Source organism: Mesoplodon mirus, assembly GCF_964341445.2.
Source record: "Mesoplodon mirus genome assembly, chromosome: 9".
Lineage (NCBI taxonomy): Eukaryota > Metazoa > Chordata > Mammalia > Artiodactyla > Ziphiidae > Mesoplodon > Mesoplodon mirus.
In genome coordinates, this window is record NC_138985.1 from 97224384 (window position 1) to 97296472 (window position 72089).

Here is a 72089-nt window from a genome sequence, read left to right on the forward strand (position 1 = left end):
TACAAAGACCAGGAAGGAAAGAAGAGACTGGAATGGTCATGGGCTTGGTGTTGGAGGAGAAAACTATGTGGGAGGTTGCCAGGATGTGTATGAATGGAGTAAGAAGGCACATGGGTCTGTGGCTTGTCTGTGTTGACCGAATATGGGAGAGTTGAGCCCATCCAGGATATAGCCTGCTGGGAACGTGAATTTGCAGAGTGGTTCAGTTTGTGGACTTTGAAGTCCGACACAACTGGATTTGGATCCAAGCCCTGCCATTTACCAGCATGGATTTTGCACAAGCCATTTAATTGTTCTGCGACTCAGTTTCTCCTCTGTTTAGTGGGAATATTAATACCTACCTCACAAAATCACTTTGAAGATTAAATCAGACAATGTGTGTAAAAAGCTTTGTACAGTGCCTGATATGTGTTTTTTTTTTTTTCCCGGTACGCGGGGCTCTCACTGTTGTGGCCTCTCCCGTTGCGGAGCACAGGCTCTGGACGCGCAGGCTCAGCGGATATGGCCCACGGGCCCAGCCGCTCTGCAGCACGTGGGATCTTCCCGGACTGGGGCACGAACCCGTGTCCCCTGCATCGGCAGGGGGACTCTTAACCGCTGCGCCACCAGGGAAGCCCCGATATGCTTTTATAAGTTCCCCACTGATAGTTTTGGCCAGAGTACTGTGGTGATGGTTACTATCATGGTCTGCCAATAGTAAACAAGGGCTCCGGCAGTCACTAAAATGTCTTCACTCATGTGTAGCCAGCAGGGGGCAGCAAATATCACACGGCAGTATAAGCTTAGGAGGAAAAGAAAATGCAGGGGTGAGTGTGGATGGAGCACCCCCTCTGCTCACAGACAATGAACCAGATGAACTAGGTTCCTTCTGCCACCCACCCCACCTCCGTTTGACCCACAGTGCCTAGAAGTGTGTCCAGTCTCTGTTCTTGGGTCAAGCCCACCCAAACCAAAGAAGCACTGTCAGGAATGTTCTGGTGCGGCTGCAGGCCAGGGATTGGGCTGAGACCGGCGGTTTATGTGTGCCCCATAATATCCAAGCAGCATTTTAATCATATAATTGGGGGGCGTGGGTACTGGGCCCGGGGAAGAATTCTGGGTACAGTGGGAGCTTGTCAGTTTACTCTCACATACTCCCTCCTTAAACTCTTCTTGTTATCTAAACTTTTACCTGTCCTCCAAGTATTCCCAGGAGCCAACAGGGCTTACACAAGGGGTGCCCAATTTAGGAACATCAACCTTGGACACCCTGTCCTGTCTTTCCTTATCCTACCGCGATGAAGTTATTGCCTTATGTTACCCTGTACAGAAAATCATCTGGAAGCCTTTTGAAATAGAGCTCCTGTGCACATATGGAAAGCAATCATCCCTATTACAGTGACAGAAAGTCAGCAAGTTATAGATGGCACGATCTTATCTCCTTATCCCTTTGTAACCTTTCTCCAGGACATCAAAGAAATGAGATGCAATTAAATAGGATGATGGTAGGAACATGGTGCGTGAAATAGGCAAGCAGAAGTATCATTCGAAAATGCTTCCCCAGACATAGACAACAAACTTATGGTTACCAAAGGGAAAAGGAAGGGGGAATAAATTAGGAATTTGGGGTTAACGGATACACACTACTCTATATAAAATAGACAAACAAAAAGGACCTACCGTATAGTGCAGGGAACTATATTCAATCTCTTGTAATAACCTCTAATGGAAAAGCATCTGAAAAAGAATATATATAACTGAATCACTTTTCTGTACACCTGAAACATTGTAAATCAACTGTAGTTCAATAAAAATAAAAATTTAAAAAAATGCTTCCCTTCTCCAAGTGACTCGCCCAGGAATCATTTGTAGATCTGTGCCTTGAGGATGGCGTGATCTCCCTCTCTGTGCCCCTTAGCACATGCCACAGAGCCGAACATGTGACTAGGTCTCCAAGAATTTTTATTGAAAGGTACTGAAATTTGGGAAATGAGCAGAGAGAGCCCCAATAGATACAATCTGGTTCTCCATGGAATGATTTTAATCTTTCTGATCCTTTTTCCTAAGGATCAGAATACTTTTCTGCAAATGAAATCTTATAATTCCAACAAACAAAGCAGATGAAAAGGAATTTGCTCCAGTTGAGGCGGGAGGGAGAGAGGAGACCTAGGCACCCCTTCCCGACCTCAGCCCTGGTGCACAAATCCAGGCTTCCTTCAAACACAGTTTGAACCCCTTGGCTTCCCACAAGCTGACAAGCCAGTCTGGTCTCCAGTCCAGATTATGCCACCGATTGAGGGTTTGGGGTTTCCAAAATGATGTGTCCAGACTAAGAGGACGGACACCAGTGTAGGTGATCTATAGAAGAAGAACACTGGATAAACAACCAAAGATATAAGTTCTAATCCTGGCTGTCCTACTAATTGGCTGGCTCTTGTTGACTGAGTCACTTGGTCCCTTCTGTACAATGAAGGCTGTGACCACATGACCTCTGAGAGCCCTACCAGAGCCGACATTCTTGTCCAAAACTGCTGACTCATGGTGACTGGGAGGGAAGGCCACATAATTCTCCTTAGCGCCCAGGTCCAGGCCGGGAGCCTCTGCTGCAGACCCACGTGAAACCGTGCAGCAGGAGTGAGTTTATAGCCCCTCTGCTTTTCCTCCCCCTTCTCCCGTGCTGGGCCTCCTTGCCCTCCCAGCCATGCTGAGCCAGGGGGACCTGTCCCCTGTGGTCAATGCCCCCTTCTCTGGTCCCTGGTGACCCTGTGCTCCAGTTCCACAAAAACATGTCTGGCTTCTGTTAGCCTGGGGCCTCAGGCTAACTCTCCCTTCCAGGGTCCCAGCTTTAATACATATACCCCTAGAATTCTCTTCCAAAATCTGCTGTTTCTTGTCTGACCACCTCTCACTTCCTGGCCTGCAACTCTTGCATAGTTTGCTTATCACTAGTGAATGGCTATGTTATCTACCCAGCATAGAAAATTAAAGACGGTAGGAGAGAACATTGATTTTTAAAAGATAATCCTGTTTGAAGAATCTGACTTGTTTTGCTCAATAACTGCAGTTCGGCACGCTAGATTTTCTGTGTGTAGAGTTAAGATAGCAACAGAAATAGTCATAAAAATTAGTTTCAGTGCGATTTAGTGGACAGATCACAGAAAGAGAAGGTGGAACTGAAACGGAGCAGGACGCTATGGTCCTTGGCCCCCATGTCCTCAGCCTGACTTTTGTCTGTGAAAAAACTTTAGCCAAAGAATAAGTTTAATCAGAGAAGTGAGAAAATGCAGAAACAAAGGAAAACAGTCAAAGGAGACCAAATAGTTTAATCATTAAGCATAGTCAAGGACCTTTAGTTCCTCCTTAAGGGCTATAGATAATATTCTGAGCCATCTCCTGTGAGCTGTTTTGCAGATACTGAAGCCCCCGCCAGCTGGAGGAGGAGGACTATATGATGACCAAACTGAAGCCATGACACAAGCTGCCGCAGTTCTGAGAACTGGCCTCAAAGAAATGGGAACAAACCCTGGAACTAAAGATTAACTGTACTTAAAACAACCAAGGTGACGCTGATCAGACCACCACATAACTGCTTTCAAGATGACTGTCAGAACTGACAGTGCTGTTCTGCTCCCTCTCTCTTCCTACAACCCTGAAACTCCCCTTTAAAAGCCCCTGTCCCCTGAGCAACCATCGGGAGTTGGTTCTCGGACAGGAGTCCACCCTCTCCCCCGGTTGCCGGCCTCCGACATAAAGCAAACTCTCCTTTCCTACCAACACTTGTCTCTCGAGAATTGGCTTTCGAGCAGCGAGCAGCCGGACCTCGGTTTGGTAACAGAACCATTGACTAGATATTTGGCACATCAATGAACTTTTCTGGATTAAATTCATCATCTGTAAAATGAGAATCGTGATGCCTGAGTCTCGCAGGATTGTTGTAAGCATCACATGAGATCATCTGTTGATTCAGGAAACATTTATTTTATTTTTATTTGAAATATATCATATACCCAAAAATGTATATAAAATTGATGTATATCATTTAAAGGAGCAAAATAAAATAAACACATATGTCCTAGGACCCAGGTTAAGAAATAAGTGGTACCTTGGAAGCCCTTTGTATGTCCCTCCCTGATAGCAAAATTCACCCCAAATCCCACCTGTTTTTGGGGTTTTTTTGGTCATAATTTTAGTCTGCATTTTTCCCTGAGACTGTCTTTTCCCCCCCAGCTTTATTGAGATATCATCAACGTATATCTTGGGTTTAAGTGTAAGGTGTACAATGTGATGATTTTTTGTTTGTTTCATGTATTTTTTTAACATCTTTATTGGAGTATAACTGCTTTACAATGTTGTGTTAGTTTCTGCTGTATAACACACTGAATCAGCTATATGTATACATGTATCCCCATATCCCCTCCCTCTTGTGTCTCCCTCCCACCCTCCCTATCCCTCCCCCAAGGTGGTCACAAAGCACTGAGCTGATCTCCCCATGCAATGCAGCTGCTTCCCACTAGCTATCTATTTTACATTTGGTAGTGTATATATGTCCATGCCACTCTCTCACTTCATCCCAGCTTACCATTCCCCCTCCCCGTATCCTCAAGTCCATTCTCTACACCTGTGTCTTTATTCCTGTCCTGCCCCTAGGTTCATCAGAACCTTTTTGGGTTTTTTTAGATTCCATATACATGTGTTAGCATACAGTATTTGTTTTTCTCTTTCTGACTTACTTCACTCTGTATGACAGACTCTAGGTCCACCCACCTCACTACAAATAGTTCAATTTCGTTTCTTTTTTATGTCTGAGTAATATTCCATTGTATATATGTGCCACATCTTCTTTATCCATTCATCTGTCATTGGACATTTAGGTTGCTTCCATGTCCTGGTTATTGTAAATAGTGCTGCAATGAACATGGTGGTACATGACGCTTTTGGAATTATGGTTTTCTCAGGGTATATGCCCAGTAGTGGGATTGCTGGGTCATATGGTAGTTCTATTTTTAGCTTTTTAAGGAACCTCCATACTGTTCTCCTTAGTGGCTGTATCAGTTTACATTCCCACCAACAGTACAAGAGGATTCCCTTTTCTCCATCTGTATATCTTCTTTGGAGAAATGTCTATTTAGGTCTTCTGCCCATTTTTTGATTGGGTTGTTTGTTTTTTTGCTATTGAGCTGCATGAGCTACTTGTATAGTTTGGAGATTAATCCTTTGTCTGTTGCTTCGTTTGCAAATATTTTCTCCCATTCTGCGGGTTGTCTTTTCGTCTTGTTTATGGTTTCCTTGGCTGTGCAAAAGCTTTGAAGTTTCATTAGGTCCCATATGTTTATTTTTGTTTTTATTTCCATTTCTCTAGGAGGTGGGTCAAAAAGGATCTTGCTGTGATTTTTGTCATAGAGTGTTCTGCCTATGTTTTCCTCTAAGAGTTTTATATATATATATACATTTTTTTCCTTTATCCATTCATCCACTCAATCATTGATGGATCTCTAGGTTGTTTCCATGTCTTGGCTATTATGAATAATGCTGCAATGGACATGGGAGTGCAGATATCTTTTTGAGATAGTGATTTCATCTCTTTTAGGATGTATAGCTGAAACTAATAAAACATTGTAAATCAACTACATTTCAATAAAATTTTAAAAATTGCTCTGTGAGCTTTGGCTGGTCACTTCACTTCTCTGATCCTCAGTTATTTTTTGTTGTAAAACCAAAGTGTTGCTTGGCTAGGCATGCCAATCTGAACGTATATTCTTTTGAAATACCATTTGCACATTTGTAGTTACTTCTGAAATGCTTTCTAAACAATATGCAGTTCTAGGTTTGCAATTTGTGGTAGCCAGCCTCCATGGTTTCCCAGTGAATGGGGTTGATCTTTGGTGGAAATGACGGTGTCTGACTTCTGAGGTTAGATAATGAAGCCATTGTGGCTTCCACTTTGTGCACTCTTGGATCACTCACTCAGGGAGAGTCACCCACCATGTCATGAACATTCCAGCAGCTTTATGGAAGGCACTCGGGGGGAGGAGTTGAGGCCTCCTGCCAATGCCCAGTACTGACTTGCCAGTGACTGCGTGCGTCATCTTGGAATCAGATCCTCCAGCCTTAGCCGAGCCTTAGCATGATGAGTCCCAATCATCATATTTACTGAGAGACTCCCCCATCCCGAACTACCCATGAAAGCTGCTCTGGAATTCCTGGACTCCAGTAACTGTGTGAAATAAGTGTTATAATTGTTAAAACACACACACACACACAAAAAAAGAAAAACAAAGGGTTGGATCCTAAGGCTTTGAAATTGTGTTCCAGGGCCCTCACGGCTGGGGGCTGTGTATGGGGGTAATAACTGATTTGGTTCCCAGCCTCCTCCTCAACTTAAACCACAGCAGCTCTGTCATCATCTAGTGTATATATGGAGGATACACAGAGGATTTATTTTAAAGAAAGGAGTCCACTGCCAAAAATATGTTTGAAAACACTGGATTAAATGACCTCTAACAGCCTATGATTCCATCTATCAGTATGAAAAAAAAAAAAACTTCTTACAAACACATGGGCAGCATTTTCTTCAGGGCTCACTCGTCTTGCCAGGAAGCACAATCCCTGAGGTTGGAAACAAAAGTTCACACTATGCTGCTCACAGATCAATGAATCAGGAGTTGCCCTTCCTGTGCATGAGGCTGGACAGAGTCCAGGCAGTGGAGAAAGAGCTGGTCCTGCAGAGGAAAGAGCCCCACACTTGACACAGCTCCACCCCCTGGGGCACCATCTACAAACTGGGGGGGACAATGGGTTTGCTTCTGTTGCCCACATTTTTTTTTTTTTTTAACACGGGCCTTTCACTGTTGTGGCCCCTCCCATTGTGGAGCACAGGCTCCGGACGCGCAGGCTCAGTAGTTGTGGCTCACGGGCCTAGTTGCTCCACGGCATGTGGGATCCTCCCGGACCAGGGCACGAACCCGTGTCCCCTGCATCCGGTAGGCAGACTCTCAACCACTGCGCCACCAGGGAAGCCCTTTTGCCCACATTTTGTTATAATAATAATGACGATACTAACCACATCAACAATGACAGCTAGCATGTCTCGAGGGCTGTGTGCAAAGCCTGGGAGGTGGGTTTCACATTCATGACCTCATTTAACCCTTATGACCGCTAGGAGGGAAGCATTTGTAGGTTGGGGAAACAGGTAGGTTAAATGATTCGCCAGAGTCATAGATGGAAGAGCAGAGCTGCAATGAAGATCCAGTCTGTCTATATTTATACAATTTTTTGCTACCATCTCACATATTTTAGGCCACTAGTCAGAACTGAGCAGCCCCTCTTTGGGTCTGAAGTACACTGATTTCACACTAGGAGGTTTTCATAGTTAGTCATTATAAGCTCTTCATTCATCAACTCACTCGTACATGCAACTGCCATTACCAAGCGCCCACTGTGTGCCCAGGCACAGTTCTAGGCCCTGCGGACACAAGGGCGAGGAAAACAGACACTGGTGCTCCCTCAGGCTTAGCTGGGAGTTGGGCTGGAGGAAGACCTGAGAAGCCAAACTCTGGGGAAGGAAGGAACGGAAGCTTCCCTTCAGGCTCCTGAGCCCAAAGTCTTCCTTGCAGCACAGCTAGAACATGACTTCAAGGGTCAGAAAGACTAAGTGTGACCTGGAGCTGGACCCCAAGAGCCTGAGCCTCCAAAGACAGTCCCCCTAGGAAGCCTTCCCGGGCTGAGCCCAACACGGCCGGTGCTCTTCCTGCTGGTGGTCCCCCCAGGGCTCATGCTGGCAGCTCCACCATAAGCGAGGGGGCCCTCCGTTAGCGAGCGCCACAGACACTGCACTGAGACAGCTCATTTGGGAATTGTGTCAACACAAAGGACGCAGTTTCACATTGAGAAACGTGAAATCAGACCTTGTGCGGTCTGCAATCAACCTGTGCCACTATTATTCAGAGCAGATTTTCAAGTGCGGGTCTTAATCGCCCGTGAGAGTCAATCAAATTTTATTCCATCTTTCAGTTGGTCTCATTATCTTAACAATTCTACTCTTTGGCTGGAACTTTGTTTTGGACAAATTCCAACTGTTCCATGAGAGTATTTTGTGGCCCCAGCAGAGCTCCTCAAAGCAGGAACCTACACCCTTGTTCTGTAACTCCCACCAACTTGGCCCCCGGAGGGTCAGTACATTTGTGACCAGTTTACCCGAGTCCTGAGGCTGGGATGCAACCTGCCCAGGATGGTGGAGGGGGGATGGGGGTGGGGTTAGTTCCCCAAAGGGAAGGTGGAAAGGGGCTCTCCGCCGAGAATGCAGCACCTCTACCTATGGAGACCCTCTGGCGTCTATCTGCTCCAGCCTTATGCTGCAAATACTCCTCTATCTTGTCTTCAAAATCCAGCCCCAGTCCTTTGTGACAGCTTTGATCCCCCTCCTCTTCCTTCACCCCAGGCAAGGGACAGTTCTTAGATATAATCGGAGGTCTTCTAGAAAGCAGGGAGGAGGGCTAGCAAAGGGCCCTTTATCTTGTTTGTGCTTCTGGCTGACTTCTCAATGGTCTTGTTTTGAGACAGTTTTAAGCAGGGATCTAGAACGCAGGCATCTGATTTAAAATCTCTTACTAGTGATTACCCCAAAGTTTTTCCAAAGTGCACTTAAGCCAACTCTTGACTACCTGGAGAAATCCTTTGGGAACTAGATCACAGAGGACTTGCCACAGCTGTTAATAAAATGATAGTCTGCTCTTGGTGATTTAGAGGGTCACTGAAGAGGTTTGCAGTTTGACTTGGGATAAAGTGGGACCTGCCTATCCAGCAGTGGGGACTGGACCACAGTGACCAGTAGGTTCCAGGAAGCGAGGGGCCCAGGCAGTGAGCAGCAGTGAGTGCCTAGTGCTCTGGGCCCCCCACCTGGCTCTACCCCAGCTGCTCAGGGGCTGGGCTGCTTTCCTGCATCCCTGGGTGAGACCCAGCAACCAATGTTGCCCAACTAAACGCTATCCATCCGACACATGGATAACCTGCAAAGAGTTGTCACCTAACCATAGGGGCTATAATCATCCAATAAACAAAGCCAGGAGCAAAGCAACTTATCTTTGTAAAACTTGAATTCAACACTTGTCTATCCAACCTCCTTTCCTGGCCTTTGTTAATTTAATTCCGGATAAGGAAACATTATTTTTTAAAAAGCAACAGCATTTGTAAAAGTAATACAAGGCCCTTACTTTTGTAACCCTGCTTATTCATCCATCTCTGTCACTTGAAGATACAGCGAGAAGGTGGCCGTCTACCAGCCAGAAAGAGGGCCCTCAGCAGAACCCGACCATGCTGGCACCCTGATCTTGGACTACAGGCCTCCAGGGCCTTGAGAAATACATTTCTGTTGTTTAAACCACCCAGTCTCTAGTATTGGGTTGGCCAGAAAGTTCATTCCGGTTTTTCTGTAAAATCTTATGTAAAACCCAAAAGTTTGCTATAGTGGCCCAAGCTAATACCAATTATTGATGCTTTTCTTCCCTCTGGTCCAGACAATGAGCTTCATGAAAGCAGTTTCTTGTGAGTGGTGCTGCTTAGTAACCATAGGACTTTGGCCTTCACAGGTAGGAGGAACAACCAAGTAATTTGTGAAATAACAAATGGACGTGTGTTCTGGCTCAGCCGTAGAGCTGAGGCTCTCAGCCTTGGCTACACATTACAGTCACCCAGGGATCCTGCAAACTCTTGATGTCCTGGCTACACCTGGACAAATGAGATCAGTTTCCAGGGATGAGGACCAGACATGCTAGCATTCAAAACCTCCCAGGTGGTCTCTGATGTGCAGCCAGGGTGAGACCCAGACCCCTAAAGCTAAACGGGTGAAGTACCGAGGTGAGGGGTCCCCACCTAAAACTAAAGACACCAAGTCCTCCCTCCTGTTGCAGAGCTGAGTGGCCTGCTGTATGGGTACCAACAGGAGGAAGGTTGAGGAGCAGGGAAGGCGGTACATCGTTTCAACAAACCAAAACAAAATAAACAGCATCAAACTCGTAAGAGCACATTTTATTTGAGGCCAAGAAAAGTCTAGCTGAAAGGATTACAGTTCCAAGCAATCAAAATGTAAGTGTTAGAGGCACTATTTTGATTTTGTAAATTCGATTTAGAAAAGGGTATTTGGGTTGTGCTTTCCCCGGATGGACAAGAAGGGCAAGGAAAACTGAAGAAACTTCTAATCTACTGATTCTGCTCTTCGGACCCAACACCAAGCTGGCTGAGCCCTCGCTGGTTCGTCTGTAAGTCGCTGACCCACCGCTGAGGGACACAGGCCAAACTATACTACACACAATTAAAGTGAGGTGGGGAAAAGCAGGTCACCTGGGGAGGGGCAGGCGCCCACAGCTTCAAAACTCCTCGTGAAAGGGATAATCCTTGTGGGCGGCACAGCTATCAGGAGAAAACAGACACATATTAGCTTTTTGAGGAAGAGATTTTGACCATAACACACTTCAAAAAGTCAGAAATGGTGTCTCATTTAGGTAGAAATAGAGGCCTCAGAGGGCACGAGCCTCTTCTGAGACTGCAGATCCTGGGTCTGCCCTTGGGGTCGTGGCCCACCTTCCAGTCCTCTGCCAGGGGGCTCTCGTCCATCAGCACCTGTGTGATGGACACCACCCTCCCTGTGTGCCCAGCACTGTGCCTAGGGTGTGCAGGGCGGCAAGACACGATTCCTGCCGCCTGGTAACTCAGTCTAGTTGCAGGACCAGAGAGCACCTGTTGCCTTAAACAGGAAGAGGGTGATAATAATAACATAAGAGATGTTAACAGTCTGCACACGTGACACAGCAAGCGCTCCGAACACGTGGAACAAGAAGCCACTGTCATCTCCAAAACCTCCTGGTACCAGTGGGAGCTGAAGTGAAGCCAGGAGAGTAGTTGAGGATTTGCTACAGGAAACACAGGGAGAGGGGACAGGCTGGATGTCGAGCTGGGGGTGGACTGATGCAGGCGTACGTGTTGGCCAAGGTTCACAGTCCCATCTGCAGGGCCAACGGCCTGTGTTGGGAATGGAATGGCAATAGCATTGGGAAGTCTGGCTGGGCAGAGTGTGGAAGGCCCAGGGTGAACCCTGCTTGGGGCATACAACTCCTACTCAAATATTTAGGCCATTCAAAAGTTCCCCATGGCTTTTTTTTTTTTTTTTTGGCATCCTATCAAACCTGAGAAATATAACACTGCCATTAGCCACAGGGGCTCAGTATAGCAATAGATGCCAAACTGTGGCAATGTGTATGTACGTATGTATGTGCACGTATGGTTAGAAAAAGCTTCCTAGGTGACCTGGGGATGTTGCAGCCAGCCGCCCCCTCCCCGCTCCAATCCTAACCCATTAAACATCAGTGGCCACAGGATAATCTGACAGCTGTTTCTAGAACAGCACTGGAGAGTAGAAGGAGTCTATACATAAAGGGACCGAACAGAAAACCCCCGTGGTTTGTCTGCCTTTCAATACGCTGCATCAGCAGCGGGAAGGGAAAAGGAAACTGAATGAACGATCAGCGATTCTCAAAGCAGAACAGATGTAACTTGGCGACCGATTCACTTCTCTCTTCTCTCTCCCTTGTCCACTAGATCAAACCTGATCTTAATGTCTAAAGGGTAAGCACCATTAACGTAAACAGGGACATCAGAAAGGGCCAGTGGTAAACTCTGCTTGTGGCCTACTCCGAATCTCAGGCCACGGCGCGGCAGCAACACGCTCACAGGCATGTGCTTGACCGAAGCTCAGCCGAGTGTTATCGGCCAAGATGCAAACCTGGCGGACACCTGCCAGGGCGGTGGGAAGCCACCAGCGGTGCAAACCCAGAAGTGGAGAGAGAGCAGAGGCTGGAAAGAGAGAGCTAGCACCCGAGCCGGCCTTAGGGAATGCTCAAATTTTGCTTAGAAGAGTAACTACTTGAGAAGAAGAGAAGAAACAGAGAAGTCGGACGATAAAAATCACGGGAGAGGAGGTTCTTAGTCTCCACTGTGAAGTGGGGAGATTCTTCTTGAAAGCAGAAAATGTGTTTTAAACTTTACGGAGTGAATGCAGTGGTGCAAAAACGAAAAGAGAAGAAACAACTTTCCTTGCCATCTCCCTCAGATTCCAAACTACAAGTCAGAGGGAATACAAGGAACCAGCACATATATAGCTGGAGGGGCCGAGTGATTCTCAGTCACATGGTTTAATCGCTGTCAGAGCTGGGATGATCACGAGCCCCAAGCACCATGGTCTTCCGACTAAAACCCTTTCATTTTCATTAGTCATTAGAGGTAAAGAGTCACATGCAAATTTTTCCAAGAAGGCGGGGCACGAGCCACCTGGGATCATCTGGTTTCAGATGTGCCACTAAAATTTGAAAATTAAAAGTCAATATATGTGGTTACTGCAGGTTAGGCCAACAGTGCACGGGAGCGGGAGAAGACATCTAGGGCAGAGCTCCCTGCATTTCCCAGGGGGCTGAGTGTGGCTCAGCTGACACAGCGTAAATGTTTCCTGCTGTACACGGAGGAGAAGGCAAGTTAACAGGCAAGGTAACATGCACAAGTCAGAGCCGCTGCAATAGCAGGACCTGGACAGTAAGGCCTCCAGGAGTTATTCTTTCATCTGCAGCACCTGATACCCTCCTGGGGCCCTCCCAGGACTCACCTCACCAAGGCACAGACCCTCCAGTTCCTGTTGTAGCTGAGTAAGGTGGTCATTTCCGCACTGCTCAGTTCAAAGTCAAAGACCTAAAAAGAAAAAGAAAAAAAAAAAAACCAACCCTCCAATAAGCTCTGTAAACAGCTATCAAACACAGAATAGGAAAGCATACAAGCAGCTCCAGGCAGGATCGCTGATGAGATGCTGCCTGGAGTGCGGAGGGGCAGGAAGGTAGACTAAACTCAGAGAAAGTTTCTTACATGACTATTCAGAGAACGCACATGTTTTGTCTGGGTACTATGTGAACAATGAAAACAGACCTTCCCTTCCAGAACCTCCGAACAAAATGATACTTTTTCTTCCATTTATTTCTTCATTTCAAAACCTCTGCCGAGCACTTCCACTGTGATAAGCACCAGGGGGAATACAGTGATGGGTAAGGAGTGTCTTTGCCTCAGTTTACAATGAAGCAAAGGACGAGGTAATTCAACAGCTATGCTACAGGGAATAATTAGCTGCACACTGCAGGAAAGATGCTCCACAAAGCACGCAGGAAATCCAGAGGAATCAGGAAGGAGTTCCAGCTGGGAAGCTGAAGGATGTGGTCAAAGGAGACGCCATTTGGGATGGGCCTACGAAGCCAGATAAGGTCTTGGCAGACAGAGAAGACGAGAAAGGCGTATCAGGTGGAGAACTTTGCCTACCCCAGGACCAGAGGAGGGCCCTCAGCTTGGATGATCACGGAATGTGCAGAAAGAAAGCCTGCTGCATACTCTGTGATCACAACTGTGCAAAAACGTGCAAAGACTACACAGTAAGATGCAGAATAATTATGTTAGTACTAGAGATTAGTCATTTTATGACGTTTCTTTTCTAACACCTTGAAAAAATAAAATATGAAACCAAAAATCCATCTCTAGCAGGATATGTGTTTCTTGTGGTCACTCTTTTACCACTTATCTCCTCCACCCTCCCCAGGCCCCAGGGACCAGCAGCATGTGTTACACTGGCCAGTGGAACAGGCAAAAATCAGCTGCTTGCTATGGAGACAAGAGCTGCTAGGAACCAGGGTTCAGGGGAAGACAGAGGGGGTCCTGGCAGCGCTGCTCTGCTCAGTGACAGCAGAGGCTCACGGGCACAGGGACCCTCCTGGAGAGCTCTTCTCCCAGCCCAGCCCCCAACACTGGTATGAGAGGCAGGCAGGCAGGAGGTGCCAGGAGGTCTGCTCTGCTCTGGCAGGTGCTCGGAGAGAACACCTCACTGGTGCCCTGCAAGGTGTCTGCAGGCCACGGACTTATTGGCACAGCAGTGTTTGCTGAGTGCTTATGAAGGTACCAAGCTTTGCATGAAGCCCTTCGGTGCATCTTTTTTAATCTTCATGACAACTCTTGAAATAGGTACTATTTTACAGATGGGGAAACTGAGGCACAGTAACGGAGCCCTGATGCAAACCCAGGCAGCATCACTCAAGAGCGACATTTCTCGGCAAATGACGAGTTCCCCGAGGAGCCTCAGCACAGGCATGTGCATGCAGAGCGGGGGCCCGAGGCCCAGGGCCTGCCGGGCGTAGCACCGCCTCCCAGAGGAACCACTGTCCCTAGTCCACGGTGGGCTCCCTGCCACTCCAAGAGGAGACGGGGGGAGGGGGGGGCCCACACACATGACAATCCAGAGGCCCTGTGAAGAGCTGGCCCCTCCTCCACTGAGGAGACCCTGGGCCGACCAGCCAGGATCTTACCTGGAAGTTCTCAGCAATGCGTTCAGGCGTCACAGACTTGGGGATCACGATCAAGTTCCTCTGCATGGGGAACCGGATCAGAACCTGTGAACAGAGGTGCCGAGTGCGTCCGTATACCAGGAGCTCTGCACTTTCATCTCACCTAATCTTACACACCCATCACCTGGAGAAAGAAACCCCAGAACTTCACAGCGAGGAGACCAAGGCTCAGAGGTGATGGGGTCATGCCCAGCAGAGGGGAGGCGCTCAGGATCTGACCCCCGAGCCCCGCTCTCAGCCTCCTCGCCACGTGCTTCCGCATCTCGTGGGTACATTACTCCCCATCTGGGAACTCGCTCTACCATCTGGGAGCGCTCAGCTGATCACGAGTGGCCTTCTGTGAGCACAGAGACAGGTGTTCCCAAACAGTGCTGAGTGCTGACCCTCGGGCCAGCCCTCGGAGGTAGAAGGTCAGGTCCGATGATCCCCAGACCACACGCAGTCTTCTAAGTCCCCTTCCACCACACACTCCAGGACCCCAGCCACACGTCCAGGGAGCGCGTGACAGGGCTCGGTCACTCTCCCCGCTCTGGCTAATGGGAACCACCACCACGAATGCAGGAAGTTCTGGGAACAGTCATGAGCGCCTGGAAATGGCTGTACCTGGGCTGTGGTTTTATTGTGTTTGTCTGCAATCGCTTTGATCCTGGGATCCTCCAGTAGGGAAGGGTCCTCGGGCTTGGCCCTGGAGACAGAAACACGGTCTGCGTGAGCAACCATCATCGCCTCCACTCCAGGCAGCCGGCAACCCTAACCCTAACCCTCATCGACCTTGGAGGGCAGCCCGCCTGTCTTCTGATTCAGAGCTCAGTTACAAACTCCCAACCCGTTGGAAAAAGAGTAGGCATCTTGCTTACTGGAAACACCAACCAGGAAGCCCAACAGGAGGCTCCTGGGGAGGTCTGCCCATCAGCCCCAGAAGCATTTTCCTTGATGCTGGATTTTTCTCTGTAGCCACTGCTAATCGTCACTAGCTGACAAGAGAACACAATCCCATGGAAACTCACCAGGGCCTGTCGGGAGAGCCAAGGGGACTGTAGGCAGTCACTACAATGCCTTTGGACTGGCAGTACTGGATTAACTTCTCCTGAGTGAGGTACGGGTGGCACTCGACCTGCAGATGCAAACAGGAGGGCTGATGGTGCCACTGTGGGCACGGGACACACAGGAAGTCTCCCCATGCTAAGCCCTCCCCTCCCCAGACATAAAGTTATATGTAACCCATGTCCCAACTCCTACATAAGCTGTAACAACTGTCTCTGTTTCCCAGCAACTGTCCTTGACATTAACGATAATAATCTTGTTACTGCCGCCATGGGCCCTGAGGGTTTTTCTGGCTTTGGCCATTGATCAACTGGGACAGGTCTGAGGATCTCAATGTCTGCACACAGCTCATCTCAAGACCCCGCGTCTTCACAAGGCAGGCTCAAACCTTTTCTCTCCTGCAAGTTTCACTCCCAGATGTGTCACTATCTTTCTGAGCCATAAATCAGGACTCTGCCAGCATCCAGAGACCTGCCTCCCGGCTGCTCCCCAGGTGACACGAACAGAAAGTAACTGCCAGGATCACACGGTAACAAACACGCACAGTGGCTTCCCTGCCGGATGTTACCTGGTTAACCGCCGGCTTATATTTTAAGCCAGGTTTGTTTAAGATCTTCTCCACCTGGAGATGGTTGAAGTTGGAGACTCCAATAGCTTTCACCAGCCCTTCGTCCACCAGCTCTTCCATGGCCTAGAGACCAAAGAGGGCATGCTTGCTGCTGACATTTGCCCAAAAGGACAAGGACCAGAAGCACCTCTCTCACCAGTCAACTTAACAGGTCCTGCCCTATTCGGTGACAACAAATTAGATCTTTGGGAAGACACGAGGCACCAAGACAAAAGCCAGGTTGGCTTTAATGAGACAAAAAGCAAAACACAATAAGAGAGTAACAATTACAGTGAAAGAAACGGCAGACCCGAGTATTCACACCTGGCCCCTCGCAAGGAGACTGGGGAGCTGGCAAGGAAGTGGGGGCCAAGCCAGGGGCTGCCTTACCGTCCAGGTGTCCACAAAATCGTTGTCACTGGGAACCACGTTGCCATCCCCATCCAATGGGAAAAAGTCCTTCCCAGGCTGTGGTAACAATCAAAAACAATCAGTAACAGACCTGCATACATCTGCTGGGGGAGCTGCATCTTTGAAAGCAAAGTTCTAGAACAATTATTCTAAGCTACAACAGCTGGCTATGGTTTTAGAGGATAATCAAGAGCGAATCCGTGTCAGTGTGGAAAAGAAATGGCAGACAACTCCTGAAGCCCCCAGACCCTCTTTCTATCAAATGGGTTGGTGCTGACCACCAGGTGGAGATGGACAATTCTTGGTCAGTGAGATGAACCCTGCTGTGGATGGCAGTGTGTGGATGGGCAGGGAGGTCCCAGGATCAGGATTCACAGGGCCCATGTCCTGGCTGGATCCAAACCTACAAAACGACCACCTCACCGAGCCTTGCCAGCTTACTGTGAAAAACAAAGGATGAAAGTAAGGTCCCGATATACCACAGTGCAATCAAGTAGAGTCATAGGGTAAAAACCTGCATGCTTTCAAGCTGGTTGACAAAGCAGAAAACTGAGCCCCGTGGCTAGAAAGGAGGCGAAGGACATAATAACTAGCCCTGTGGCTAGAAAGGAGGCAAAGGACATAATAACTCTAGAGTCTTTTGTGAAGAGGCAGGCTGCCGAGGTTTATCCAGCTTCTGCAGGGTGGGGCGTGTGTGGAATGTAGAAACACACAAACATGTACAGGGTGTGAATGGGTATGTGTGTAGGTGCCTGAGGCAGGGGGGAGGGGCGGTCACTGATGACATCTTATGGCCATGGGCAGGAGTGTCACCTGAGCCACGTTCACTGTCACAAAGTTTCAAGTTATACAATCACCAAAGAACAAAGAGCAGCACTCTTCAAACTCTGAAACGTGCATGTGAGTCACCTGAGGTTCAGATTCAGAGGGCCTGGATGGGGCCTGAGACTGACTTCTAACAAGCTCCCAGATGATGCCATTGCTGCTGGTCCAGGGACCATACCTTGAGCAGAGCAGCAAGGACACACACAGACTGTATACCTGCTCACGACCTGCTAACAGGAGAGGGTGATGCCACAGGCTACACCTGAGCCCCGGGTACCTACCTTGAAGCCAGTGGGCCAGTGAATAAGGTAGAGGTCCAGGTAGTCCAGCTTCAGGTCGCTGAGCGTCTTCTGGCAGGCGCCTTTCACCAGGTCCTTCTCATGGAATGTGCACCACAGCTGAAGCCAGCGAGAGAACATGTCTTACCCTGCATGCCGGGAGCCAGACAGCTCGGGGACAGAGGACTTGCTTTCCTTTCCCCACAACCCACCCACTTCACTGTGACGCTATGAACAGCGGGGAGGGAGATTCCATCTCACACGTCAAAGGAAGGGAGGATGATCAGATCAAGGAAACCTTTCACAAGGACCAAACTGAAGGCACCAAATAGAATGGACAGGTCAGCAAGCCAGCCCCAGGCTCTAAACATGAGCTCTCTGACCCACTCGCCCACAGGCTGGTCTTCGTGGAGCCAGCCTCATCCTCCCACCTGGTGTCCTCTGGGCACCACCAGCCTCTGGGTAAAAGACAGTGGCCAGCGGCGGAGATCAGTCTGCAGATGGGAACCAAGTACCGTCCTCAAAGATAACTCCCTGGAAAGGGGGCGCCAACCCACAGCTTTGGCTGCATCAGCAAGGGGCTCCAACCAATGGGTCCGGGTGGAATGACCATCCAACAGACAGGTGACCACAGACGGGTGAGCCCTAGAGCCCTCATGGCCTTGAGTCAACACACTTCCCCTGGAAGAACTGCCTGCCGGGTGATAACCGTAGCTGCATTAGCAGGCCCCAGAGCGTGGTCGTGGCCCCTAAGCTAATGCTGCCCCTGGATGAATGTGGACAAGAACCCTCCCCAGGCTCCCCTGCAGAGCGGGGTACCTTGCTAACGATGAAGAGGTCCTCACGCTTCACCGCCTGCTCCTGGAGCTTCTCCTGGATGGCCAACCCCACCTCGTTCTCGTTCTGGTACACGTGGGCACAGTCAATGTGACGGTATCCAAGGTCAATCGCTACCTTCACAGCCTCTGTCACTTTGCCTGGAGGGGACTAAAAGAAACAGGAAATGGGGATAAAACCAAAAATGAAACAAAACACACAGTGTGCACACAACCCAGAAGCAAGGGCGGCAGGAACCCACGGCTCCTCAGGGGCTCCTGTTTCTTTTAAGGCTAGCAAAGGCAGGCCACGGTAAGTGTCTGAACATCCTGAGGTGAGATGCAATGTTGCTTCATTTTAGGAAAATCTGACAACCACTTACTAGCAGCACAGATCACCTTAATTAGATGGGCCAAAGCCTCTCGCTTCCTTGTTTCTTCAGAACCCGTTGACAGTATAAAATAATCCCCCAATCTCTGAATTTATTAGGTTCCCAAGACAATAAGGGATACCATTTCCTTCAAACAGCTCAAAATATTTCAAAAGCGCTGTAAATATTCACTCCAATTCCCGTTTGCTTCCCAAGTTCCATGAGTGAATGCCTATGATTTATTTTCTCCTTCCACTCATGGATTCTGGTATTGGCCATCACTTGTTTTTAAGCAGTTTTGAGTGTATCAAAGTCAGGAACATTACTGGTGCAGATTCAAAGGCCTGTGCTCCAATCTCACTGCGTAAGAATCTGCTTTAAGAGGTGGAGGTGGGAGGTGGGCCCTCAGAGGTATTAGCGGACAGAAATGAGTTGACAGGAGGGGGAAATGGGAGCCGTGGAAGACCACCATGTGGTTTGTGGTCAGAGCAGCAGAAAGACTGAACGCCGCGCCAGCCCTGACCATCTGAGCGTCTGAGTGAGCAGGACAGGCGCGGGGAGCGCCCCCAGCACCCAGTCTGAGCGCAGACACTCATCTCCGCGATGCTCCTCTCAGACCAGAAAGGTGGAAAGCAAACGCGTGTGCATCAGACGGTTGCGTGCATACAGCGCATTCCTCTGGAGAGCTGGGGTAGAAAAGAATGACCAGGCAAACTCCCCAGGGCCATGAGCAGCTGCAGACATCTGCTGTTTTGACATCAGCTGTTGTGAACAGGCCAGGGCAGAGGAGCGGGGGACCCTCGCCCAGCTCTCTGGCCACCACGAGGGAGTAGGGGGCGTGGATAGGCGATGCTGACCTCAGGTATGAGATCAGAAAACATCTTCAGACAATCAGGCAACCTCCTAGTTCCCTGGAGGACCCAAGAAGCTACACCTGCAGCCTCCCCCGACCCTGTTAAAGGAACAGAGCAGGGAAACCTTGGCATAACCAGAAGGGAGTAAGTACCACGGCCTCCTTGTGGCGTCCTGGGCACAGCTGCTGAGAGCGGAGCACACCCCTCCCCAGGAAAGAGAACAGGTAAGGAGACCCAGCTGGGGAACTGGCTGCCGGCGCGCATCAGCTCTCTTCAGGCTTGACGGCTCCCGGACTGGATTTCTCTGCGGGCCTGTACTGTGCCAGTCCAGCACCTCACAGCCCCCAACCCTGGGCAGAGGGGCAGGAACCTTTTCCAGGCCCAGCCCAGCCACACACTGCATCTGCCACAGCGACTGGCGCAGGGCCAGAGACATGACCCCAGCCAGGCCCATGAGAATCAATCTTTGGACTTCAGCTGATGCTACCAAGACAAGACTTCCTTCTGCTGGGGTCCCGGTGCTGGAAGCATGTGAGCCAGGAGCTGCTAGAGGAAAGTGGGGTTGAGGGAGAGATGAGGGTTGGTGAGAGACGGCGCCTGGGCACATCTTTTATAGCCTTGAATCTGGTACACCTGACATTATTTTGTAAGTCAATGAATCCCCACCCGGACACATTTTTTTTTCCTGCTTAAGATTAAACTGGTTATTCAGTTCCTTGGAACCAGAAGAGTGCAGAGTAGGATAATCAAGGCTGCTGAACAACTGACAAAAAAACTTAAAAACACGTTCTTGTGATGTTTTTATAGAGAAGCCAAGGACAGAAATGACCTTCAAGGTCACGAACAAGCTACAGCTCCCTGACCCTTCCCTGGACAGAGGGCTGATTAGCGAGAGAAGCACGTGCTGAGAAGCGAAGCCCAAACTGCTTTCAAAGGGGAAAGCAAAGCAGAAGCGAGGACTGTCATGCATTTTACAAATTGAATTTGTACAAGCTGTGGCAATTCATAAAAAGACTCTTGCAAACGGGTGCTACATGCCGGCCTCCCCTTTTCAGAGACGCCTTTGCAGCAGTGGGGACTAAGGCTGCCTGCGGCCACCGGCTGTGTGCAGCCGGGAACCAATGGCTCTCACCTGGGCTGGGCGGGCCAGGCCCGCCTCTGCGACAGGGATGCCGGTTGCTAGAAGGCTTGTGCCAGGGCAGATATGTCACAAAATGGAACCTGCCCCGTGCGGTGTTTAGCCCACAATAGCTCAAACTGAAAATAACCACAGCTGCCATTTGTTATGGGTCAATTTTCACTAGTTTGAAACGTACTATTGAATTGAATCTTCACCACGACCCTGGTAGATACTGTTATCTCTGTGGATGAGGGAACTAAGGTGCAGAGAGGTTACGAAACTGGCCATGATGGTGCAGTAAGATGTCAGGATTCAAGCCCTGGCACGAGGACCTGAGAGCCAGCCTCTGCTGAGAGGTCTGTGTACTCTGGGGTGGACCCCAAGGGGCTGTGAGACACTGGTCAGGGAGAGGACAAGTCTCCTGGGCTTGGAAAATCATCCTCTGAGATGAAAATATACCAGAATCCACAAACTATGTTCAATGCTATCTCAATCAAGAGCCCTTCCCACAGAGACTAAACTAACTTCCCTCATCACTTTAAGATACGGTAAAAAATGACTCAATAAACTTGGGAATGCTAACATACAATTACACCATCTCCCCGTCCCATGTCCACATTGAAAACTGCCCATGGAAGGCAGGGGTCCAGACTGAGACTTTGAAAAGAAAATAAATCGTAAAGATCTGTTTCCATACATCTAATAAGAAATCTGCAGAAAACCAGCAGAGGAAACACCCAAGTTATAAATAACCAAATTATACAAATCCTTTAAATTTATTAAAAAAAAAAAATAATACAAACACAATAATACAAATCCTACAGACAAAATCATGTTTGAAATTCATTTCTGCCACTAATCTGCCCTGTGACTTGGCCACATGCACCTATTCCCATCCCCCTCAGACCTTACAGCTCCAAAGCTCTAGCTTGGGCAGCAACCTGATGATGTTCTGGGCTGATGGCACCAAGTGACAGTGGTGACAAGTCTCTGCCCCTGAGGCCCCCTTCAGCTTCACAAACTGGGCCTATTTTTTTTTTTTCATATAGCACTCCCAGGAAAACTATCACTCTCTCTCTCTCTCACCCTTTAAAAACCTAATCATCTTCCACTTTGCTTGTAGCCCATGCACGTTACTTTAAGATAACATCCCTCCCTCTATTCCCTCTGCAAGTCAAAAACAAAAACCAACAAAAACACCACAGATCCAAAGGAGAAAGGTTATAAAACAATGTCACTGGTAAAAACAAAGTAGCTCAGAGACTGAATCCTCTGCAGTTTTAACATGGAGATTTCTGGGAGGAGAGAACTGTGTCCTTTCTGACGTTTTTTTTTTTTGAAATTTTCTCTAGTTAGCAGGTATCATTTTTGTAATAAAGGAGGTGGGTAGGGAACAAAGGAAACTTCACTTTGGGGAAGAAAAACCATCCTGGGTAAGAAGTATGAGAACGGTGTGCCAATGGTAACCCTGGAGCAAGAAAACAGGTAACCATAACTTTTTAATTTATTTATTTGTTTTTTTATTTTTGGTTGCGTTGGGTCTTTGTTGCGGTGCATGGGCTTCTCACTGCAGTGGCTTCTCTTGTTGCAGAGCACAGGCTCTAGGCACGTGGGCTCAGTAGTTGTGGCTCACGGGCTCTAGAGCGCAGGCTCAGTAGTTGTGGCACACGGACTTAGTTGCTCCACGGCATGTGGGATCTTCCCGGACCAGGGCTCGAACCTGTGTCCCCTGCATTGGCAGGAGGATTCTTAACCACTGAGCCACCAGGGAAGTCCCCAACCATAACTTCTGATGTGAACTTAGATTAATAAAGAAATAGTGCATCAACCTCTAAGGCCTTGAAAACTAACATATTCCGGAAAAGCTGTCACTGAAAAACACTGTTTAACCTCTTCTGATTAAACCAGCTTTTCTTCAGAGAAACTCAACCTGCATTTAAGAGAAACTAAGCTTATTTCTTATTATTGGTTTTGTTTAAATACTAGTGATGTCACAATATAATTTCCTGTTTTTCACTGTAAATATAAAGCATTTTAACTAGATGCATGTTAAACAGACATCTGTGACCTAATTTCTCAAAATGTATTCCAGGTTCCAACTAATTTACTTAGAATCTTCTGGAAGAGGAGTTGGCAAACTTTTTCTGAAAGTGGCCAGACAGAAAAGATTTTAGGCCTTGTGGGCCAAATGGTCTGTCATAACCGCTCAACTCTGCTGCTGGAGCAGCACAAAAGCAGTCATAAACAATATGTAAAGGAATGAGATGTGTTCTAATAAAACTTTATTTACAGAAACAGGCTGTGGCCTGCAGTCTACCAGCCCCTGAGCTGCTGGAAGAGCATACAAAGAAATGCGGATTAGGCAACAGTCCCAGCCTTGATGTGTCCTAACTCCTATTCACAAATAACATTCTGGCTTCCAATTCAGCCCCTCAATAATAAAAAGGTGTTCTGATATTGAACACAGATATTCTGGGGACTAAAACGGTTTTAGCCCCTGCTCTAATTTAATCAGTTGACAATACAGTCCCGATCAACTCGGGGTAAACCTGAGTGAGCTGGGCCTGCTCGCCTGCCCTGTGCTTACACACAACGTTCCCACTCCACACAGCTGGGAGACCTGGATCTGGCAGTTTTGTATCAACAAGGCTTAAAATCTGCCACACTCATAAGACTCCAACAACATAAGCATCTGGCAGAACCCTGAGAATGGCAACAATGTGCAATTTTTCACGTCAACAGAGACGCTTTTCATTGTTTGGTGCAGAGAAGCCAACCTCACTTGGCTTATCGTGTTCAACTATGTCCAAATTTATTTTAGAGTTTAATAATGTAAACCACAATTTCCAATGATAAAGAGCATTCTGCTGAAGAATCTTTTTCATTGCCTTATCACAGGAGAACAGTCAATTCTGGCTATGGTTTTTACACCAAAGCTCATAACTCGGTTTGGCAACAAACACAGACCAACTTATGAAACCAAGATTAACTTCCTCCCACCCACTCAATGTGAATCAATCTGTCCTGAATTCCAAGACACCACTGTCTCCACTTGCTTGAGATGGGGATGGACCAGGAATGGCCCTGGGCAGGCAGGTCTTATTTAAGTCTCTTTGACCTTGAAGAGCTCCAGGTGTAGGCCTGCAGGGACATGAGGCTGGTGAACAGAAAAACAAGCTACTGTTGTAGCTCCAGTGCCGGCACCTCTGCCCTCTCCCCTCTCCCCCAGGCTGGGATCTCAGCCCATCATGAGCTTGCCTTGAGTTCTTTCTCAGCATTTTCTCCTATTTTTTTTTTTGCGGTACGCGGGCCTCTCACTGTTGTGGCCTCTCCCGTTGCGGAGCACAGGCTCCGGACGCGCAGGCTCAGCAGCCATGGCTCACGGGCCTAGTTGCTGCGCGGCATGTGGGATCTTCCCGGACCGGGGCACAAACCTGTGTCCCCTGCATCGGCAGGCGGACTCTCAACCACTGCGCCACCAGGGAAGCCCTCTCCTATTCTTAAAGGAAGTGATATCACCCTCAAAGAGGCAAAAACTGGTTTATCGGCTGCAAAAAAAAAAAAAATCTTAGCTTATAAAATGGTTTGTGGCCCGCCAAAGAGCCACTGGACAGACATATGTACAGTCTATCTGTGATGTTGAACTTTACTGGGGGGCGGGTGGCTAGAAATTAGGGAAAAATGTCTCAAAGGCTCCTGGGTGCGGGCAGATACAGAGAAAATGGAAAAAAGATGGAGAAACTCTACCTCCGTTCCTAGGTTTCGAGTATGTGGGTGAGTTACAACGGCCATTTACCATCAACTTTTCAGCTAGGGCCAAACATTTATTAGCAACGGGACACTGGTCAGCATCAGAAGTAATCTGTTTTAGTCGCTTCCTGGCAATACAACGCCCATGGCTTATATACCGTCCATTGGGGAAGTCAAGCTTGCCAAGGGAAACTGCCTCTAAGCCACATGGGCTCTGAGGCAGAGATGCTCTCCCATCGGCCTGAAACCTTCACCTCCAAACAGGGAACGGAGAGTGTGAGGACCTTCAAAGGAACAGTGATTGGAGACTCCCAGAGCCCCGCCAGGAGTCTGAAGGATACAACACAGCCACCGTCACATGGAAGATCCACAGGAACGAGGTGCTGCACCCACTCCCAGAGCCTCCCCCAGTTCTCACAAAGATAAGCAAACGGTATTTAGGTAACCCCATTTTTGTCCAGCATCTGTGAAGGAACATATACACACACACAGGGGAAAGGTATTAAAACACTATTCATATACCTTTTTTACTTGAAAAAAAAAGGAAATCTACTCCAAGCCCATATTTATACCATTTCATTGTCACCTCCCCTACCACGCCTCTACACAATTCCGTACATCTCCTTGCCGCCCCCAAAATCTAGTTATCTTACTTCTTCGTATTAATTCAACACATATCTTTAGGGTACCTACAATTTACCAGGCACCTGGAGCAGTGCTGTAAATAGTTGTGACCAAGGTAGACGCTACCCTTGCCTTCAATGAACTTAGTCTGCTGGAATGACTGATCTAAACGGACAGATTTTACAGAGCTATCTTAACTAAATATACAGCTTTGGGGTTGGTGGGGGGAGTGTTAAGTGCTCAAGCAAATGATTTAAAACCCGCTTTTATCAACTTTTACTCCTTATTTACCCCAGCCTAGTGATTTTGAAATGATGAACCTAAGGTCAGGACCATAATTTCTGAAACCGTGAGCTTAGAATAAAAATATTGGAATGCATCCCAATCAGTAAGGTTTAAGTATTGTTTTGTGGAACTTTTGTCCCGGGTACATGTGATGGTGGTTCACCATCGTAAAAACTGTAATTTGCCATTGCCAACAAAGTGTCTGTTCACATCCATTCCAGGAGAATAACCTGTGACAGATGCAATTTAACTTGGTACAATGGTCATAATTCAATTACACCCTTAGAGCCACCACTGGGCTTTTGGAAGGAAACACAAGTCACATATACTCTGATCACTTTGGCCAAGAAACACTTTCTGTGTGAGACAACTCCACGACGCTGTATTCACCCTTATATTTACAAATTTTCAACTGCAGGTTTTTCGGGTTGAGGTAAGCACCATACGCTGCTCTATTTCAAACCATTCCACGGCGTCCTCAATCCATGCAGTGTTTTCTTTTCCTTGTCTGTGTGTAAATAACCAATGCCCAGTCCTATATTCAAAGTTCCAAGGAAAACCCAGGTCACAGCTGTGCAATGTAATATACAATACCCGAAGCTAACTTATAAGTGGCTTAAAATTACTGGGTTTTCCCTCGGCGCCCATAATACCACCCCTCTGTGCTCTCTAATTTTCAGATACTCAGATTACCCTTTTTACTCCTCACCGTTTCTGGGGGACTCTGTGAAGAGATTTCAGTGGTACCGAGGTCTCCGAAGACAGTTTTACTACTGATGGCAGCTCGCAGTTTTGCACGAGCGGGAACCTCCCGGCCCAGATTTTCCACCCAGCACACTACACCCCTAGGGGCACGCCCGGCTCCGGGGAGCTCAGTGGCTCGCGTCTGGGGACATGTAAATAGACGGGTCCTGGGCAAACTCGTGCCGCCTAATTGAATCACCTGCAGTCTCCCGAGCTTACCATGGGACGCTTATTCCTGAGGGAGCAAAACCGGAAACGATTAAGGACAAACTATTTCGAAGAAAGACAAAGGAGCGGGCGTTAAGAGGTGCCGTTGAGCGAGGGACGCCGGAGCCCAAGGCTCTTTCCCCTCCATCTCTCAGGCCCCGCCCCCGACCTCCATCCTCGGGGCCACAGCGGCGGGACACGGGAAGCCCCCTTCGTTCGGCGCCCCGTTAGTGACTTTCCAGCTGGGGTCGGATTCAAAGTGCGGCCCGCGGGTCCCAAGCACCAGGGGTTACAGGGTCGGCCGCCCGTGAGGCGTTCTCAAGCCCCCCACGCAAGGCCCCTGGGCCGAAACCGCAGGCCAGCGCCCCGCCCGCCTCGGCGTCCAGGTTCCCGCGCTGCAGGCCGGATCCCGCCGGGGGCCCGGCTAGCCCGAGCGTGGCTCCTCCCAGGCAGGGCGTCCGCGGCGGGGTCGCTCAGGGTCACTGTAGGTCTCTCCCCGCCCCAGGCCGCGCCGAGCCTGAAGCGAGCCCCGGACTGCGCTCCTCAGGGCTCCTACCTTCCAGGTGCCCAGCCCCAAGATGGGCATCTTTGCGCCGGTGTAGAGCACGAGGTGGTTGGCCATGACTGCTGAGCTCCGCTGACTCCGATCAGAGGACCGTGCAGCGCAGGTTGTAGCGCGGTCCTTTATATAGCCGGTGAGGCCCGATGAAGCGGCGGGTATGATAGGCGCCCGGCTGCGCAAGGCGGCTTCTGATTGGCCCGCCCGCCAATCAGGACGCAGCGCCTCTGTTAGCCCGGGGTGGGGTGGCTCTGCGGGGAAGCTCCTCCTGCTAGGTCCTAGCGGGACCGGATTCTTTTCTAGCCGGTGGTTCGCCCACGCCCCACGCGGCGCAGCTGGCTCAGCCAACTGCTGTGGAGCGTGGAAACGCGAATGTTTTAGCAAAAGTAACAGACTTCTTGTAAATAAGTAGCCTGGGAAGGGGGTTTTCATTTTTTAAAAGAGCGCATATGGGTACATTTGTCTATTGTTCAAGACCAGTATCGTGCTCTTTGGGAATCTGACCAAAGCCGGGTCTTTAATGTGTAGGAACACACAGACTGCTGCTGTAGTTTAGCACACTTTGCTCTTAGAAAGGTGCACGCCAGAGAAGTGGCTTGCAATCTTGCTGCAAAACATCACCTGGAGATTAGGGTTTGTCCAGCCTGTATGTAGCCTCCTAGGGCTAACTTCACACTCCACCCTAGATGTGAGCTGTGTCTGTACACACTGAGTGTGGTTCAGCAAGCCTTCCTCCAAAAGCCAGCATCTCTTGAGGTTAGAAATCCCTGATGAGCTTAATCCAGAACACAGAGAGGACATTCAGTCTTTGGTAAGTATGACTCCATCAAAGCAGCACATTTCATACATGGTAACTTAGCGAAGCTCTAGATGAATAAGGCAGAAACCCACAAAAGAAAAGTTAACTTTAATATTGTAGCTTCAAAATATCCCGAATTAGGAGGTGCTAGATAATAAATTAATCGGCCTTAACTGGCAGGTAGGAAAACACATTAGTTTCCAAGAAAACCATAGGAAAGTTGCTGGAAGAGCTTTGTAGAGAATTTTGGATTCTTTCCAACAACGCTTCTCCATGATGCTGCACCCTACCTCAAATTTGATCTTTCTGCTCCAACTCCCTTTAATATTTCCCTTAATTATGCAAGATTGGGAACTACCTCTGCCCGGTAATGACTCAGGAACCAGACCTCTCTAAACTCCATTCTGGTGATTTTCCGTTTAGTGACTTCTAAAAAGTGCCCCCCTAGGAAAAATTTATACAAAACAGACTAGCCCAGATATTTTTTCCTTTAGACTATTATAAAAACTGTTGTTAGTAGGCAAATCCTGAAACTATTTGTCCCCCCAATAATAGAATTTTAATTTGAGCCTACCGCTGGGAATTTGGTTTGTGGTAAGACAGCAGTAGCCTACCCCACTGCATTCATAAGATCTTTGTTGGCATAGAGGTTGCTGTCCAAAGTCACCCTGAGTGACCAGGTTGCTATACACAGAGGGGTTATCTGTTAGGGACGTAGATTCATTATGAATGGCTTTGTTGTTTTTTCTTTGATGATTGAGTTTACAAGTTGACTGCATGAAAGCATAACTGGCTGAAAATGGAGTATTCTGACTGGGCTATCAAATGTAAAAAGTCAGACCTGTGGATCTTCTATAGCAACAATAGTACTGTATTTGGGATATACTGTTTTGATAGGCCCTGTTTCCTCTGTAATCTTCGAAAAATGACATTGTACACATATCAAAATTATTCTTCAAAAAACCATCAACGGAATTCGAGAAACATTCTAGTAATTCCTATTAAGAGCAATATGAATCTTAATGTACTCGAAACCAATAATCCCATCATGAGAACCAGTAATCTCATCCTGAGGAAATAATTTGAAACTAAAACACACATACATGTGCACGCACACACACACACACACACACACACACACACACACACACACACCATACTATAGGTATAGGGCTGGGACTGGGGTGAGGCAAGTGAGGTACTTAGGTGAAAAATTGCAGGCCTGAATGTGGACACCTCCTTAAACTTTCTACCCTTGGCACTTCCTTGCCTCACCCTAGTCTAGGCACACACACACACACACACACACACACATACACACACACCTACCTGTATGGATGAAAAACAGTTCTATACACATAATGTAAAACTGTAAATGTCCAATAATAGCAAGAGGTGAAGTGTAGCCATTAAAAATGAAGACAATTTAGATATAGAGAAAAGTGTATATGAAATAACACTAAGGTGAAAGTAGAAAACAAAATCATAAATAGGACATGATTACAAACATGAAAAAAACAACATGTAACATATGGATAAATTTAGGAATAAGCCAAATGTAAGGGAGGATACTCTTTGTCAGATTATTTCATCAATAAACATTTTTTGCAATTAAAAGACAATTTCCTATTAACTACAGGATAAAACTTAAACTCTTTTTTTTTTTTTGCGGTACGCGGGCCTCTCACCATTGTGGCCTCTCTCATTGAGGAGCACAGGCTCCGGATGCACAGGCTCAGGGGCCATGGCTCACGGGCCCAGCCGCTCCGCAGCATGTGGGATCTTCCCGGACCAGGGCACGGACCCGTGTCCCCTGCATTGGCAGGCAGACTCTCAACCACTGCGCCACCAGAGAAGCCCTAAAACTTAAACTGTTTAGCTTGGCATTCAAAGTCCTGTGAAATCTAGTATAATTCTGTAAATATATGAGAAACTACCAAATTGTACACTTTAATAGGGTGCATATGATGGCATGTGAATTATATCTGCATAAAGCTGTTATCAACAAACATACAAAGGTTACATGCTACCTGTCCACACAGGCTGCTGGAGGTGAAAGGAAGTATTAGGCTCTATTCACAGTCCCTCAAGGACCCAGGCTAGAGGTTCCACCACATTGTTTCACTGCTGCCCCAACCCAAGTCTTCAGGGTTTGCCTCAGGAGAGCCAAAGAGCACCAGGAAGTCACAAATGAGTAATGAATTGCTCAGGCCTGCAAGTGGCACACATCACTTCCATCTACAATCTATTGGCCAGACCTACTTTCAAGGTCCTTCCTATCTTCAGTGAGATGGGCAAGTGTCCTGTGTGCCAGAAAGCAGAGGAGAAGAGAATACAGTAGAATACAGTAAGCAACAAAGTCTCTTCCACAAGGACAAACTGAGCCCGTATTATGTTTCAGGTACTGCTTTAGGCACTTTACATACATTACATGAAGGTGCTGTTGCTGATAGTAATAATATAATAGCTAATTTCTATTGAGTTTACTATGTGCCTGGCACTATTCTACAAGCATTGTGTGCATTAAATCATTTAATCCTCATAACCACTCTTTGCAGTGGGTACTATTATTCATCCATTGTACACATGAGGAAACTGAGGCACAGAGAAGGGAAATAAATTGCTAAGGTCTCATAGCAAGTAAGTGGCACGGTCAAGATATGAACCCAAGAACTTTGACTATATGGCACCTGAACTCTTAACCACTACACCGGTGGCTTTCAAGTCATTTTACCGTGACTCACAGTAGGAAATACGTTATGTGCGTCAACTGAAAAAAAAGCGCACAACCTAAAAGTTGAGAATTATGTTTTATTCAGCAGACTTGCTGAGGGAAACGGCCTCTCAGAGAGCTCTGAGGACTGCTCCAAAGAGGTGAGGGAGGAGCCAGGATATGTAGGAGTTTTTGCAACAAAGACCTGGTAGTCGGAACATCAAAAGATTATGGTTAATTAAAGAAAACCCGATATCTCAAGTTAAGGAATTTAGCAATTTTCTATGTATGGGAAGATGCAAGAGTCTGGGCTCATTGAAGTTATTCCTTTGATATGCACCTTAGCTATTTAGGGACAGTACCCTGCTTTCTTCCATCCTGGATCCCCTCAGGGTGCACCCTTGGGGGTGGCTGCCTGTGGCTGATGGCTTGAAGGCCACAACATTCTTTTTTTACCGATAGACAGGTGACATTCTTCATTCACATATGTGACCCAGTGCACATATATGTATATATCACAGACACCAAAGACCCACAAAACTATTTTCATCCTTATTATCTGTGGCATACTCTGATATTGCATATTCTGTTTTGTTTTATTTTTCTAGTGTTGATTGCAACCATGATTCACTCCTGATTCCATGATAAATGATTTCGTGGTCCACTACTGAGTCATGGTCTCCAGTTTGGAACTCTGCCCTCCATCCATACCGTGGCCTCACCACTACTCCTCATTTCAGGTAGCAGGAAAACTGTGATAACCACCCACCAGGCACCTGACAACAGCAGCCCCAGGAGAAATCCACAGGGTGAGCATTCCTGTCATGCCAACGAAGGCATCTTTCTCCCCACCTCTGCCCACTCCATCCTTCGGTACCCTTGGCTGAGCAATCATCAGTTTGGAATGAGAGCACCTGAGATTGGTCCTCTGGAAGTGGGAAGCAGGGAGAGACAAAAGAGAAAGATCGTGGGGGTCACAGGAAAAGGACAGAGGCTTCAGCTCCTGTCGTGGAGTGGGCTGGACATAAGAAGCTCAGGGAACTGGTCTGTCGGGGAGCCGTGCCAATATTTATTTTTGTTTGCAAGATGAGGCTTAGATGGCAAACATCACTGGGAGAACTGTCAACATCAACCTTCCTCATAGACTCATAGATACTGCAGAATAGCAAAAAAGAGAGAGAGAAACAAACATTGTGTCACCTTTAGCACAACTGTTCAATAAATTCTTGTGAATAATAATATCCATGGGTGCCTTCCATGTATCCGGCACTTCAAATTCATTGTCTGATTTGACCCTTACAACCTCCTGGTCAAGACAACTGACTATTCCTTCCTTTCCCATTTGGGGCATTGAAGAAACTGAGGTTTGGTAATATTAATTGGCCCAATACCAACAAGTCAGTTAAGTGGCCTTCTTTTAAAATTTTGATATTTTGTTCATCATGGATTTTTTGGCATTAATTTCAATTTTTTAAATATTGCATTAAAATATAATCTATCTCGATTCCTGAGATTTTTGGCGCCCTCCTCCCCTTAAATTCCGCATAGAGGCAAAGGCCTCCCTCACCTCACCTTGCCTAAGAGCATCAAAATAAAAAGGAACCAACCCCCAGGGGTGGAGTTATTCGCACAGAGCATTCATTACCCACACCACGAGCCCTGGTGCCGGCCACACTCTTACAGCGCATGCGTGAGAGCACGTGTGCGCATCTGTGGGCTTCGGCACAATTTCCTGCCCCTGCAGCAGTGACTCCACCCTTTTTCTTCCAGTCAAAAAAGCCTAAGAGAATTAGATGACTGAGGGAGGCACTGTATGAAATGCCTAAGGCATTAATGAATTCTTTATCCCGAGGTGGGGTGGCCCTGTGGTTGAGAACCTCTGTGGCCTGCAGCTCCTGCTTTCCGAGCGAGGGGACTTAGTACACTAGTGGCAACAGGAGAGACTTACCCATCCGTCACTGAGAGGGGAACGGGCCACATAGCGAGCGTTGCCACATCTGGCTCCCTGTGCACCAATGCCGAATAGCAACACGGAGACAGAGAATTGGAAGATAAGAAATAGAGAGGCGCTTTATTTTCTTTGCCAGGCCAAGGGAAGACACAGTAGGCTAACGCCTCAAGAACTGTGCCTCCCTCCTAGGGGAATCGGAGAAGATTTTATACGTGGGGCTCGCAGTCCGCAGTCCGGGGGTGTGTGATAAGGATCAAAGTAGTGAAGGTCTTGCATTTCTTTTCTTCTGCAAATTCATGGCCAAAGCTGGCATCGGGTGGCTCAGCAACCGGGTCTGGTGTCCCTGAAGTTATCGGCCCGTGACCTTCTTTCTGAAATGAAGAGTGCTACAAGGGAGTGTAGGGGGGAGAAGAAATGCCGGGTTCAGAGGGTAATTCATATGGAGTCAGAGAGTAGTCAGCTTTGTGAAGGACAAGTCTAGCTACAAGTGTTTGTTAGTAGTAACAGCTAAAGAATAACCAAGATTGCTTAACTCTTTCAGGCCTGTTTGTGTTGTTTCCCCAGCCTGTTCATTGTTTCCTTATTTTCCTTGTTGATCGGAAAAGTCCCATTTCTATTTTTGCCACAGCAGTAGTGCAGATAAATAAGCCTCCTGCACTCCAATTTAGGAATAGGTTACTGGTGAGATTGAGGGGTCTCCTCATTTACCTGGGGTCCTGGTTTTGGAGGGGTGGGGTGGGGTGGGTGCAGGTCAGTGAACCGACAGCATTGCTAACACAGGTTCTGGTATTTGTAGGCAGCTTGTCACTCCCCGTGAGCATGGACTTGGAGGACATGACTGATAACTTCCTGGCTGCCAGCCCCTGTTTCATCCTCAGTGGCCAGCACCATACCTGCCCTGAGAAAATCTACTAGAAGAAAAGATCTCTGGGCATAGGTAGAGCACATGTAGTATTAGCAAGTTTGGCACCTTTATGGAAGAAGTGTATTCAGTCAACAAATTCATTCACTTATCCAATAAATATTTACTGAATGTTTAATGCCAACAGTTACTGTTTTAGGTCCTGGGATTACAGAGATAAACAGGACAGTCTCTGATCACATGCAGCTTCCTTTCTAGCCGGGGAGAGATAAATAGTAAACATACCTAAAAACAAACTAATGTAATATCTGGCCAGATAATGTTAAGCCGCATGATGAAAACAAAGGAGGTGATCAGGAGAGAGATGAGGGCAGGGTTGGCAGCATTCGCAAGGAGGATGGAGAGGGAGGTGACGCATGTGCATACCTAGAGAGACACATTCCAGCAGGTGAGAAGAGGCCTCCATGGACCTTGAGGGTGGTTGAGTTGTCTTGTGTGGACATGGGGTGGGGGGAGGGGTGTGGTGGAGAAGCAAGGAAGGATGGTGACTCTTCTTGCTTGCTTGTCCTCTGGCACAAGATGCCCCAAATGCCTAAGCAACAATCAGAGCTTATCATTTAATGGCACTCTTGCTGTTTCCCCAAAAAAGTATCTTCATTATGATAGTCTCCAGATGCAATCATTTGTGCTTTCCTTTCCTTGGATGGAATGTCCCAGAATGCCCCAACCACTGGACCCCTAAAAACTTTACTGGTGTGGCATGCATCCTGAGTCTTGATGGGGTTTACTTCCCAACCTCTGGAGTACATGTTTTTTTCCAAGGTCTCCAGTGTGCTAGCCATTTCTTGCTCAGACAGTCCCATTAGCATGCTGTCATTGGTATAGTGGATCAAGGTGGGATGTCCAGAGGTCCAGATATCTTTGAACTACAACAGAAAGAAAGACAGTTAACTGAGCCCTGGGGAAAATCTGTAAATGCATACTGTTGTCTGTTCTGTCTGAATACAAAATGTCTTTGATCCTCCTTATTGGTGGGAACAGAAAAAATCCATTTGCCAGCTAAACATAAATGTAAAGAACAATTATTGCAATAGACCATGGAATCTAAGCTGGATAAAGAGGGGATCAAGGACGAGGGGATGCTGACTGTCTAGGGAAGGTGGAGGTGATGGACAGTGAGGTGAGATAAGATTAGTGGATCAGAGGTCTTAATGGTGCCAAGGAATTGATGAAGTGTGAGTGTTAGAGGCAGGGGAAAGAGGTATTGGTCAGGATGCGATGCTGAAATTTGAGATTTAATGGTAGGAGATTTATTGGTAGTAACAGTAAAGAGAGGAAAAGTCCATAACAATTGAAGGGGGTCAACTAAATGAGATATCAGAGGCACCAAGAATTATATGGATGTTGGAAGTCTTGGAGAATGGTTACAGAGGGGGTGGTGAAAAGTGGAAGAATGACCCTGGGGTCAGTAGAAGGGACAGTGGGGCTTACAGTTTGATGCCATGTACTTCAAAGTATCTGAGATGTTGAGAGAGGAAATAAACGAAAAGCTGCGATATCCCAGGAGGATATTCACCTCACTTTTAGGCTCAGTGGAATGAAGACTGGCAGAGGAAAAACAGCCCCCCTCTTAAGAGAGCTGCAGGGGAAGCATCGTCCTCCAGGGGGCGCTGGTTTTCACTTACAGCATGTTCATGAACCCAACATTCAGAGAAGAGCTGGAGGATCAAGTACAAGGGCTTCTGGCAATGAGGCTTGTTGGCAGTAGTCTGTGGATAGTGTCTAATAGCCAGGGCTCTGGGGAGCGGGGAGCGGGGGAGGTCTGATTTTCAGTGGTTGCCGGTTTCTGTGGAGTAAATCCTCCCCACACCCCTCAGCCCAACCGATTTCAAACTGCCCAACCTCGAGGGCCAAGATCAGGGTGAGTCAAGGGAGGCACTCACTCACAATTTGATGCAGAGCCAAAAAACTCAGCAATCACGATGAATAAGATTTTAAGACAATAGTTTTTAAAGAAATAAATTTATTAAACAAACGACTGTGATGATTTCATATAGGGATAACAACGTTGAAAGAATAACGGGGTGGGGAGTGCCTCGGGGCGGGGGAGGGACTCCTTGGGTGTGAGGAGGCCCCACAATGCATTATAAATTTCGAGTACTCTGCGAAAATCCTGAAAGAAGCCTTGTCTACTGCTGCAGGCATCATCAGTTTGCTCAGAATCAGGGCTTTGAATCACCAGTAGAATCACAAGACTGTCGAGAAATGGGAGCACGCTCCCGAGAAACTCACGGACTTTTGTTAAGAGCAAAGGAAAGCCCATTGTCAAAACAATTCGCCAAGCTTGAACATTTATGCGAGTGAATGAGTCATAAATCATTGTACATTTTTTAATATTATTTCTGAGAAAGAAATACATTTTCAATGCAATAAAAACCCACTACATGCACCACCAGGAGTGTATGTTTTTATGTGCATTCTCTCAGGGAGGACTTCCAAGCTTTCTTTTAGATTCTCAGATGGGTTTCTGACCCCCCCCCAAAGTTAAGATTATCAGAGGGCAGCCTCCATAAAATGTAAACGACAAATATATACACTATAAGCCCATCGACTGCAGCATGTCTACACACACATGCAACTTGTTTCATATATGTATACATGAAACGTCTTGGGGGAAAATGTTTTCTGAAACTATGTGATTCGTTCTGATTATGAATGCAGAAAAATTCCCAGCAAGTTTTATAGGAAGTAAAATTATAGTTGAGAAAAGGCTCTAATTCCATGCTAACCAAGCAAAGGGAATTGAGTTTTCTAAGAGAACATTTCTCGGTAAATCAAACAACTAAGTAAAGGGTTATGTGTGTACCATCCCTTCTTTGCCCCTTCTTCCCTTAGGCTGCCTGGATTGTGGATGTAATGCTGGAGCTCAAGCAGCCAGATGGAATCATGAGACAGCATGGAAAAAGCCGCAGGATAGAAGGAGCCTAGATTCTTTAATGGTGCCGCTGCCATATCAGACCTGGAGTGCCTTCCTTCAATCTTCTTTTTCATCATAGAAAAACATAAACTTTCGTCTTATTTATGCTACTGCTTGCCACAAACTCTGCACAGATGTTCCCACTTATGCATTGTAATCACCCCAAGAGGTAAGTATTGTTATACCAGTTTTATAGATGAGGAAGCCAAGACCTACAGAGGTTGAGTAGGTGCAGGTTGAGTTAGGAAATCTTGCTCCAGAACCAGTGTTGTTACTCCATGCCAGGCATTATTCCAAGCCTGTTAATTTAAGTAATCCCTACAGGAAACTTACAAGACAGTTACTGTTATTCCCCCAATTTGTGAAAGAAGAAATTGAGGCACGGGAAGGTTAAAAGGTACCACAGATCATAGCGAGTAAGATGGAGCCAGGGTCTAAAGCAGGTATCTGACTCTGGGCTTCATTGCTAACACTCTGCAATACAGCCTTTCTCAGAGGGCTGCTTTTGTCCAGTGAACAGGCATCAGTCATCTGGGTAAACCTGATTTAGGACATGTGCCCAGAGTTGGCCTTGATTTAACTCTGGCACTGAAGAGGGATCAGCTTTGTAGCATTGCCAATGCCCAAACTATATATAGACATTAATTTTAAAAAGGCAGAAACAAAAGCCAACATTTGCAAAAAATTCTCTTCAGTAGTCATTTAAAAAATCTCAAAGAGGGCTTCCCTGGTGGCACAGTGGTTAAGAATCTGCCTGCCAATGCAGGGGACATGGGTTCCAGCCCTGCTCCGGGAAGATCCCACATGCCACGGAGCAACTAAGCCTGCGCACCACAACTACTGAGCCTGCGCTCTAGAGCCCACGAGCCACAACTACTGAGCCTGAGTGCCACAACGACTAAAGCCCGTGCGCCTAGAACCCGTGATCTGCAACAAGAGAAGCAACCCAATGAGAAGCCTGCGCATCTCAACAAAGAGTAGCCCCGCTCACCGCAACTAGAGAAAAGCCTGCATGCAGCAACAGAGACCCAACACAGCCAAAAAAATAAATAAATAAATAAATTTATAAAAAAATTAAAAATTAAAAATCTCAAAGAGAGCTACCCTTGTAGCAAAGCTTAGAAAGATACTTACCCAAATCATAATCTGATTTAATGCCCCCGTATATGAAAGTTGTATTTGTCTATTTTAAAAGTATCAGAACTTGTTTGAGAAGCAAACGCTTATCTGATGTTCAGAAAAATAGCATATTGTATGTTCCTAGCCTGGAAATCCCTGGGCAACCAAAAGTCAAAGTAATTGTCAACATGTATTAGTCACAGTCTATTGGCGTTTGAGGGCGACTGCTCTTCATTTCCTGAGCTGAGAGTAAATTGAGCCATAGACACAGAATACAGAAATCAAATATCAGCTTTGTTTCTGACAAGCCTGAGTTGGAGAATAGGGTTTGAACTTTGCAGCCAGGATCCATCATGTGCCCCATGCACCTGGAGTCAATGAGTGCACCAGGGCCATGCAAAGCTGGACCACTGTGTCTCCCTTTCGGAGGTTAGTCATTTACCTGGTGGAAAATGCATGCAACCCAAAGACAGGCTTGCTTTCTCTGAGAGAGAGAGAGAGAGAGAGAGAGAGAGAGAAGATCTGGAAAAGGCTGTCCCAAGTATGCACAATTCAAATTCAGGGAAAGTCCTAGATTCACCGAATAAGTCACTCCACCACCCTCAGGGAAGAGTAAGTGAGGGGGCAGGTGACAGGGAATGAATGTTGTCCTCTAAAGAGCTGCCGGAGAGCAGGCTGTCCTACTTTATGGGGGCAACGTGGAATCTAGAGACATACAGCCAAGAGGTCCTACTAAGATGACTCGAGTGAAAGGCAATGCACCCAGAGTTTTATATGACGAGGTGACAGGTAGTCTGACTCCAGAGGCCCCCTACAGAAGCCCCACACTGCACGGGCATTTCCCATGTGTGAAGAGCAGCCACCAAGGCCATCTTGGATCAGGGGACCCATCTCATCAAAGGAGTGTCACATGCGAGTCATTGTTCAATCACAAGTATGCATCATTCTCTCCATCCTTAAAGTGGGTTCTAAAATGAAGGGGGGCGTGTGTGAAATCGCCTCCTCTGTGCAGCCTATTTACATTCAGGTTGTATTAATTCAGCCTGTAGGTAGGCATTAGTGCTACCTTACAGGTGAGGTCTTTAACCCTCAGAGGGGTTAAGTGACATGCCCCAGACTATACAGAGCTAAAAAGAGGATGAGGCCAGGATTGAATATTTTAGAAATGCCCTTCTCTTTGCCTCTTGTCTTACTGCCAAGGAGAAAATGATCTTCCAAGAGCTTGAACCAGGTTGAGTAACGTTAACTGATCTGTACCTTAAGATCTCTCAGTAAGAGTGGTTATAAGATCTATAAATAAACAAGGATCATGGCGAGGGAGCTATGAATATGTGATGAGTTTAGAATTTTTTCCTTTTTCTGGCTCATCTAAGTGTTCAAAGCTGAAATCTCTTTCTCCTTCCTGTGAAATCTCGTAACTATGTGATAGTCTTGAGTACCAGGTAGCAGAGATAATACACATCTGTCAGCCATACATCTCAACAATTGCTTCTTGTGGTAGAATCTTGGGGGCCTTGTGTTTCAGTTACAGGTTCTTGATGGGCCAAGAAGGGTTCAAGGTGAGAAGCTCTGTGGAGCTGGAAGAGGTGATAGTGACGGGTGACAGTGGAAGATGCATGCAGACACCACTTGCCAGAACTTGGGTGTGAGCAGTTCTCTAAGTTTTCTTTATTTAAAAATATACACTTAGAGTAACATTAAAGTAACTAATCATTTATTAATTTAATAAAGAGTTATACTTTTATAGGAAGAAGGAAGCACATGCATTGCCAGGATTTTTGCTAGAGATGGTTCATACATTATTCTCTTTAATCCTCACAAGAACCAGCAAAAGTAGGCTGTAATCTCTCTCTTTCTCTCTCTTTTTGAGCTTTAGTACATGAAGATCCTTACACTCAAAAAGATTAACTAACCTAAGTACACAAGTCCAAAACCCACACTCCTTTCAACATACAAGAATACATTCCAACAACTAATATTCTTAAAACACTATTGAGTTACAATGAGTTCTGCATACAGTGAGTATGCAGTTCACATACATTGTCCTCTTAAGTGTTTCCCAGACCCCTCTTGAGCTACTTTTTGCTGTGCTCACTTTGCAGGTGAAAAAGCCGAAGCTCAAAAAAGTTACTTCTTATACCCAATAAATAGCAGAGTTGGAATTCAAATGACACACCATCTCAAACTCTGCCCAGGACACTGCCAGTGAAATCTGAGACACATTCCTCTTCACCCACAGGAAGCCTTTCTATTTGCATAATGGCCTCACAGACAAAACAAAGCTTGCTGCCTAAAGACAGACTAGGGGGTTTGTGTGCTCAAACTTTGAAAAACTTAATCTAAAAGTGATGGCTAACACCATTATCTTTAAAACAAACAAACAAAAACCCTCAGGTACAATTATGGATGGCAGCTCCAGAGTGCATTGTTAAAGGAAACCTTTGGCATCCATCCCTGTATAAGTCAGTGTTCTCCTAAGAACAGAACCAATAGAATGTATATATTTCTCTCCATAGATAGATAGACAGACAGATAGATATACATTCTTTGTCTCTCTTTCTGTATATATATACACACTCTCTCTGTTTCTCTCTATATACATAAATATATAATAAATATATTACTGTACATTATCTATTATCTCCTTTAATCCTCACAAGAACCTGCAAAATTAGGCTATAATGTCTCTCTTTTTGATCTTTATCAGGATCCTTTAGCAAGATCAACAGAGAGAATTTATATATAGAGAGATCTCCTTTAACCCTCACAAGGATATCAATATGTCTATATATCTACATGTATCTATCTAGATAGATGGGGGGTAGATTTATTATAAGGATAAATGTGATTATGGAGGCTGCATGGAAGTCCCAAGATCTGCAGTCAGCAAGATGGAGACTCAGGAGAGCTGGGGGTGTAGGTTCCAGTCAGAGTTCAAGACTGGCATCTCAGTGCCAGCAGTCAGGTAGGCAGAATTCCCTCTTACTCCACCCTTTTTCCCATTCAGGTCTTTAACTGATTGGACGAGGCTCACCCTTATTGTGGAGGGCAATCTACTTTCCTCAGTCTACCTATTCAAATGGAACCTCATCCAGAGACACCCTCACAGACACACCCAAACTAATGTTGATCACGTGTCTGGGCACCCCGTGGCCTAGTCCAGTGAACACATAAATTAACCATCACATTACCTAACCAGTGACATTGGCATTAGGAAAGATAACGGAGATCTTCCACCACATACACCTCATTGCTCTCATGAGAGGCAGGGTAACTGGGCAAACATTATATTCGTAAAGTCTAGATGTTTGCACCGAGCCCATAACTTCTCTTTCTCTCCCACTCTTACTATTTGCTCTCTTCACACACCTCCTATATTAAGCTGCTCCATAATTCCACTTGGCAACACTTGTCTGTCAACTGCAATAAAAATGCACAACATAAAAACTGTGAGTTAGGTTTTATTTGGGGTCCTTACTGAGGAGTGTAGCCCAGAGACAGCCTCGCAGAAAGCCCTGAGGAACAGCTGGAAGAGATAAGGGAGGAGCCAAGATAAACAGAAATTTTTTTTTTTTTTTGCTGGAAAAAACACGTAGCCAAACATCAAAAATACTAGTGCTAATCACAAAGAACAGACATCTCAAGTTAATGATTTTAGTGCTTTTTTATGTACGGGAAGACGTAAGAATCTGACATTTTTCCTTAGATACGCATCTTAACTATCATTTGAAATTTGAAAGTTTTGAAATTTTTGAAATTTGAAAATTTTCCTTAGATATGCATCTTAACTATCTAAGGGCCGGTATATCCAAAGCACAAAATGCTTCCTGTTTTTCTCCATCCTGAATTCCTCTCAGGGCAACTACAGTGGCTAATGGCTTGAACCTTGTAGAACTGGAATTGCGGGCAACATTTTTTTTCTTTACATGTCCAACTGAAAATAAGTTTCACTGACAACAAAAGTGAGCAAAGTATGGAAGTGCAAGGGGCTGGGACGCAGAGGCTTGAGTGTGTATTCCAGCTTTGCATCTTACTAACATAAGATTAAACTATATAAATGTATAAATATTCAGCTTTTTAAAATACAGAAAATGTCAAGTTCATGTGGTTTAATGTAATAATGACAGAGGAAGGGGGTGATACTTATTATCTCATGTAGCTCTCACAAAGCTATTGTGAAATAGGTTTCTCATCACCTGCATTTTACTGATGAAGAGAAAGCTTCAGAGGGTTTGACCAAGGCCACAAAGCTACTGTGTGACTGAACTGAGATTCTAACCAGGTCTCCCTGTTTCCAGAGCCAACACTCTTCTAGGCTTCACTTCCCATTTATAATGTGAGTCACATAAGCATTCTAGGTCTCAGGCATCATCTCTTCTATTTATCCTATGCAAGAAGAAACTCGGGGTTTTCTTTTTTCCACCAGTATTAACAAAGGAGTAAAACCATAAAAATTGACAGAATTCATAAGTAATGGAATAAAGATTAAAAAAAAGTCAGGCAGACAACTAAAAGAATAAAAATAAAGTCTAGCTACGTACAATAAGCATAGGGTATTACTCGTGAAAGTAATAACGATTAATAAAAACGTGTGATGCCTTCTGTACTCAAGAGTCATTAAGTTATAGTATTTCTCAGTGAAAAGAAGTGTCTCTTTATCAATGACTACAGGATATAAATTGTTATAAACAACACAGAGAAATAATGGATTCCTTTCTAGATTGTTATTTAGCTCTGCGTTTTACTCAGAATGCATACTTTCTTGTCTATGTAGGAAATGGGGCTAAGGACAAAGCTTCCCCCTCTCACTCTCTTGAAGAAGGAATTTTGCAAAGCAATGGGTGTAGCATAGACCCTCAGCCTCAATGGGGGACAGCATCCTTCCTGGAATGCAAGGCTTAGATGATCCCAATGAAGGCCTGCCTCTGCCTAGGCCAGCCTATGGGTCTTTCCACTTGGGCTTGGCACTAACACTTCCCAATCCCATGTCTGCCACAGCCGAGACAAAGCACCATAAAAAATATATGTACTCCTCCCTTTGTACCCCTAGACCCTCTTCCAGGGCTGCCCAATGTGGCAGTTGCACTAAGCAGATGATACTTGATACACATATCAGCAAGGGGGTCTAGGGGTTGTGGCTGTCATAAGTACTAGAGATAGGACCCAGGAAGGCAGGCAAGGGTTCCCAAAGATGGTGGGGGAAATGAGAGACATGGAAAAACTTTTTTTTTTTCACAGTAAGAAACACCATGATCAGCCTGTGAAGCCCGCTTCTGCCTGACATGCCTTCCTAACCCCAGGCAGCTCTCTGGAGGGAAAGGGCAGAGAGCCATTCATGGGTCTCAAACCACATAAAATGGAATCTGCTCTCCATCCTGGATCAATTCCTAACATCCAGGATCAATTGTCTATAGGTGGGAGATAGTTATTCTTTAGGTGAAAAAACAGAGTAATCATTAATAATATCTATTTTTAAATAAGATTCTATTTGTTTCCTGCCTGGAAACCAGAAGCAAGAGAAACACAGCTTTGACAGGGAGTCGTTCTCATGGAACGTAGAGTTGAACTTCTTGGATGTTCTTATTCTTTTTCCATTTCTCTCATGCATCTGCTCACTCTGTAATGCAATAAGGAAACCATCACAGGGGTTAAAAATACAGCAAAACAATAGAAGTGTGCAAAGTGGCAGGCTTATGTCAAGCTAAATTAAACCAAACCAAGTCAAGTTAATGCAGTTCAACCAATGTGTGTTGAACGGTGCACCAACCACCTGCTTAAAGCAAATGTACAGAACTAACTGTGAGACGGCGGGGCAAGGGCAGTAGGGATGCACAGGAGGGGGGATGAGAAAGCTTTCACAGAGGGGGTCCTATTGGTACCAGGTAAGTTGGGCAACATGATACAGAGAGTTTGGGAAGGGCATTCTAAGAAGTGGTTACCTTGACATGAATGAAGATGCTGAGTCCAGGAAATGGCAAGTATCTGGGCATCAGTGGTCAGGAAGGCATTGGGAAAAGAGAAGGGACAGAGAATGTGGCCAGAAAGGTAGACTGGTCCAGACTGCATAGGTCTTGAGTGCCAAGCAAAGGAGCTTTAACTTCATCCTGTGGTTGTGCACTATTATGGGAATTGTCTCAGAAAATCAGAGTGTGTACATTGCTAAGCAGTGACTAAAGTGCTATCAGCAATGCTGCCTTGAGGAAATGACCATGGAATTGTCACCAAGGAAGTGGATGGTTCTGCTTACTCAGCACTGATTGGTGTGAGAGGACATACCATGGGTTAGTATAGGTGTCATTCTTTTGTTTGAATGTTAGGGTTATCTCTTTGTTCACGTCTCTCAATGTTTTCTTAGTATCTAACAATTTCTAAAATTCTTGCCTAACTTAGCTATGCCAAGGGAATTCAAAAGAAAGTATATTTTTGTTCTTTATTGGCTGGAATTGTAAGCTGTACTCAGGGAAATCTGAGCATGGTGGTGACAAAGACATTAAATATTAGAGCTCATGGAGGAAGGAGAAACTTGGGGGACTGAATCAGGCTGCTTGGTCAGTTTCTCCTCCCTACCTAGAGTTTTCATTCATTCATTCACTAAATACATATTTATAAATGTATTTATTTTTATAATGTGTATTATTGATACATATAATACATATTCAAAATACAAAATTTATTTAAAATATTTATATACTAGGCATCCTCTTCTCCACAAAAATTTTGTGGTCCTCTGTTTTCTTTTAATGAGAATCACACTGAGAACTGAAACCATCTATAACACACAGCTTACTGTCTATGTCTACATTAACATGAATTTACTTTATTCATTAGCCTACTCTTCCAGGAGATTCTTGCCCAGGAAAATTAGAATTGAATATAACATTATTGTTCATGTCAGGACAATAAAAGACCCATCAACTCTTAATTAATACACAACATTAAATGACAGTTTATACCCTGAAAATCTTTAAATCCTATCCTTCAAAACCTTTACCTTCCTGGATCCTCCGATTCTAGTCTATTACGTCCTGATTCTTCCCCAGTTCTAATCAAGCTCCACCTCTGCCCCTCCTCCTTCAAAAGACCAGACTTCAAAAGTCTCAATAAGGGACTTCCCTGGTGGTCCAGTGATTAAGAATCAGTCTTGTAACGCAGGGGATGCCAGTTCGAACTAAGATCCCACATGCCATGGGGCAACTAAGCCTGCTCACCACAACTAGAGAGCCCATGTGCCACAACTACAGAGCCCACGTGCTCTGGAGCCATCACGACAACCAGAGCCAAAATGAAAGATCCCACATGCCGCAACTAAGACCCGACGCAGCCAAAAAATAAACAAATAAATATATATTTTTTAAAGTCTCAATAAATATTCCAACTTTGCCTGTCCCCCCTGAGATGCTAATGAGACTCCATAGAGGCAGCATTCTCCCTTACCTCGGTCAGGTCAGCATCCTCTTATCAGCAGGTCGTTTTGGTCTTATTTTGGGGACCTAGCATTCCAAAGAAGCCTTTCTCTTAAATTAGTAGAAATATGAATGTTTGAGCTGGAAAAATGTATGTGGGAAAAGGTTTTAAGCGATTGAATTGTTTGATGTGCAGCCTTGCCTAGAAATCAGATCGCAATAGTAGGAAAAATCAGATGACTAGGTAAAAAAAAGAATTTGAGAGATGCATGGAAATTGTTAGCAACAAATGAGAAGAAGCAAAATGAGTGTAGGAAGTTAGATCCTTTTGGAAAATGATTAGACAACTTCATCTTTTACTAAACAAATATTGTGATTATTATCTAATTATTAAGAATAAGCTGTGGACTAGGCCATAAACTTGGATTGTTTCGAGAATAATCTAAATACTATAGCAGTACTAAAAAGTAGAGAAATGGAATTTGTTTTGTTATTGGGCTTTTGTAATATGGTACCACAAAAGCAAATATTTAGACTGGTCAGTTTAATACTTTCAGTGGAAATAAGCTTTTATTGTTTGTAAATTAGCACAACATTTTCATCTCCATCTGCCAGAGGTTTAACACATAATGTGTAAGTACATGTTTTTCCAAATTTATAAAAATATAAATTTTGTCATGCATAAACAAGTGCATTCTCATAAATACGATCTGAAAATTTTTAGTGTTGTGGAAACATGTAAGTTTAAATTTAGTTTAAAAATTTGAGTACAGGGCTTCCCTGGTGGCGCAGTGGTTGAGAGTCCGCCTGCCGATGCAGGGGACGCAGGTTCGTGCCCCGGTCCGGGAGGATCCCACATGCCGCGGAGCCGCTGGGCCCGTGAGCCATGGCCGCTGAGCCTGCGCGTCTGGAGCCTGTGCTCTGCAACGGGAGGGGCCACAACAGTGAGAGGCCCGCATACCGCAAAAAAAAAAAAAATTTGAGTACAAGATGGAGTGTTCTTCAGTTGTAATTTAACTTTGTATTTATCCCAACACGTTCACAGAATAATTGTAATAAAGTTTATGTGGAACTGAGGAAACAGGGAAAATTACTTGTAAATTGAAAATCCACTTTGCTTTTAGATTTGTGAATCAAGAAATTACTTTTTGGACTTCAAATTTAAATTTCCTCATAAATGTGTCAATTTTGACATGACCCAGTTGTCACATTTTTTCAAGATAGTTTCTTTACAGGTGAATCATTTGAATTTATAATAGCCAATGATATGATGCTGTCAAGAGGACTGAACTTCTGGTTGAAGGTTGATATATCTCGATTGTGGCAAAATCAATCAATAAACAATCCTTTTATATTTTGTAGAATTCACATGTGGATGCTTTCTTCCAAAGTATTGATAGAATCCTCTCAGTCCTGCACTGAAAGAGGAGAGCCTGGCTTATTCATGTAGTATTATTTGTTTGATAAAGTGGGTTGATGTTATTAGACAATAAAAGGGTTAAAATGTGGCTGGTATGTGCAAGATGTTTTTAGGGGGTTCATGAGGCCAAAACTATTTCATAGTACTTCTAAGACAGCATTTTCCTTTTTGACTGTCATTCTCTTACAAGCATACAGTGGAGTTTCCAGAGGCTACATGGCATGCAATATTGCAACAGAGTTAAATGCAGAAGATATGAAAATTTGGCTGTCTTCTCTTAAACCACACATTAAAGAGTTTGTAAAAATGCAAAATAATGCCAGTCTTCTCACTCAATGTTTGTATTTGAAAATAGTCATTTTTGCCTAAAAATGTTATTTGTATAATATGTCATGGTTTTATTATTGTTATTTTTTAATGAACTAATACATCAAGATTTCTTAATTTTCTCAGTTTTAATTTCTAACATAGCAAATATTAGTTAATACAGCACACATTAAACTAAAGCCCTTCAGGGTCCTCAATAATTTTTAAGCGTATAAAGGGGTCCTGAAACCAAAAAGTGTGAGAACTACAGCCACAAAGTTCTACTACTGTTCCCCATTCAATGAGGAATCATTTCTGGAATCCCACACTGTTGACCACCCAACCCAAGAAAAGATGATGAGTTCAGAGGTTTGGGAGGTAGCTTGCCAGTTTGTCAGACAATCATAACGTCATAATGTCTCTATTTTGTGCCCCATTGAACTCCTGGAAACATCTTCTTTTTGGTCTTAGTGCTTGCAGTCGTAAAAGTTTCATATTGTATGATAGTTCTTCAATTTCTGAAGACAGTATCATCTCTTGTGCAGTTTATTCTCCAAGCATATTATTCCTATTTCTTTCGTGTATTCTCTGTCTGACATGATTTCTAACCTTCTCATCAGCACACTTCAGTTTTTCATGGTCTCAGCACACATAGGAAGAAAAGAGAATTTCTCTGGAAAGGGATCTTACCAGAACCAAGTGTAATGAGACAGTAGGCTTTCTTGATTGGTCATTCTATTTTTTGATACTATTATTTTTCTTGCTGAATTGCTGGTAGCCAATCGTTATCTCTTTTTATTATGAATTTCTCCAAGAATTAGGTCCCTCCATCTCTCCTATTCTGTGGTTGTGCAGTAGAGTCTTTAAAGAAACCCTAACCCTGATTCAAACATCGTTGTGTTGGGTTTGGTCCCAAATTTTAGCATAGCACATTTTTTATCTTCCCTTAGATGAAAAATGGAAAAACTTTATTCCATTATTAATCTTCTTCCATTCTTGGAATAAGGAATTGGAATATGAAATTTTAAAGCAAGTAAACCAGCAAAAAACTGACGTTGTATTAGAAATAGAAAATTTAAATAATACTGATAATTATGACCTATCTATTCAGTGTCTGTGGAAAGGGTAAAAACTGGAGTGGGGAGCGGTTTCACATCTTTTTAGGATTACCCGAAATAATCTTATCTTTTAGGCAAATTGCCTGAAATGACTGTTCCAAGAAAAAGTCCGTTACTGGCTTTTATCTCCAAAGGGAATGTTAAACAAATCATCTTACTTCACCCTCCTTCCTAGATCTAATTTTAAGCACTGAATGTACTGTGTATTTATAGTTATCTTGACCCCCAGATGAATTTGTCTAACAGGAATTATTAAATTAACCTTTGAATCTCATTAGCTTTGTTGTGGGGCAAGTGAAAGTTATTTGGCACTCACCTGTCAAAGGCAAAGTGTACAAACCCTTCAGAGTGTCTCCCAAGGGCCAGGTAGGAGAGCATAACCCTGTCTGTTCCATTCAGGCGACTTTAATAACTCAACTTAATAACTCAAGCTTTTACGTTGAAAATCCAAAATCAATATCTATAGTATCAACTTAAAGAAACATGCACAACATGAGAGTTGTGAATTTAAGTTTTATTCAGGGACTTACTGAGGACTATAGCCCAGGAGACAGCTTCTAGTAGCTCTGAGGGAGCTGCTCCAAAGAGGTAGGGGAGAAGTCAGTTTATATATGAAATTTTTTCACTAGGACGTACATGCAGTCAAGTATACATCTTGGTAAAAGATTACTGCTAATCACAAAGAACAGATATCTCAAGTTAAGGATTTTAGTGCTTTTCTATGTATAGGAAGATGCAAGAATCTGGGGTCATTGAGATTCTTCCTGAGATATATCCAACTAAGGGCCTGTTTATCCAAAGCACAGAGGCCCTCATCCAGTGTTTCTTCCTCTCAGAGTGCACTGTCTGGCAATTGCAGTGGGTTACAATTTAACCCTTTTAGAACTGGTGGGTTAAAGCTGGCGTGTTTTAACTGGTGGGTTAAAACAACACTCTTTGGTGTTTTTTCTTTTGTTCACAATAGTAACATTCAATACAACTTTTAACAAAGGCTAGCTAGTGTGCTATACTCTTCACATTTGGATAAACTGCTCTGAAGAATAATCTCAAATTAAAACTAACATTGGTAAATTTCAGTGAACATAAAACCTTTTTTAAAAGTTGCATTGAGGGCCTTCCCTGGTGGTCCAGTGGTTAAGAACCCGCCTTCCAATGCAGGGGACACGGGTCCAATCTCTGTTGGGGGAACTAAGATGCCACATGCCCCAGGGCAACTAAGCCTGTGTGCCGAAACTACAGAGAAGCCTGTGGCTGCAACGAAGATCCCACTTGCCGCAACTAAGACCCAATGCAGCCAAAAAAAAAAAAAAGTTGCATTGAGACTGTGTAGGTTAAAAATGTATACTTTAAATCCTAAAGCTACCACTAAAAAATAAAGCAAAGGGTTTTAACTAATAATCTCATGAAAGAGATAGACTGAAATCATAAAAGATACTCAGTTCATCTAAAAGATGCAGAAAAAGAAAAAAGAGAACAAAGAACAGCTGAGACAAATAGACAATAAATAGCAATGTAACAGATTTAAACCTAACTACCTCAATAATCACATTAAATGAAAATGGTCTAAACACCCCTATTAAAAGGCAAAGATCATCAGATTGGATAAAAAACACAATACAACTATATGCTGTTTATAAGAAGCATTTTAATTATAAGGAAGCAATTAGGTGAAAAGAAAAAGGGTGAGAATTATATTCCATGCTAACACTAATCAAAAGAAAGCTTGAGGGACTATATTAACATCAAACAAACTTACCTTCAGAGCAGATGATATTTCATGGATGAAGAAGGTTATTTCATAATGATAAAGAAGTCAATTAATCAGGAAGGTATAACAACACTGAACTTTTATGTACCTAATAATAGACCTTTAAAATATGTGCAGCAAAAACTGATAGAACTGAAAAGAAAAGTAAACAAACCTGCAACTATAAGAGATTTCAATATTCCTTTTGTAATAACAGATAGAACAAGTAGTCAGAAAATCAGTAAGGATATATAAAACTTGAACAACACAATCAACTTGATCAAATAAAAATCTATAGAATACCCCACCCAACAACAGGAGAATATATATTCTTTTAAAATGCACATGGAATATTTACCAAGATAAACAGTAATCTTGTCCATAAAACAGGTCTCAATAAATTTAGAAGTATTCAAGTCATACAAAGTATGTTCTATGACCAAACCAGAATTAAGCAGGCTCATGAAAAGATGCTTAACATTGCTGATCATCAGGGACATGCAAACAAAAACCACAATGAGATATCACCTCACACCTGTCAGAATGGCTATCATCAAAAAGGATGCAAATAATAAATGTTGGTGAGGATGTGGAGAAAAGGGAGCTCTCCTACATTGCTGGTGGGAATGCAGCTACTGTGGAAAGAAGTATGGAGGTTTCTCAAAAAAACTAAAAATAGGGCTTCCCTGGTGGCACAGTGGTTGAGAGTCCGCCTGCCGATGCAGGGGACACGGGTTCATGCCCCGGTCTGGGAAGATCCCACATGCCGCAGAGCGGCTGGGCCTGTGAGCCATGGATGCTGAGCCTGCGCGTCTGGAGCCTGTGCTCCGCAACGGGAGAGGCCACAACAGTGAGAGGCCCACATACCACACACACACAAAAAAAACAACTAAAAATAGTAACTACCATATGCCCCAGCAATTCTACTCCTGAGCATATATCCAAAAGAAACAAAAACACCAATGTGAAAAAATATATGTACCCCAATGTTCATAGCAGCAGTATTTACAATTGCCAAGGTATGGAAGCAACATAAATATCCTTCAACAGATGAATGGATAAAGAAGATATGGCATATATATACAATGGAATATTACTCAGCCATAAAAAGGAATGAAAATTTGTCATTTGCAGCAACATGGATGAACCTGGAGGGTATTATGCTAAGTCAGAGAAAGACAAATATCATATGGTATCACTTATATGTGGAATCTTAAAAATACAACAAACTAGTGAATAAAACAAAAAAGAAGCACACTCACAGATATAGAGAACAAACTAGTGGTTACCAGTGGGGCAAGGGGAGGGGGAGGGACAACATAGGTGTAGGGGGAAAAAGGGTTATTATGGGATTTTATGGAATCATGTATGTGAAACTTTTGAAAATTGTGAAGCACTACAGAATTTAAAGAATCTTTCATTCAATTAAAAAAAATTTTTAAATTAAAAAAACCCCTCACAACATAACCAGTCCCGCAAACCTACAGTAGATGCCATAATATTGTATTATTTGTCAGTTAAAATATACTTATATTTGATCTGATACAGACACCAAGGTGACATATTATTTAACTGGCAGAATAAATCCTATGAGAGTGCAGGAAGGAAGGAAGGAAGGAAGGAAGGAAGGAAAGAGAGAGGGGGGAGAAAGAAAGAAGAAGGAAAGAAAGAAAGAAAGAAAAAGAAAAAAGGGAGGAAGGAAGGAAGGAAAGAATGGAGGGAGGGAGGGAGGAAGGAAGAAAGAAAGGAAGAAAGAAAACAGAAATATCTCTGGAGAAACCTCAAATAAACATTTGGAAACTAAATAATGCATTTCTAAATAACTCATGGGTTAAAGAAGAAATCAAAGGTAAATTAGAAGGTATTTAGAACTGAATGAAAATGAAAACATACCATGCTAAAATTTGTAGGATCCTGTTAAAGCAGTACTTAGGAAGGAAATTTAAAAGGCTAATACCTATATTAAACAGAATAAAGGTCTCAAACTAATAACCTTAATTTCTACCATGTAAAACTAGGGGAAAAAACAAACCCTGAAACTTGAGGTGAGAAGAAAGGAAATAATAAAGGTCAGAGCAGAAATAAATTAAATGGATTACAGAAAAATAATAGAGAAAATCAATGAATCCAAAATATGTTTTTTTAACATAGATCAATATTATTGCTTAATCTCTAGCCAGATTAATCAGGTTTAAAAAGAGAGAGAGAGAGAGAAGACAGATTACCAATATCAGGAAGCAGAGATGTGATACCACCACACATTCTACAGATATTAAAAGGTAATTGTGTATTATGAACAATATTTTGGCAATAAATATGATGATTTAGATAAAATGAACAAATTCTGAAAAAGGAACAAACTCTCAAATCTCACACAAGAAGATACAGTTACCTGAATAGCCCCATATTTATTAAGGAAATTGAATCTACCAATCTCTGCCAAAAAAACCCTCCAGGTCCATTGATGAATTTCACCAAATATTTAAGGAAAAAATAATATCCACTTTACACAAATTCATTCAGAAAACTGAAGAAGAGAACACTTCCCAACTCATTTTATGAAGCCAGCTTTATGTTGATACCAAAACTAGGCAAAGATATTACAGGAAAGAAAAACAATTACAGACCAATATTGCTCAAGATAATGGATACAAAAATTCTGAACAAAATTGTAACAAATAAAATTCAACAATATATAAAAAGGATAAAACCCCATGACCAAATTGGGTTATACCAGGACTGCAAAGTTGCTTTAGCATTTGAAAATCAGTTAATTTACCACATCAATAAACTAAAAAAGAAATAAATACACAATCACATCAATAGTCTTAGGAAACGCATTTGAAAAAATCCAACATCCATTCCTGAATAAAACTATCAGCAAATTAGCAAATATATGAATGACTTAGGGATCAAACTGACAAAAGATGTACAATACAAACTGAAAATGACAGAACATTGCTCAGAGAAATTAAAAGAAGTTCTAAATAAATGGAGAGATAAACTGTGTCCATTGGTTAGAAGACTCATATTCTTAAGATATCATTTCTCCTCAAATTGATGTCTGGGTTTAATGCAATGTCAATCAAAATCCCATCAGGTTTCTTGACAAACTGATAGAAATTTACAAACTGAGTCTCACATTCATATGGAAGGACATAGAATGGCCAAACAGCTTTGAAAAAGAATAAAGTTGGAGGATTAACATTAACTGGTTTTAAGACTTATTACACAGTAATTAAGATAGTGTCATATACACCAGTCATAATGGCCATCACACATATGTATGTATAACTGAATCATTTTTCTATGTATATTCTTTTTTTTTTTTTTTTGCTGTACGTGGGCCTCTCACTGCTGTGGCCTCTCCCGTTGCGGAGCACAGGCTCCGGACACACAGGCTCCGCGGCCATGGCTCGCGGGCCCAGCCGCTCCGCGGCATGTGGGATCCTCCGGGATCGGGGCACGAACCCGTGTCCCCTGCATCGGCAGGCGGACTCTCAACCACTGCGCCACCAGGGAAGCCCTATGTATATTCTTAATGACACTTTTCATAGAGTCCCCTGAGGGCATCTCATCCCTCACTGCTGATGTATCAATGTCCTTGGGGAGTTTGCCATCTCCTAAGGGTCCCAAAGCTGCCAGTTCTCAGGGAGCCAGCATGAAACTGCGCTCCACACTGAAGTGGGGAAAAAGTTCTCTGCCCACTTTGTCTTGTACTTTGCCACTTGGGTGCTGAAGCACCACTGTTTGAGCCCTACGTCTTACAAAGTTTCTCACCAAAGCAACTTCTTCAATGTTTACATCTAACCTCTTCCTCCAAAGGAGCTCAAACCAACCCCACACGGCAGGAGGCGGTAGGGATGGAGCTGGGGTGGTGAGGACATGGGGCAATGCCTTACTCTCTCTTTTCTATTTTTTTTGAAGTAAAGAAAAGGGTGGAATTTAATCTTTTTCTTTTTTATATTTTTGTATACAGCAGGTTCTTATTAGTCATCAATTTTATACACATCAGTGTATACATGTCAATCCCAATCGCCCAATTCATCACACACACCCCACCCCCACCCCCCCGCCGCTTTCCCTGCTTGGTGTCCATACGTTTGTTCTCTACATCTGTGTCTCAATTTTTGCTCTGCAAACTGGTTCATCTGTACCATTTTTCTAGGTTCCAAATATATGTGTTAATATACGATATTTGTTTTTCTCTTTCTGACTTACTTCACTCTGTATGACAGTCTCTAGATCCATCCACGTCTCAACAAATGACCCAATTTCGTTCCTTTTTATGGCTGAGTAATATTCCATTGTATATATGTACCATATCTTCTTTATCCATTCATCTGTCAGTGGGCATTTAGGTTGCTTCCATGACCTGGCTGTTGTAAATAGTGCTGCAATGAACATTGGGGTGCATATGTCTTTTTGAATTATGGTTTTCTCTGGGTATATGCCCAGTAGTGGGATTGCTGGGTCATATGGTAATTCTATTTTTAGTTCTTTAAGGAACCTCCATACTGTTCTCCATAGTGGCTGTATCAATTTATATTCCCACCAACAGTGCAAGAGGGCTCTCTTTTCTCCACACCCTCTCCAGCATTTGTTGTTTGTAGATTTTCTGATGATGGCCATTCTAACCAGTGTGAGGTGGTACCTCATTGTAGTTTTGATTTGCATTTCTCTAATAATTAGTGATGTTGAGCAGCTTTTCATGTGCTTCTTGGCCATCTGTGTGTCTTCTTTGGAGAAATGTCTATTTAGGTCTTCTGCCCATTTTTGGATTGGGTAGTTTGTTTCTTTAATATTGAGCTGCATGAGCTGTTTATATATTTTGGAGATTAATCCTTTGTCCGTTGATTCATTTGCAAATATTTTCTCCCATTCTGAGGGTTGTCTTTTCATCTTGTTTATGGTTTCGTTTGTTGTGCAAAAGCTTTGAAGTTTCATTAGGTCCCATTTGTTTCTTTTTGTTTTTATTTCCATTACTCTAGGAGGTGGATCAAAAAAGATCTTGCTGTGATTTATGTCAAAGAGTGTTCTTCCTATGTTGTCCTCTAAGAGTTTTAAAGTGTCCGGTCTTACATTTAGGTCTCGAATCCATTTTGAGTTTATTTTTGTGTATGGTGTTAGGGAGTGTTCTAATTTCATTCTTTTACATGTAGCTGTCCAGTTTTCCCAGCACCACTTATTGAAGAGACTCTCTTTTCTCCGTTGTATGTCCTTGCCTCCTTTGTCATAGATTAGTTGACCATAAGTGTGTGAGTTTACCTCTGGGGTTTCTATGCTGTTCCATTGATGTATGTTTCTGTTTTTGTGCCAGTACCATATTGTCTTGATTACTGTAGCTTTGTAGTGTAGCCTGAAGTCAGGGAATCTGACTCCTCCAGCTCCGTTTTTTTCCCTCAAGACTGCTTTGGCTATCAGGGGTCTTTTGTGTCTCCATACAAATTTTAAGATTTTTTTGTTCTAGTTCCATAAAAAATGCCATTGGTACTTTGATAGGGATTCCACTGAATCTGTAGATTGCTTTGGGCAGTATAGTCATTTTCACAATATTGATTCTTCCAATCCAAGAACACTTATTTACATGACACTGCAAGACATGAAATTCCACATAGAAATAAGAAACCCACTGAGAAGAGAAGCTTCATACAGTATGTACAGTTTGGAACTGTTCAAGTAGAGTTTTGTTGTAAAAAGTGCTACAATAACAAACCGCATTTAAAAAGAGTTCTTAGTAGAGAAACAGTGAGACAAACTTATACCAAACACAGTACACAACAAACAACTTTATGCCTCAGATGTGCAATCTAAAAGTTGAAGGTCCCAGCAGTACCACAGTGAACTTGGAATGTAATACTCTCTTAGCAATAGCCATGAAATACAACTTTCCTGATGCCCAGACAAAATAAGCAAACCCTACTCTCCTCTTCCTTCAACTCAAAACAGAAAGGCATTTACTCTTAGAATTGTTAAAATTTGCCTAATAATCTTAGGGTTTGTTTAAGCTCTTGATTTGCCTTGGTAAACTATCATACATATTATATGCCTGGCTGGGCTTTTGGAAGCATGCTCCCTGAATAATACAATATCTATTTCTTTCTCCTTTTATTTTCACACCCAAATATTCTCTGAGAGTCATAGATTTGTTGTTCAGGTGTGCTTTTTCCTTCTTTAGTGCAGTGTTATCTTTCTATTAAGTGTGCTTTCTTACAAGAACACACATCCTTCATTTATCAAATTCTGATTTATTTGTATTAAACTACCTAGTTCTCATTCCTATGTTTACTCCATGCAATATTATTGTGGGGGCATCTGAGGTCCTAAGTAGGGTAGCTAATTCATCTTGGTTTACCTGGGACTTTTCTGATTTTAAAACGGAAAGTTCTGGGACTTCCCTGGTGGTGCAGTGGTTAAGACCCTGCCTGCCAATACAGGGGACACAGGTTCAATCCCTGGTCAGGGAAGATCCTACATGCCGTGGAGCAACTAAGCCTGTGCGCCACAACTACTGAGCCTGTGCTCTAGAGCCTTCGAGCAGCAACTACTGAGCCCTCGAGCCACAACTACTGAGCCCACGTGCCACAACTACTGAAGCCCACGTGCCTAGAGCCTATGCTCCGCAACAAGAGAAGCTACCACAATGAGAAGCCCGCGCACCGCAATGAAGAGTAGCCCCAGCTCACCGCAACTAGAGAAAGCCTGCGCGCAGCAACGAAGAACCAATGCAGCCAAAAATAAATAAATAAATAAATTTTTAAAAAACAAAAAAACCTGAAAGTCCTGTGATCAGGAACTCTCCATGGTCCCAGGCAAACAGAGATAGTTTGGACACCTTAGTAAGAATTATTCCTGACAAGTGACCTTATCATTTATTTAAGAAGTTTAAGCTCACCTCTCCTTTGCTGCCTCTTGTCATGTTTTTTCATTGGATCCAATTTTACTGAGTTTCCTTCCTTTCCAAACTGTAAGCATCATAAGCCATTAGAGTTGTAAGGAAACAGATATTGTCCGGTCAAACTCATTGATCTACAGATGATCAAACTAAGCCTAGAGAGAAGTGAGCAGCTAAATTTACACCTCTGAAATCCTGTGGCACTTACGCCTTACAACCATAGTATCTATAATAATCATAGTGGCTAATACTTCTACATCCTCAAGTCTTCCTGCTTGGTGGTGACAACTTGTTCTTTAAGATTAAACAAAAGCTTTCTCAGATTCAGATCCCATCTATGACAAGTACCTTGGCGTCTCTCCCAACGTCCCCAGGATTCTTGGTGTTCTCTGTTTTGCTGGGACCTCTAGGTCAGTCCCTGGCTCTGCTGATTTTCTGATGCTGGACATGTGCTCACCTTCTGTGTGGGGTGTTCTTTTCCACACAGTGTTGCTGTGGCTCCACCGCTTGGGACTTCAGCAGCTGTGGGCCTACTTTCCCTTCCAGTGTCCTTCCTTCCAAAGTCGTCATCGTTGTGTTGACCAGGTCACTCTATGGCCATGCTCACCAAGGGTCCTCTTCCTGCCATCGCTAAAATCCTTATTGGGCTTTCCCTTTTAGTGTCTTATTTTTTGGCCATGCCGCGTGGCATGCCGGATTGGCATGTGGGATCTTAGTTCCCCAACCAGGAGTCGAACCCATGCCCCCTACATTGGGAGCGCAGAGTCTTAACTGCTGGACTGCCAGGGAAGTCCCCCTTTTAGTTTCTTAAAATGATTTTTCTTTAGCTCATCCCTCAGTGTCAGACAAGCACATCTCTTCTAAAACTTGGAGTTAGTTTTGTTGGTCCAGATGGAGGACAACCCAAGAGTACATTTCTCCCACCCCAGTCATGCTTTGAACACATAATCAAGTCAGCGTCCCTAAGTCTTGACACCTCAACTTGCTTCTATCCCAGGAAAGTTCCCTGCTAACCCCATACACTGCCCCTCAAAAGTGAGGCCTGGTCTTTCCTTCTCTTTTCACACCTGACTATTGGTTCCAAAATGTCCCCTTACGGCTTTATCCAGCAAATGGATCATAACCCCATGCAGAGGCTCTTGAGGCCCCCTCAGCATTTACCTGGGTCCCCACAGGTGCAGACCATGCTTTCTCAGGATCCCACTGCATTTAATGATCTCTAATAATATCTATAATAATTCCCAAGACCCAGCTTAGGTGCACTGATAACAATTTTCATGGTGTTACTATAAGGATAAAGCGATTTCTACCCCAAGTCCTAATCTAGTTTTGCTCATATAATTTATGTGATTATATGCTGAAGAGAGATGCTAGAATTATAGAAACACCCTGCACTGATTATTTGCTTACTCCTCTGAGGGAGCAGGGATGAGCTGCTTCTTTATCTTACAGTAGACACAGGACTGTTGTCATTTCTCGACTCTTTTCTGTTAACCTATATCAGTTTTTGGATAATAAGAAACTATGTTCAGTCCTCTCAGATTGGGCCTACCCTGACCCAAGGAGCAGACTCGGTGGGCTGCAGAGGGCTGCTGGGGAGGACACTTCCTTTTCCCTGTGCCCTTATCACTCAGAGCCAGCTTCGGCTCAAGCTTTGAACCTTTATTCTACACCTCAAACAATCCCCCATGAATAAAACACATCAATCTCTTTGGGGACAGTGTCTCCCTAGGCCAACTTGTCTTTCCCTGGGAGCTGGCCATCAGGCACTTCTAGGGGTGTCCTGAAGTTCCTATCAGAAAGACCTGCTCAGCATCTTGCATTCTGGCAACGAGAGCTTCAGCCTCTAGCCTGGCTGCAGGTAAATGACCCTCCCAAGAGGGCTCTCACACCCAGCCAACACTGGGTAACATCGGTAACAAGGGAGAGTCATCCAGGAAAGGTCTGGTCCTAGGTCAGCTCCTAGCCACAGGTCACTCTGTCTCTCTCTCTGAAGAACTGATAACTGGTCTGGGTGCATCTGCTTGGAGGTAGGCGCTGGCAAGGGAAGCAGAGCTGCTCTTATACATGATGTGCTGTGCCTGCCTATGAACTTGACTTTGAACGTGGTGTACTAGGTCTGACCCAGGAGATGCATGTGATAAAAGTCAGAGTGAGTAGCAGAGCCATGGAGATGTAGAACAGAAACTCAGACCCAGCCTGTGTCCATAAAGGGGCACAGATTTTACTAAAAAGCACAGGTTGTACCTACCTCAAGCGCTTCTGCGGTTGAAGAATGATCTGTTATGTGCCTTGCCAGCATCTCCCCAGTTTCCTTCTGTAAAGCCTTTAAAGATCATCTGGAAAGGTGTCCCCGGTCACTTTCCCACTGTGCCCACCATGGATACTGTATCTATTCAGTTCTTAACTCGTTCATTTACCCATCAGATAATGTAGACTGTCTTCACTGGAGTGAGCGCTGAGCTGAGAGAATGTAAATGCGCATGGCTCCTGCTCTTAGGAAGCTTCAGACTAGTGGAAGAGGCTAAAGCCCATACACTTAGCCAGGTTCAGGTGGTCTGAGCAAAATGCTGAGAAAGCACAAAGGACTTAGTGACTGACTCCTGGCTGCTGCCCGGAGGGGTCAGGAAGGGCCTCACAGGGGAGGAGACATGGTGTCTACACCTAGCAGACAAGAGACCCTTGCCAGGTAGGGAAGGTGAAGACAGGTGTCACTGGGGATCTCACCAATGGTAAAGGACTGTCACCACCGCGGCCCAGGCAGTCTCTGACCTCAAAGCCGACAGGTGGCTTCAACACCCTGGGGCCGCCCAGTGATGCCTCCTCCTCTGCTGCTTGTAGGCATTTTTCACCCTACACAGGCCGTTTTCTTTTTCTTTTTTTTTTAATTTAAAAAAATTTTTATTTTATTCATTTATCTAATTTTTGGGTCTTCCCTGCTGTACGCGGGTTTTCTCTAGTTGCTGAGAGCGGGGGTTACTCTTTATTGCAGTGCGCTGGCTCTAGGCACGCGGGCTCAGTATTTGTGGGGCATGGGCTTCAGTAGTTGTGGCTTGCGGGCTCAGTAGTTGTGGCACACGGGCTTCAGTAGTTGTGGCTTGGGGCTCAGTAGTTGTGGCACGGGGCTCAGTAGTTGTGGCTTACGGGCTCAGTAGTTGTGGCACACGGGCTTCAGTAGTTGTGGCACACGGGCTCAGTAGTTGTGGCTCACAGGCTCTAGAGCACAGGCTCTGTAGTTGTGGCACAGTGTCTCACAGCTGTGGGAGCATCCTCCATCCCACACCGCCTTTGGAGAGGCCGAGCTCTTCCCAGGTCAGCGCCCTGCATTCACACAGTGTCAGCAGCAGTTCCCACAGTGACAGCCGTTCTTCCCAAAGAGCCTCTCCCACAGTCCCGGGGCCGGGCATCCATCTCCAAGGACCCATCTGACAGTCCTGGGGAAACACTCTCTCACCAAAATAACTATGAGGCTACAACTTAAAACCCCTTATTCTGCAGAAAGGCAAATCTCCCCCGAAGAAGCTCCTGACAAGTACTCACCCCCCAAAAGGAATTTGCTTCCGTTTGCTTTCTCCTCCACAGCAAGCTAAAGGCAACTTCTCTGCCAGAACATAGGCTTTGGACAGGGAGAGGAACTTTCTGGACAGAGCTCCTTCCTCAAAGATGCACTGAGCATCTGGGGGGGAAAAGCACAAGGTGTGGGACATGCTCCCTGTGGTGACATAAGGAAGAAAAAGGGGCTGGCTTGTTTCTTTCCACTATTTTAAGGAATGAAGTTCCAAGTGGTAATACACAAAGTAATCATTTTGGACTCATAAGCCGTTTATTTCTGTATTTATGCAAACCAGCTCTGGACTGTGGACAGGCTTTCAGTGTCTTCGGGGATCTGGCCCCAGTGTTCCCCTGCTCAGCTGTTACCTAAAGACAAACGTAGCTGGATGGGTAGAAACACTCTGAGGTCCTGAAGAGGGAATCTCACAGCTGTTCACCCCAGGTCACACCACCGGCCCTCTTCCAGCCTGAAACCAGCAGGAAAGCCTCTGTGGTGTCTTAGGGTGCACGGGGTGAGGGTGGGGAGGGAGGCTGGGGTCTGGGAACGGGGTGGCTTTCTGGGTGGGGGTGGGGTGTATGCAGAGAAGGGGTATTTACCCTAGTGCTTTTCAAGCTTCCATGTGAACGCAAATCACCTGGGAATCTTGTGAAAATGCAGATCCTGACTCAGTGGATCTGGGGTGGGGCCTGAAATTCTGCATTTCTGACAAACTCCTAGTTCAGGCTGACGCTGCCAGGCCCCCAACCATACTCTGAGAAGCAAAAGAGAGACAAAACAGGAGGTGGTGAGGATTCAAGACAAGATTTTCCCGGTTCCGAAAATGGCCTTGGTCTAGCTCTGGACCTGGGCTTGAGTTCCAGATTGTGTTCTAAATGGCTTTTAATTGATACACCCAAGTAGGCTTCGTGAAAGCTAGTTTGTCTCTCCCCAGAAACAATACCCGAGGGCCAGTTTTGTGTTAGATTTGTCTGGAAAGCCAGGTATGTAGGTATGTGCTGGCCTCTGCTGGTCAAAGCCTGGCATGCACATTCAGCTGGATGGGGCAATTTTGGGTCCATGTCCAAAGTCATTAGATTCAGTCCTTCAAACACGTAGGTTCACTCTGTATCAAGCCTTTAGATAGCCACATTTTCAAGCTTTAACACAGGTCACTATTGCAGAGTTGGTTCTCCAGACTACATGTTAGATCTGTTAGGAACCCTTCATGGCCATTTAGTACTGGATGGTGGGTATGTCAGAATGACTTTGAAGCTTTTTTCCCAAGAGACAAGAATACCATTCCAAGCTGTTCTGGCAGGCAGCCCCTTCTCTCTGCTGAGAATCACCACAGCATTGTTATTTTTCATATGAAGAAACTGAGGGCTCACAGAGGCTAAGTGATAGGGCACGTTGACAGTGGAAAAGCTGGCCCTAGAACCTGTCATGGCATCTGCCCACGCACATTTGAGTCCAGGTAATGGCTCTGTGTGAGAAGCTGGTCAATCCCCTTCAAGACTAGGATGGAGCTCCCTTCAGAGCTACACCAACCCCTCCTGCCCATTAAATCTGGTCAGAAGGAGGGAAGAACAGGCAGCCTCTCCTAATTATTTTTAATGCAACAGCTCAGCTGTGGCTGTCTCCAGGCTTCCCTTGACAAGGACAATGCTAGTAATGACCACTGAGAAACCCTAGAACTGAAAATTGAAGCCCCAGGACTTTCCTTTAAAGATTACCATGAAAGACAGGGGTGGAAGGGATCATGAGAAACCCCTCTTGCTGTAAATAATAAAAACAAGATCCTTCAATTTCCACCTTACGATGAAGGGCAACTTCAGCTGTGATCTTAAGCTTTGTGCACATAATCCAGTTAGTAGAGATTCACCAGCAGGTCACAAGGGACCTGTTGACCGATTGTGGGGGAAAAGGCCAAAAAGAAAAGCACAAGACAGTACGCTTCCAGCAGCCAAAGAGAAAGGAGGCAAAAGAAAATTGATTGGTGGAAAAAAAAAATCCAAGACGCCAATTCTGCTCTCTGTCTTTTACTGCTTATCCTCCTTCAAAGCTGTTTTATGCCTTCTCCTTTCTCCTAAAATCACCAACACTTTTCCTTTCAAATTTAGCAGATGATCTCCATGCATGTTTAGAGACACTGATACATGGAGAAAATGGACAAGCACCACCTCCTTCACCCTACTGTCATGTCCACCACCTCCCCCCCTCTGCTGTCCTACACCCAAGAGAAGTTTCCTTCCCGTTGCAGAAGGAGACATGACTGTGGTCCTAATGAGGACTTTCTAAGGGATGAGAAAACAAGAATAGTTTAAGGGAATCAGTTCCCAGATTCTCATGGAGCCCCAGCATTGCTTAAGCGGGTCATGGAGACATTCTTGCTATGTAACCAGCCCCCATGCCATACTCCTCTGGGGGGCCTCATCAATACCAGGGGCAAATCATGCATATCATCACCGAGTTGCATTTCTTATTTCGTAAGACTGTTCAGGCTAATTCCAGGCCTGGTGGAATTAACCCTAACAGCATAGTCCACCCCCAATCTGCAGTCAAAGGCCTTTTTATGATAAAACAAACACTCTTAGTTTGACAGTACTTATTTGCCTTGTAACATTGCCTAATCAGATAGACATCAAACAGTACATACAGATTCCAAACATTTTCAATAGCCGGTGAGGGGTTCTTTTTAGATTTAAACAAATAGGTGAAGCATTCAGGGATTCTAGCACAAACTATCTCATATTTTTGTAGTAACTTTACAAATCTTTTACCTCCCTGATCTTTAGCTATATGCACTTCATGCTATACATCTGTTGAATGGTTAAAAACTGTAATCAATCATTAATTAAATCTAAATCTTCAGACCAATTCTCCTCCATAGAGATAACGTCCTTCAGGTGCTTTAATTCAATTTCCCAGTAAATGTGATTATCAACATCAGTATTATCATAAGTATCACTAGCTTCAATGACATTAATTTTATCTATGCTTCCTGAATTATAGCAAGTAGTACTCTGGATATAAGTATCAGATATAAGCACATTATAATTATTTTTTCCCTCTCAACAAAATCTATCTTTGCATATGGTATATGAATTACTTTCCTAATGCTGCTGTAATAAATGACTACAAGCTTAATGGCTTACAGCAATGCAAATTTGTTATCTTACACTTCTATAGGTCAGAAGTCTGACATGGTTCTCACTGGGCTAAGAGCAAGGTGTTGGCAGGGCTGCTTTCTTGTATGGCGGCTCTAGGGGAGATTCTGTTTCCTTGCCTTTTCTAGCTTCTATAGGCTGCCTGCATCCTTGGCTCGTGGCCTCCTTCCTCCATTTTCAAAAGCCAGCAATGTTCGGCTGAGCCCTTCTCGTGCTGCCATCTCTCGGATTCTCTTATCTCTCTTCCTAAACTCTTCCACTTATAAGGACCCATGTGATGACATTGGGCCCACCTGAATAATCAAGGGTAGTCTCCCCATCTCAAAGTCAGCATATTAGCAAACTTAATTTCATCTGCAACCTTAATTCCCGTGTGCCGTGTAACCTAACATATTCACAGGTTCCAGGGATTAGGGCGTGAATACCTTTGGGGGTTTCATTATTTTGCCTACCATTCCTTATGTATTATTTCTCAACAGAGTATGAACTTGAGGCCATGTCTTTGTTATTCCAGGATTCAAAATGTCTGAGTAAAAAAACAGAAAGTCAAGGGCCTCCCTGGTGGCGCAGTGGTTGAGAGTCCGCCTGCCGATGCAGGGGATACGGGTTCGTGCCCCGGTCTGGGAGGATCCCATATGCCGCGGAGCGGCTGGGCCCGTGAGCCATGGCCGCTGAGCCTGCGCGTCCGGAGCCTGTGCTCCGCAACGGGAGGGGCCACAGCAGTGAGAGGCCCGCATACCGCAAAAAGAAAAAAAAAAAAAAAAAAAACAGAAAGTCTTGAGTACACAGCCAAATTCCTTTCCTCTGGGTATATGGCTTAAATAAATACTCCTGCCCAATGAGAAAGGTCCACAACAAGATCCATGGAAAACATTCTTGTCCTGTTTAAAATGTGTCCAGTGGAAAGAGTAATAAAACAACTACCTATAAAAAGGGCACCAGGTCCAGACAATGTTAAGGATGAGTTTTAGAAACTTTCAAGGAACAGATCATTGTCATGTCATATAAGTTGTTCCAAAATATAGGGAAGAAAAAAGAGATATTGAAAGAAGCCAGCCAATTGTTTTATCGGACTAGAAAACCCAGTAACAAATATTATTCAGTGCACAGCACATTCCCACCGGCGCATGCAAGGCCCCTCAATTTGTCATCTGTTCTCACTTTCATGTTTTTCCCTTTGCCCTTCAACCCTACTGCCAGCACCGTGTCGCCCTCCCAGACCTTGTCACAGGCCAGCACTCTAGTATATTTGCAACCTTGTAAAATGGGTTTTGATGCCTGTGTTTTTAAATTCCATAAACAACATGCTGTTAAAAAAACTGTAGGGCAAGAAAAGAAAACTATTGGCTAATCTCATATGAATTTAGACACAAAATTCTAACTACTTTTCCAGTACACACCTTGTTATATTACATGTACTATTATGTTCACATGTCCAAGATATTGTTCAGCAAAAAAGTTGTCAAAAAAGTGCATGATATTATCCAAAAATAAATAAAGAAGTAAATAAAATGTGTCCAATTACCATGAGTTGCACGATGGGGGAAAGAATTGTTAGCACTCAGTCATGGTGCTGACTCTGGGAAAGAGGGTCTCAATAGGCTGCATTCCCCAATTAAACATTTTCATGGACTGGGGGGCCTATAAGTCCCCCACAAGCATTCACTTCGGCTTCTGCTCTGAGCACCCCTGGCCATGGTGCCTGGGATACCTCAGACTCCATTCGCATGAAGACATCTAATAACCCAGCTTGTGTGGACCTGCCAGCTTGTTTTCATTGCTGGGTTTGGGCATGTTGTCTTAATATCTGCCCTAATTACAGGGCCCATTTTATCAGTACTGTGTTATCATCCCAGGTGACTTGCTATGTTTGTCTTCCTCCCTGGAATAGGATGCCTTCCAGGTGCCCTATTTATGTTATAAGGTCTTTTTCTGCAATATGTCTTTCCTCATGAAAAGTGAATTCTGCCTGGCCCATTTCTCCTAGCCCAGCTCCTAATTCTCTTAAGGTCTCTTATTTGAGTGGGCTGAATGCTGTTTGATCCTCCAGATATATTGTTGCTGGTGAGTACTAACTGTTTTAATACAGTTAGGAAATAAGAAAGACTGAGTTCCTCAGGCTAAGATCAAATGAGTAGCAATGACCCCTAAGTGACCTCATGTTTGTAAAAGGCCTTGGGTTTACATGGCCAGATGGAGTTCAATGCTAAATTAGACTCACAGGATCCAAAATGGCAATGCACAAATCTACAGGTTATTGTAGGAAAAGGATACAGTATAGAACAGCATCAAAGTAAGAATATCCATCACAGCCAAAGCCTGCCTCACAGCAGAGGGTCTGCAGAGACTCCCTGACCTCCCATTTTTCTCCCACTCTCAGGGCTGTGCCAGGACATACTTTGTCTCCTGAATCAAGAACCACCAACTTATGTACAGAATCCCTTGGAATGAGGGGGTCCAAATGGGATCTCAGACAATGCTTCTTATACCTTACTGGCTTAATCAGCATTTTCTCACTTACATAACTGGCAGTAAAGGAAAATTTACACCGAGGTGTAAAATCATCGATTTCATTGTTGTCAGCAAACAATGCTGACATACTGGTATAAGCTGTCTTGAAAGTCCTCAGACCCAAGGTTACAAAGCAACACTATTAAATCATTATTTTCATGCCCAGTGACACATAGCCACATGCCACGTAGCCACATTTATTATTTTATGTCATTCAGGCCTATGGAGTTAACTCTCACAGCACACAAGGATACAGAAACTGCTTTTTAAATAATCTCCACTTGTCTTTTTTAGAGATGAATTTCCAGTGAAATTTTACAGATTTTAATGATTTATAAAAAATTTAAATTATATTTGTTTCTTTAAAAAAATCATTTTTGTGCTAATATTAATGCTAATGATAACTCAATTCAGAAGAAAAACTTCCTAATCTTTCAAATTTCATGGTCACAGGAAATAAAACATATTAAAATTTTAAATCTCTATTTTTGTTGGAGAGAAACATGATCTAGTGAACAAGAAAAATGCTTCGAGCATAAAAAGGTGCTACATTAGGATAAAATTCCGTGAGGGTGGAAGTCTGGAATTATGAGTTAAAGGAGCAAAAGGCAAGATGAAAAGTTCTAAATGTTAAAGAAAATCTTACATTTAGGAGTGATGTTTTTGTTTTAAAATGTCAACATTGATAATCAACTGGGATTATGTCCTTTGCAACTCTTTCAAAAATTATATATTTTACAACATTTCTTTGGACAAAAACATTAGATTTCAACATAAAGAGTGTGAGAAGGTTCATATTTTTTTCCATATCCTCTTTGGAAAAGTGTGAAACATTGGAAGGCGTTGCCCTAAAGAAATTTACTCAGGTGTATTAGAAGAACTGTCAAAATTTTTCACAGTAGCATTTTCAAAATAGCCAAAAAAAAAATTTTTTTAAGTGTAACAAACCAAATGTCCATTAAGAGGAGTGACCCTTGGCATGAGCAAAATATGCCAAAGGGCAGGTGTACCCAGGAGCTCCAGAACTGGTCTAGTGCAGTGGTTGGCACACTACAGCCCATGGGCCAAATTTAGCCTGTCACCTGTTTTTTTGTTTTTTAAGATTTATTTATTACTTATTTTATTTATTTTTGGCTGCATCAGGTCTTAGTTGCGGCACACGGGATCTTCGCTGTGGCACATGGGCTTCTCTCAAGTTGTGGCACGGGCTCCGGGATGCGTGGGCTCTGTGGTTGGCGGCACGTGGGTTCTAGGGTAGGCGCGCGAGCTCAGTAGCAGCGGTGTGCAGGCTTAGCTGCCCCGTGGCTTGTGGGATCTTAGCTCCCTGAGCAGGGATGGAACCCATGTCCCCTGCATTGGAAGGCAGATTCTTTACCACTGAACCACCAGGGAGGTCCCTGTCGCCTGTTTTGTAACTAACATTTTCTTGCAACACGCCAATTCATTTACGTATGGTTCATAGCTGCTCTCATGCTACACAGCAGAGTTGACTATGTGGACACCACATGGGCCAAGCTAATTTGCTCACTGGATAAGTTTTGGCTTTTTACAGAAAAAGTTTTCTGCCCCCTGGTTTAGTTCATCAAGCTGGGGGTGTGGAGGTGAGGCGGCAGGCACAAGCATCCTTTATTTTATTCTTTTTAAAAAATTCTTTTAAAAATTGAAGTCTAGTTGATTTACAATGTCATGTTAGTTTCAGGTGTACAGCATAGTGATTCAGTTCTCTGTATATGTTATTTTATATATCTATATTCTTTTTCATATTTTTATACATACATTATACGCTATTATAAAATATTGAGCATAGATCCCTGTGCTATACCGTAGGTCTTTGTTGGTTATCTAGTCTTTAGAGCTTATTCGTACATTATGTTTATTCTTTTGTAGGTACGAAATGTGGTATGCATTTTTATTTATTATAAAATATCAAAGAATACTTTCTATTTCCATACAACACAAAATTCTAAAGAGGTAGTAAGAGCACCCTGGACTATTAGAGCATAATTTTTGAGGAATAAGTTTTCTTTAGTATTGTTTCTCATTGTGTGCTCTGCAGTTCACTCGTGTCAAGGATGATCTACTAACAAAAGTATGTAGAAATGGGAGGATGGTATTCCAGGAGCAAAAAAGTTTAGAAAAACCACATCTATACCTCCACTTCAAGAGTCACAATGCACATGATTAGTGTATTAAAGGCTCTGACAAGTCCTGTGCAAAAGTGACCCGTTTACACTTGTTTACCCTGAATTTTCCAAAAAATTTCGAATACATCCATTTTTTTTTTCACATAACATCTATTCCCTGGGACATGCTTTTGGCAACCATTTAATAATCTAATGGCAGCAGGAGGAAGAGAGGGCCAGAGAGGAGCAAAGGGCAATGACAGTGGTTTTGGGTGATTCTATATGGTTCTGTTTCTGTGGAACAGAAAGGTATGGATTGAGCCAGGAAACACTTTAAAGAAAGAATCAATAATGCTAGAACTATATTTGAACACGAGGAAGGAGGCAGAGAGATAGAACATGACCATTCTACACATTTGCGTATCGGAGTGAATGGGGACAACTGAAGGGGAGAAGATTGTGGCGGCAGAGGCTGGACCAGTCCATCTGGGGCGCAGACTAAGTGCCTGCTGCTGGATCTGATGAGGCGGCTGCCTGTGTTCCTGCTGGTCAGGGAAAGGCAGAGAGGGAGCTGAACAAAAACTCTAGTAGATCAGCGTGAATTTATTGCTGGATAAACCCCTCTTCGTTCTCTTCTCATAGGAGAGAGGGCAAAGCTCATCGGCTCTGCGGATGAGGTCTTCAAGAAACCTATCAGCAAGCATACTCTGCTTTGGTTCACAAAGTCTTCAGTTATTTCTTGTTATTACAGAATGGGACAGCCAACAAATTTCCCTTCAGTGTGCTCATGTACTGTGGCCTGAGCCAAGGTCAGGGTTGGTGTTTGTGGAAAATGTTGAAAGAGGGCTTTGCATCCGCTGCTGTTTGTACTTTGTTTCTGCGCAGAATGTTGGAAAGGAGGGAAGATTCTTTGATTATTGGAATTCAGCCTTATATGTCAAGTGGGTCAGAAACTCTGAGCAAAGTGGAGGAATGAGGTAAGAACGAAACTGTGAGAGAAAAAAAACGAACACAAAAAAGTGCACTTGGCTGTCTTTGATCCTGGCGAGTGAGAAGAGCTGGAGAGCTGGCAAGCTCGTGGGGATGGCCCTTGGAAATGTCCTTATCAGCTGCTCTTCCTCGGGTCCAGGCCCCACTCCTGCCCTCAGGACCATCACCATCAAAACCCCACGGCTGATCCCTGTCCCGTGGAGCCGTCTAATCTTCCCTAAATACAGCATTTTCCCTTATTTTCTTCTGACCTTAAGATTGTCCCTGAACCATTTATAAAGAATATCTGTTTTTGAGACTCTGAACAAAATAACAGCTTAAAGCCATGCTTTCTCTTAGATTGCACTAAGTCACGTAGGCTAAACTTCAAGGCTCACCAGCCTGAGCCTGGGCCTGCTCAGGCACCTGGAGGCCCTCGGCCTCCTGCCCTGGCCTCCCTGTCCTGTCCAGGCTACCTGCCTTGTTCTGTGAGAACACTGTCCTGACGCCACAGCTCTGCTCTTGGTGGCCCCCAGCCCTTGAGAGGCCAAAGCCATGCTGTGGCCTGTGGGGAGGGATGGGCCCGAGCCCTTCATCCCCCTCTACTACCTGTGTGGGGAACCACGACCTTCTGGAGGGCTGGGACTGCAGCCTGGCATTGAGTGGCTGGCCCATGGTGGACACTTAGTGGCTTAAGAAATGTCAGGCAAAAAGTGAATTGATGAGAGTGGCAGCACCTGTGTGCCTGTTCCATCTTTTGCTAGGTGAGCAGAAAAGGACAGGAAGTGAGAGGCTGAGGGAGAAGGGCCAGGGGCAGTGGGGAGTACGAAGGAGCATGCATGCTTGCTGTTGGCCTTGTAGATTGCTCATAGTTTTGATCAAGCGACCTTTCTTCTGAAGTCAAAACAGAGGAGCCAGATTCAATGGGAATTTATCATGAAATTAGATCATCTGAAGGCTGGCAGGAAGAGATGGGGGCAGGAGCAGAAGAAATGCCTGAACCACGAGACCAGTGATTGGTATAGAAAGCTCTAACACCCAGACATCTGTACGTCTGCACTATTACAAGGCGATAATTATTTGTAAAGGGGGCAAGAGGACTGACATCTTGGAAGGGGTGGCCTTTGTGTCAAGGGCTCTACTTAATTTATCTAAGAGGAGACTTCCCTTAATTGAACTCAGATACTCAGCAAAGGAAATGTTTGATCATTACCAAAAGTGTTGGGGGAGGGGGAGCAGCCTGATAGTAACATCCTGTTTCTCTGTCCGCTCCATTTCTCCCACCTGGGTCTTCTGCAGCCATCATACTACAGCTATCGAGGCACCCTCTGACCTCTGACCATCTTGCCCCAGCTCCTGTGTTAACACTATCAGGGTGGCAGGGTTTTTGTGGGATATACTAAAAGTCATGGGCCACCAGCACCGGGGCATGGAGTTATCTTGCTTCTCCCGGGCTGGAGTTGTTCCCTAATTCTTCAGGCTGCAGCCAGTCTGAGAGAGGGTTTGGCCTCCTCCCTACTTAATCCTTCAGGGTCCTCTGAGAGCTGTGGGAGCCTTGTGCTGGAACCCTGTCACTCTTCCTGGCCCCTCCACGCCCAGCCACCAGATCATAACTGTTTTTCTCTCCTCTAACCTATTAAAACATGATCTAAGAATGGGACTCCTTTTGATCACAAGGTAGATTTTTGAAAAAGTGTTGTTAGATTCTATATTTTAACATCGTTAAAATTCTATATTTTTACACCAATACCCATACGTGTATTGGCTTGTAGGTTTTTTTTTTCTTCCAGTTTTACTGAGATATAACTGACATACAACACAAAGTTTAAGGTGTGCAACATGACAGCTGGACATGCGTATATCTTGTGGAATGATTACTGCAATAAGTTTAGTTAACATCCATCGCCTTGCATATACTAAAAAAAATTGGTTCCTTGTGATGAGACCTTTTAGGATCTACTCTCTTAGCAACTTTCAAATATACCATATAGCAATGTTAGCTATAGTTATGGTGCTGTACATTACATCCCCAGGATTTATTTATCTGATAACTGGAAGTCTGTACCTTTTAACCCCCTTTACCAGTTCCCCCGACACCAATCCTCTGCCTCTAGCAACCAAAAATCTGATCTCTTTTTCTATGAGTTTTGTTTTTTGGGGTTTTTTTAGAGTGTACATATAAGTGAGATCATACAGGATTTGTCTTTCTCTGACTTACTTCACTAAGCGTCATACCCTCAAAGTCCAACCATGTTGCCACAGAGCCTGTAGTTTTCTTTTGGTGAACTATCTTTGTCAAGTTTTGGTAACAGTGTCATGATGAATTCATAAGAGAAACGGTGAAGCCTTTCTTCTTTCTCTGGTAAAATCAAAACATAGAGGAATTATTTGTTTGTTAAAGGTTAGAAGAGAATTGACCTCTAAACCCATTTGGACCTTTAAGTTTTTAGGGGGTGGGAGGGAAAGAGATACTGCTCTTTGACAAATTTCTCATTTTCTCTACAGTTAGTTATAGGTTTAGATTTTCTACTTTTTTTAGTACACTTTAGCAACTTATACATAAAAATATTTCACAATTTAAAATTTATTTGTATGGAATTATGTAAAATAATTTCAAAAAAAATTAAAATTTCCCCTGTATCTGTGGTGATTTTTGCATTTTTATTTTTGGGGATAAATATTTGTCACTTCCTTGTTGTTTTCCTCATCTAGTGGGAGGTGTTGCTCTTTCGCTATTGTAACTCATCTTTATTTATCTCTTAAAAACATGTTGTATAGATTTAGCTTCCTAACCCAGTTTGATAGGCTTTGATCACGTACTGAATTAATCACATTAATTCAATAAATATTTATCATGCATAATCCTTAAAAGATACCAGAGAATTACTGTACAGATTGTTTTACAAGCATTAGCACAATTCCAGAAGAATTATAAGTGCTCAACAAGGGTTATTCTATGTAATAGTAAATTGTGAATAAGACAGTGTCCCTGCCCATATAAAGATGACCGTTTTCTTTGACTTTTAATAGGTAACTTAAACATATTCATATTATTGTAATGTCTTTTCAAATTTCTATTATCTAACCTTATTTTATTTTTGTCATGCTTGGCTGACTTTTTCCCTATTAAAAAAGTTTCCTTTAATCCTGATGGTTTCTCTTTCTATTGGTTTGGATGTTCTACAATCCATTCATTCATTCAGTTTTTATTTGCTCTTTCTTGGATACTCCTTCCTTCACCTTTTATACCAAACTTATCTTCTGGGAACTTTCCACTAACAGCCATGCTGGGTGGTGGCAGCTGTATACAGAGAAGAAATGGGAGCACCAGCTTCAGAGGGTAAATAGTTCCCTCTGATCACGGAAAAAAATGATAACAGATACAGAGTAAAGCAGCAGGAAGACAGAGTTGTTGGCTATTTTTAAAAAATTGCACTGACTCAAAACTTTGAAGCAATGCAGCAGGCTGTGTAGCCCACTCCCTTGAAGACCAAGACATTCACCAGCCACAATCGTTAATTCATTCATTCATACACAAAGTATGTACTGAATACCTGCTATGTACCAGGTACTCTCCCAGGCAGTGA

General features: G+C 44.3%; 1 protein-coding gene across 2 annotated transcripts; it reads right to left on the reverse strand.

Annotated features, from left to right (window-relative positions):
* Nucleotides 1–9981: 9981 nt before the first annotated feature.
* Nucleotides 9982–27030, reverse strand: AKR1B1 (aldo-keto reductase family 1 member B). 2 transcript variants are annotated; one of them, XM_082631757.1, is made up of 11 exons: nucleotides 26501–26606; nucleotides 26344–26394; nucleotides 18381–18548; nucleotides 17565–17681; nucleotides 16438–16515; nucleotides 16009–16131; nucleotides 15404–15510; nucleotides 15000–15081; nucleotides 14358–14441; nucleotides 12626–12708; nucleotides 9982–10383 (listed from the first exon to the last, which is right to left on the reverse strand). In XM_082631757.1, exons 1-11 carry the CDS (start codon nucleotides 26504–26506, stop codon nucleotides 10341–10343), a joined length of 942 nt encoding a protein of 313 aa, XP_082487883.1. In that variant the 5' UTR covers nucleotides 26507–26606; the 3' UTR covers nucleotides 9982–10340. The 2 variants fall into 2 exon arrangements, with proteins under 2 accessions (XP_082487883.1, XP_082487882.1); XM_082631756.1 differs by lacking the exons at nucleotides 26344–26394; nucleotides 26501–26606 and adding an exon at nucleotides 26888–27030.
* Between the last annotated feature and the right edge of the window lie 45059 nt (nucleotides 27031–72089).

Bases quoted from the DNA above. Each gene is read 5' to 3' on its own strand.
- AKR1B1 (XM_082631756.1), bottom strand. From the start codon at position 26,953: ATGGCCAACCACCTCGTGCTCTACACCGGCGCAAAGATGCCCATCTTG. The intron at 16,516-17,564 runs GTAGGTACCCGG...TTGTTACCACAG, and splicing joins ACTGGCCCACTGGCTTCAAG to CCTGGGAAGGACTTTTTCCC. The intron at 12,709-14,357 runs GTAAGATCCTGG...TTTTCTTTTTAG, and splicing joins GCATTGCTGAGAACTTCCAG to GTCTTTGACTTTGAACTGAG.